The 72089-nt window shown below is 36.8% G+C and overlaps 1 non-coding gene across 1 annotated transcript; it reads right to left on the minus strand.

The window, feature by feature from the left end:
- Nucleotides 1-22852: 22852 nt before the first annotated feature.
- LOC141682140 (small nucleolar RNA R71) lies at nt 22853-22959 on the minus strand. Its single transcript, XR_012559541.1, has one exon. It is a non-coding gene; the product is annotated as a small nucleolar RNA R71 (small nucleolar RNA).
- Between the last annotated feature and the right edge of the window lie 49130 nt (nt 22960-72089).

Consider the following 72089-nt stretch of genomic DNA (forward strand, 5'->3'; position numbering starts at 1 on the left):
GCTGCAGTGAGGATTGCTGAGGCTACACATGAGAACATCACCCCTGATTTCCTAGTGGAGTGGGCTAAGTGGGTTCTAGAGGAGCTTGAGAAGATTGGAGGTCCAGACTTGCCATGAGTTAGAAATCCAGAGATGCTGAGCAGTATTGTGATGGTTGTATAGTATGTACAGTAGTGTGTAGTGTGTATCAGTAGACTTTTGAGTTGTATTTATAGACTAGCTATGCTGACTAGTGAGTAGGTTGTTGTACCCTTTTGCTTTTACTTCCGAAGCGTCTTTACGCTTGTACTACCTAAAACTTTTGGATCTATATATATCAACACCTTTCCTTTTCAGTATTGTCATTCATTTTATTGCACCTGTTTTACTTTACCTTATTTATTGCACCGGTTATACCCCTGTGATACCATGTACCCTGTTTTTCATAACTGTTTATATTCTGTAAAGAAGCATGCAATTTACTTAGTTATAACTGTTTTCAAAAAGGAGATATTTCTGTTTTATAAAACTTTTCTTTTCTACAAAGAATTTGATTTAAAAGCTAAATAAGTTGTTTGATTCTTTACAGAAAAATGCCTCCTAGAAGAAATACCCACACCAACACCCAGAATGAAGAAACCAACAACAATAACAACCAAGATGATACAAATCCAAATGTGAACCCAAGACCCATGGACCCAGCAATAGCCCAGATTCTCCAAATTTTGGCCCAACAAACAGTTCACCTGGCACAACAACAACAAAGACAGACCAATCCCCAGGTAACTTTAAAAACTTTTCAAGCAATAAACCCACCAGAATTCAAGGGATGCCTAGAGCCGATTGAAGCAAATGTTTGATTAAAGGAAATAGAGAAGGCATTTGCCTTAGTGAAAGTAAAGGAAGAACGGAAGGTTGAGTTTGCAAGTTACTATCTAAAGAATGAGGCCACCTATTGGTGGGAGATGGTGAAGACATTGGAAGGTACAGATGTTATTACTTGGGAGAGGTTTAAGGAATTATTTTTAGAAAAGTATTTTCCTCAGTTTGTCCAAGATCAGATGGAGCTGAAGTTTTTAGAATTAAAGCAAGGGAATATGTCGGTGGCAGATTATAAGAGTAAGTTTGAGGAATTATGAAGGTATGTGCCGTCGTATGTGGATACTGACAGGAAGAAAGCTAAAAGATTCCAGCAGGGTTTGAAACCATGGATCAGAGGGAAGGTAGCCATTTTTGAATTGGATACCTATGCAGGAGTGGTACAGAAGGCTATGATCGCAGAGACAGAGAGTGAGATGTCCCAGAAGGAAAAGGAAAGCAAGAAAAGGAAATTTGAAGGGAATGAAGGTCAGTCACAACGAGGGAAGTTTCCAAATTTTAAGAAGGGCAAGTTTCTGCCAGGGAGGAATTTTAATTTCAGGAGACAAAATGCAAGCGAAGGAAGCCAGGGCAACCGTCCAGTTAATGCGAATCAGCCAAATCAGTTGAGATTAAATTTTCCAGATTGTCAAGTATGTGGAAAGAAGCATGGCGGAGTTTGTAAAAAGTTGAATGTAGTTTGTTTCAAGTGCAATCAGAGAGGGCACTGTTCAAGGGAGTGCCGAAATCAGCTAGCAAGAGAGCCAACAAATAAGGATCAGCCTATCCGGAATCCAGCAGTGAAGGTTCCAGCCATTGGATTTACGTGCTTTAAATATGGGAAACCAGGACACATAGCCAAGGATTGCAAGACACCAGCCCCAGTCAGTAATGTATTGAGGATTATGGGATCTACCCCAATAGTGAATGAGACTCCAAGGGATAGAGTATTTGACATGTCTGTGAAGGATGCTATCAAGGATACGGATGTCGTGGAAGGTACGCTTAACGTGAATTCTTTATGTGCCAAAGTGTTAATAGACTCGGGAGCAACTCGATCGTTTATTTCCCAAGATTTTGTTAGTAAGTTAAATTGTCTAGTTGAGTATTTAAATGAAAAATGTCTGTGGAATTGGTAAATCAAGAACGAATATCTGTTAATCAAGTTTGTGGGAATTGTGAGATTGAGATTTCAGGTAGTAAGTTTTGTGTAGATTTGATACCATTTAAGTTAGGGGAATTTGACATTATATTAGGGATGGATTGGTTATCTAAGCATGATGCTCAGATAGATTATCGAAATAAGAAGGTAATGGTGAAAACACCAGACGAAAGAATAGTAACGTTCAAGGGTCAAAAACAAGTAAAGAAGTTCTTAACGATGATTCAAGCCAAGAAGTTATTACGACAAGGATGCGAGCATTTTGTAGCATATGTGATTGACAGAAGCCAGGAGCCAGCAAAACTTGAAGATATTCCAGTAGTGAATGAATTTCCAGACGTGTTTCCCGACGAGTTACCAGGACTTCCTCCAGATAGAGAAATTGAGTTTGCAATCGACTTAGCACCTGGAACAGAACCAGTATCCAAGGCCCCATATAGGATGGCGCCTGTTGAGATGAAAGAGCTAGCGAAGCAATTGCAAGAGATGTTAGAGAAAGGAGTAATCAGACCCAGTGTATCCCCGTGGGGAGCCCCGGTATTATTTATTAAGAAGAAAGATGGAAGCATGAGACTGTGTATCGACTATAGGGAGCTCAACAAGCTTACAATCAAGAACAAGTATCCGTTACCCAGAATTGACGATTTGTTTGATCAATTGAAGGGAGTCAAGTTTTTCTCCAAAATTGATTTAAGATCGCGATATCATCAACTGAAGATCAAGCCAGAAGATATACCAAAGACAGCTTTCAGAACAAGGTATGGACATTATGAATTTTTAGTAATGTCTTTTGGATTGACCAATGCCCCGACAGCATTTATAGACCTGATGAACAGAATTTTTAAGGAGTATTTGGACAAGTTCGTTATTGTGTTTATAGACGATATTTTAATTTATTCAAAAACGGAAGAGGATCATGCGGAACATTTGAGAACAACTTTGGAAATTTTTAGGAAAAAAAAGTTATATGCTAAATTCTCGAAGTGTGAGTTTTAACCACAGGAAGTTCAGTTCTTAGGACACATAGTCAGTAATGAAGGGATCAAAGTGGACCCAGCAAAGATCGAGGCAATTACAAATTGGGAAAGACCGAGAACACCCACTGAGGTAAGAAGTTTCTTGGGATTAGTCGGATATTATTGTCGATTCGTTCAAAATTTTTCAAGGATTGCAACATCATTGACAAAGCTTACACGGAAGAATCAAAAGTTTACATGGAACGACAAGTGCGAAGAAAGTTTTCAGAAATTGAAGCAACGATTAATCACAGCACCTGTTTTGTCACTTCTAGACGATCAAGGGAATTTCGTAATTTATAGCGATGCTTCACACAAAGGACTAGGATGTGTTTTAATACAGCACGATAAGGTGATTGCGTATGCGTCAAGGCAATTGAAACCACACGAACAGAAATATCCTACTCATCATTTAAAGCTAGCTGCCATAGTTTTTGCTTTGAAAATTTGGGGACATTATCTGTATGGAGAAAAGTGCGAGATTTTCACGGATCAGAAAAGCTTAAAGTACATATTCACACAGAAGGAACTAAATATGAGGCAAAGGAGATGGTTAGAATTGATCAAGGATTACGACTGCTCGATTAATTATCATCCCGGTAAAGCGAACGTTGTAGCAGACGCGTTAAGTCGGAAGGAAAAGTTAAATGTGTTATCAGTACCTGAAGAGATATATAAGGAATTTCAGAAACTGGAATTGGAGATTAACGTTTGCAGGTCTAATGAAGCAAAACTGTACAGTGTGACTTTTCATCCGGAGTTGCTAGAGAAAATAAAGAAGTGTCAGGAAGATTTAATGGATCAAGAAATGAATCATTTGGTAGGTGAGGAATTGTGCACGGAGAAGGATGATCAAGGTATTCTTAGGTTTTCTTCAAGAATTTAGATTCCACCCGACGGAGCTGAAGAATGAAATTTTACAGGAAGCTCATAATTCAAGGTATTCAATCCATCCAGGGAGTACCAAAATGTACAGAGATTTAAAGGAAAATTATTGGTGGCCAGATATGAAGAGAGAAATTGCGGAATGGGTTAGCAGATGTTATACATGTCAGAGAGTTAAAGCCGAACATCAAAGACCAAGTGGATTGCTACAACCATTGGAGATTCCAGAGTGGAAGTGGGAACATATTACCATGGATTTCATAGTTGGATTACCAAGGACAAGGCCTAATCATGATGCCATTTGGGTTATAGTGGATAGACTTACCAAGTCAGCTCATTTTCTACCTATAAATGAAAGATTTTCGCTCGACAAGTTGGTCCATATGTACCTAAAGAAAATTGTAGTTCGTCATGGAGTTCCTGTGTCTATCGTATCTGATCGAGACCCAAGGTTTAATTCAAGATTTTGGAAAAGTTTTCAAGAATGTTTGGGAACGAAATTGAATATGAGTACGGCTTATCACCCCCAGATGGACGGCCAAAGTGTAAGAACGATCCAGACAATCGAGGACATGTTGCGTGTTTGTGCTATTGATTTTAAAGGAAGTTGGGACGAGCATTTACCTCTGGTAGAGTTTGCTTATAACAACAGTTATCATGCCAGTATTGGGATTCCACCCTATGAAGCCCTTTATGGACGCAAATGCAGATCTCCAGTGCATTGGGACGAAGTAGGAGAATGCAAAATACTTGGACCTGAATTGGTACAGCAGACAAAGGAAGTTGTTGAAGTAATCCAGAAAAGATTGATAGCAGCACAAGACCGTCAAAGGAAATATGCAGGCCAGTCAAGGAAAGACATGGAATTTGAAGAAGGAAACTTGGTATTACAGAAAGTATCACCGTGGAAAGGACTAACGAGGTTTGGAAAGAAAGGAAAGCTGAGTCCAAGATATGTCGGACCTTTTGAGATTCTTTGTTCGCGTTGGTAAAGTAGCTTACGAGTTGGCGTTACCTCCGCACATGGAGCACATTCACAATGTTTTTCACGTATCAATGCTTAAGAAATATAATCCAGACTCCAGGCATGTAATAGAATATGAGCCAATAGAGCTTCAGGCATATTTGTCATATGTAGAGAGTCCGATAGAGATCTTAGAGAAAAGAGAGAAGGTATTGAGAAATAAAGTGGTAAAGCTAGTAAGAGTATTATAGAGAAACCCAAAGGTTGAAGAGTCAACCTGGGAGTTAGAAAGTGATATGAGAGAAAAGTACCCTCATTTATTTTCTTAAGAGATTCTGAGGACATAATCCTTTTAAGGGGGGAAGGTTGTAATATCCGGGATATATCGTGTAATTATTTTTGTTAATAAATAATTAATATATGTGTTTAGTATCCATTCTGTGAATTAATTGTTAAGTGTTAAATGTGTTTGGATGTTTAAAAATATTATTAATTGAGTATTTTAATTTTTATATGTCCAAAATAAAATATAGATAATTTTCCTATCTTCCTAATTATTTTTATGTTGATTTATGGATTTATAAGGATCATATGAAATTTATAAAATCTTTTTCCGAGTATTTAAAATCTATTTTATAAAAACGGGAAATAACCGACGTCATCCGTTGTTACGTTTTTGGAACCCGAAACTCTTCCGAGAACTCCTTCCTAACCTAATTGTAATATTCCAGGCATATTCCATGTTTCGACTTTTTCGATCCGGCGTACGGTTTGTCCTGCGTGGGTCCCGGCACAAGATTTTCGATACAATATTCGTTTCGGTAAATCAATAAAACTCGTATTTTCGATAAACGGGAGCTTTTTATTAAACTATCCCAATTATCACCTCGTAGTACGTGTAACCAGGCGCTGAGACCAAGACCATAGTATAAATTGTACTGATTTGGATAACTGTCCCGAAAACCGATACCGGTTGGATCAGTTTTTATAAATAAATGTACCGTTTTATATCCGAAATGATCCAACGGGATACTAATTTTCCGTAATTATAAATAGTCTTTTTCCCGTATTTTATTTCGTATCAAAATCATTTGCAGACAGATAATTATATAATTTTCAGAGAAAATCCTTATATTCATAAACCCTTCTGAAAATCAAACCCCAAATTGAAGGTGTTATTGATCTCCGTTTGGAACGCTCGAGTAACCAAAACAGAGGTTTTAAGGTGTTCTTTCAGTTTCTTCAAGTTTTAGAACTGCAGAAATCAAAGTTATTTTTCTATATTTTTATTTATTTTCGAATTATTTTTATTAAAAATATGAATTTTTGTTCGGATGATTGTTTGTATGATTTGATGATTGCATGTTGTAGAGCTTGTTTTCCTGATGATTTTCATATGTTATACGTCTGATTTGGAGTTCAATAACATGCTCAAAAGTGGGTTTAATTTTCGAAATTTAAAACTAGGGTTTATAACCCGTATAAATGTTTTCAATTGAAATTTGGGGCTTTTTGATTTAGGGGTTATTAGATGTTGATTTATAGTGGATTATGTTCCTTATGAAATTTGCAATCGATTGGTATATAGCTCGTTAACAGAGGATGCTTGAATCGTAGGGAGTTGTCTTTTTAAATTTTCGATGTTTCGCCGGAAACCGGCGATGTTCTTGGCCAATTTCCGGCCAAGTTTGGGGTTATTGATGTGTTTTGATTGCACGAATAGATTCCTGATGTTGTTTAGTGTAAATCTGGAGCAGATGGTGAGGTGAGGGTGCCGGAATCGAATTCTCCGGCCACCACTGTATTTTCCGGCGACCGGGGGGGTGTAAATTGCAGTTTGGTACCTGGACTTTTGGGGACGATGAAGTTTGGTCCCTGAAGTTTCCAGAGTTTGCAAATTTAGGATTCCTGTTTTAAAAATATTCAAAAATCATATTTCCTATTTATTTTTATTATAAAAAATCGATTTTAATTTTTGAAAATTCTAAAATTATTATTTTAATTCCAAAAATTATTTTTAATTCAAAAATAAATCTGAATTAATTAGTTAATTAATTTAAGTTAATTTTTAATAGATTAATTAGTCAATTAATTAATATTAATTGATTCAATTAATTATTAATTGACTTTAATTAATTATTTAATTAGATTTAATTACTTAAAAATGATTTAAAAATTCTGAAAAATAGTTTCGAGCTTTAAAATACTATTTTGAATTATTTTCAAAGCTCGATAATTATTATAAAATTATTTCGAAGCCAGAATTGGCTAGCCGAACCCTGTTTATTATTCCAATATTGATCCAACGATCCATTTTAATTCCGAAAAATATTTTAAAAATCATTTTAAGTACCCGAAAGCCTGTTTATGACCTGAGACTTCTTTATAAATAATATACTACTGATTATGTGGCGTGCTATGTGTTATATGTGACTTGTTGGTTAACTGTCGGTCTGTGTATTCGATATTTACTTGTTTATTGCATAACTTTCAATCCGTTAATCGGATTTGGATGAAACGAAGGGTAGATAGAAGCATGTATCGAATAGAATCGTATAAGTTAAATATTGATAGATGCTTATGATATGTGAGCAGAAGAGGCAAGGCGTTGGAAAGGGAACCAGATAGTCAAGGAGTAAAACAGTGGTGATTGAGAGCAAGTGCAGTGTAGTAAGCTAGTACCAGGCAAGTGTTCTGAACTTTCTCGAGATATTGTCGTGATTGATATTCCTGTTTTATATTGAAAGTGCTTTGAAGCACTGAACCCTAAACCTTGATTCCAAGTTATTGATCTTGAGCCATAAACCTGATTCTTTTTAGACCATCAATTGTTGTATACCCAAATATGAACCTCAAATATACGATACTACTCCACAAATATATACAAACTACATATCAAACACTGAACCAGATTGCTTACACATTCAAACCATTGTATTTTATGCTTTGAAAGACCAAATCCTTAAAACCCTGAAACATTGATTCATTGTTATCCAATTCTTTCATTACCTAGCATCCAAACTTTGAAAATTCTCTTTTGATCCTTATGCAGATTAAAACCATTTCATTATAGAACGTCAAATGTTGTTAATGATTCTGGTTATTGTTTATTATTGCTTATTCTGTTATTATGTTAGAATTGGATTATTTTTATAAAATTATGGACCAGATTCGTGGTCAGGCCATATAATGGTCAAGTTAGGCCAATGTGTGCCTTGGATCCCGTAGTTAGAGCAGTGCTGTGTGCTTTGCTCGGGGTTAGTGCGTGACTGATCAGTAGCCTAACCTTGGTTTTTAACATGAAAATATAATATCCAATTCTAAATCATAATCCATTGTTCACTTGATATCATAATCATATTTACCTGATGATCATTATTCTCAGTTTTGTCATTGTGACTTGCTGAGCTAGTTAGCTCATTTGTGCGATATTGTTTATGTTCTTTTCCAGTTAAGAAGGAGCCGGTTGGTACCGAGGATCCCCAGTCCAGCGCGAGAGCTAGGGGTTCAGGTTGATCGAGCTAAGCTAGTAGGCTTCTTTTGGGATAATTTGAGTTTGTAAAAGTTTGTAATAATGTTTAATACTCAGTTATGAGTTTGGAATAGTTGGGATTTGAACGTTTGTAATATAAGTAGGTGTGTTTGGCTTGTGTGCATACTTTAACCTGTTGCGGTCCGTGGTAGTTGGTAAGTAGGGTCACTGTATATTATTATTATCTTTATTATTGTTATAAGCAGGTTGCAAATAAGGTGTGTGTGTGGACCCCTAACTTCTGACCCGGGTTTGGAGGGCGTCATAAAAAGTAATACTTGGGCCAACTCTTTCCTTGAACTTTGTGAGCAGGGTAGAATCTCCAGTCATGTGTCTTGAACAACCACTATCCAAGTACCACAGATTCTTTCTGTTTCCCTGCACAGATTAAAATCAAATCAAGTTGATTTTGGTACCCAAGTTTCCTTGAGTCCTTCCTTGTTAGCTTTCTTCTTTTGTTTCTTAGGTTTGATCTCATTTGACTTGGGGATATCAAATTCATCCTTAGTCATCTGAGTTGGACCTTTGAAACCATTCATTAAATCATAATTATCATGCACATTTTGATTAACAGGAAATGGCATGCTATTTGCAAGCATGTTATTCCAGTAGGGCATGCTAAATGGCATTTGAGGCATATTAAATGCAGGATAATAAGGATTAGGTGCAAATGGCATATTAGAAAATTGTGCATTCATATTCTGTGTAGACATAGCATTCATAGGCATAGAAGGCATAGTACTCATGTTGGGACAAGGAGGTGGTACAGTCATTGAGGTAGGAATGGCAATTTTGCAATTAACAGACAGATGATTAACATTACCACACTTAACACAGATTTTTCTTGGAGCATACTTATCAGGTGTGTAGTTGTTATGTTTGTTAATCCTTACTTTTCCATTTCTATTGTTTTTCTTTTTAGCCTCTGTTTTAACCTTAATCTTTTCTAGTCTATCATTTAATTGCTTTATGGACAGATGACCGACATTCACTTTCTTCTCCTTCTTTACTTGACTAGATTCTCCTGAAATAAAGTTTTTGGAAACTGATCCATATTTTTCATTTAACTTGGCAAGTAAAGCCAAACTTGCCAAGTTAAATGAAAAATATGGATCAGTTTCCAAAAACTTTATTTCAGGAGAAACAAGTCAAGTGAAGAAGGAAAAGAAAGTGAATGTTGGTCATCTATCCATCAAGCAATTGAATGATAGACTAGAAAAGTTTGAGGTCAAAATAGAGGCTAAAAAGAAAAACAATAGAAATGGGAAAGTAGGGATTAACAAACATAATAACTACACACCTGATAAGTATGCTCCAAGAAAAATATGTGTTAAGTGTGGTAGTGCTAATCATCTGTCTGTTAATTACAAACTTGCCATGCCTATTCCCATATCTGTACCACCTTCTTTTCCCAATATGAGTGCTATGCCTTCTATGCCTATGAATGCTATGTTTGCACATAATATGAATGTGCTAATATGCCATTTGCACCTAATCCTTATTATACTACATTTAGTATGCCTCAAATGCCATTTAGCATGTCTTACTGAAATAACATGGTTGCAAATAGCATGCCATTTCCTGTTAATCAAAATGTTCATGATAATTCTATTTTAATGACTGGTTTCAAAGGTCCAACTCAGATGACTAAGGATGAATCTGATATCCCCAAGTCAAATGAGATAAAACCTAAGAAATAAAAAAAGAAAGCTAACAAGGAAGGACCCAAGGAAACTTGGGTACCAAAATTAACTTGATTTGGTTTTGATGTGTGCAGGGAAATAGAAAGAATCTGTGGTACTTGGATAGTGGTTGTTCAAGACACATGACTGGAGATTCTCCCCTGCTCATAGAGTTCAAGGAGAGAGCTGACCCAAGTATTACTTTTGGAGATGACAGCAAGGGTTATACTATAGGATATGGCTTGATTTCTAAAGACAATGTCATCATTGAGGAGGTTGCCCTAGTGGACGGTCTCAAGCATAATTTGCTGAGTATCAGCCAGCTTTATGACAAGGGCAATTCAGTAACCTTTGAAAGGAATATGTCCTAAGTCCAATCATGTATTATGATTTAGGAATAACTTCCTGTGTAATCTGTTTTGATTTTATTGATATTAATAAAAGACTAGTTTTGTTTTTATTACGGGCTTTATCTATTTAAGTGTTTAAATAAGATATACCATAGTTTAGAGTAAAGCTTTTTATGGATTATGATGAGATCATAATAGTGAGACCTAAAAGATGATAACTCTAAACTTAAATAGTTCCTGATCATAGGATTACTAACTGGTAATTAATAATCCGCAAAGATCGGTACATACTATGCTTGCTTCATTATGAAAGATGTCTGTTCTCATAGACATTTGTGTGGTGACACTATAGCTAGTATGTAGGTGCTTATTATAGAATAAGTTCACTGAACATGACTCGCACAGCTGAACAACTGATGAAGTTCACTCACGTGTCAGCAGTTTTTCACATAGTGATAGTTGTACAAGTATCCTTAGACTTGAGGTCATCATAGTCATCTTGTGTACACTGAACTATGCTTTGGTTTAGTTCTTAGTCTCCAGGGACAATTATTAGGGCTCTACCTGGGTATAGGAATTTGTACACGAAGATAGTGTATGATCAATAAAGGATCTACCCCTTCCGGTGAAGGAAGCGAATGTTCAAGGCTGATCCACTTATGCTAGTTCAGGAATCTCTGGGCAGAGTGAATGAAATTAGAAAGGAGTTTCTAATTTGCATAGAACTAAGCATAGTAAATGGTAAGCAAGTGATTGAATTAGATAGGCTTGACACGAGATCCATGCCTTGTATTTAATCGGGACATTGTAGGGTAGAAGGAGTTTATTGTACGGTAACTATTCACTGAATAGGTTCTAGGTATTCTAAGCAGTGAATTCATATTATCCGGATAGTCACGATATGCTGAGAAGTATCCCTCACGATGTAGAATAAATTTCATTAATTAATTAATCATATTTAATAAATTAGAGAATTTATATAAATAATGATAAAATAGTTTTATTATTATTTATTTCTACTACCGGCTTAATATTGAACCTACAGGGTCACACCATAAAAGGAGAATGATTTAATGGTGGAGGAATTAATTAATAATAGCTAATAATTATTTATTTGTGAAATAAATAATTAATTGGAAAATTTAATAATTGATTAAATGAGATTTAATTGATTATAAATAATTAAGAAAAGTTCTTAATATTATTAATTAAAAATTTAATTTTTGGAAATTAAATTAAGAGAGAGAATTATTTCTAAAGTGTTTAGAAAAAGGATTAATAATTAAAAGGTGTTTTAATTATTAATGTGAATAATAAAGGGTTAATAATAATAATATTTTATGGGAAAATTTTAGCTGAAAATTTTGCCTATAAATATACTATTATAAACCTTATTTTTATTTTGAACCCCAATTTTTAGAAAAACCTAATTCTCTCCACCTCCTCCTCCTCCTTAACGTCGTTTTCTTGGTGGATACTGGTGGAGTGCTTCACGTTTGAGGAGCAGCTGCTAAGGATCTCCGATCGTTGCTTTTGGTTCGCATATTAAAGGTTAGTAATCAATCCATATATTTTTACCACGATTTATATGCTTTTATTTGGATTTTGTATGTGTAAAAGTGTTTTACCATGTCTCCGCTGCGATTAAATTCCAACAACCTTCAATTCAAAAGCCTGTGTTGTGACAAACAAGACGAGCAACAAAGTGGTTCTCACTGGAGTGAGAAAAGGAAATGTGTACCTAGCTGACTTCAACTCATCAAATGCAGAATCTTTTACTTGTCTTCTCAGTAAAACAAGTCAAGATGAAAGTTGGCTATGGCACAAGAAGCTGTTCCATCTAAACTTCAAGACCATGAATGAGCTTGTCAAGAAAGAACTGGTTAGAGGTATTCCTTAAGTGGAGTTTTCTAAGGATGGACTGTGTGATGCTTGTCAGAAAGGAAAGCAGATCAAAGCATCATTCAGAATGAAGCTTGATTCAACAATTGAAGAACCTCTGCAATTGCTACACATGGATTTGTTTGGACCAGTCAATGTGTTGTCCATCTCAAGGAAAAGATTTTGCCTAATAATTGTAGATGATTTCTCAAAGTTCTCTTGGACATATTTCCTAAAGTCTAAAGATGAGGCTAGTGAAATCATCATCAATCACATAAGGCAAGTCAACAATCATCCTGATTTCAAAGTTAGAAGAATTAGGAGTGACAATGGAACTGAGTTTAAGAATTCTGTTATGAGAGCATTTTGTGAAGAGAATGGGATTATGCATGAGTTTTCAGCAGCAAGAACTCTACAACAAAATGGAGTAGTGGAAATAAAGAATAGATCATTTATTGAAGCTGCAAAGACAATGCTTGAAGAATCAAAGTTACCAACATACTTCTGGGCTGAAGCTGTAAATACTGCATGCTACACTCGGAATATTTCTTTGGTTACTCAAGCAAAGTATATGACACCCTACCAATTGTTCAAGAACAAGAAGCCAACCCTAAATTTTCTTAATGTCTTTGGCTGCAAATATTATATCTCGAGAAATCAAACTGATCAAAATAGAAAGTTTGATGCTAAAGCAGGTGAAGGGATTTTTGTTGGATATGCTGTTGGTAAAGCATATAGAGTCTACAATCTAAGAACCAACATTGTTATGGAATCAATACATGTTGTGTTTGATGATAAGAATATTGAAGGACTACAAGATGGAGATTACCATGAGAGCCTCAATTGATAATTTGGAGATGGTTAGTGATGATAGTGATGATGAAAGTGATCAGGAAACAATGACAAAGGATATTGCAGAAAAATCTACTACTAATGAAGCATAAAATTCATCTGTCGAGTTGCAAAATGCTTCATCCATCAGGAGACAATCTGCTTTATCCGTCGAGAGATAATCAGCTTCATCCGCCGGAACTCAAAATACACCATCCGTTGGGTCATCAAAAGAAGCTGAAAGTCAGAATAGATCACTCACAGAAAGTTCCCCTTTCTCAAATCAAAGATCCATGAACTCAGGGGGAGTTTCTAATAATAAAAACTCAATCACACATCAAGATAATAATGACCCTCTTCATCTAGAGCTAATCTACCTCAACAAAGAAAATGGACAAAGGATCACCCCTTTGAGCTCATCATTGGTGATGTATCTTCTAGAGTTCAAACAAGGAGAGCAACTCAAGAAGAATGTTTATATAGCAGCTTCCTATCTAAGGAAGAACCAAAGAAGGTAGAAGAAGCTCTGTTGGATCCTGATTGGATTTTAGCTATGCAGGAGGAGCTAAATCAATTTGAAAGGAATAAAGTATGGAAGCTGGTACCCAAGCCTAGAGGATAGAATCCAATAGACACCAAATGGGTATTCAGAAACAAGATGGATGAAAATGGCATAGTAGTCAGGAACAAAGCTAGATTGGTTGCTAAGGGCTATTGTCAATAAGAAAGAATAGATTTTGATGAAACCTTTGCTCCTGTTGCAAGACTTGAAGCCGTCAGAATTTTCTTAGCCTATGCAGCCCATGCCAATTTCGAGGTCTATCAAATGGATGTCAAGAGTGCTTTTCTAAATGGAGATTTGGAGGAGGAAGTCTATGTGAGTCAGCCTCCTGGTTTTGAAGACCCAAATTTACCAAATCATGTCTACTATCTTTTGAAAGCACTCTATGGACTAAAGCAAGCACCTAGAGCCTGGTATGACACTTTATCAAAGTTCCTTTTGGAAAATCACTTCACAAGAGGTATTGTGGATAAAACTTTATTCTTTAGAAATGTTAATGGCTCTAGTATACTTGTTCAAATCTATGTAGATGATATTATATTTGGCTCTACAGATGAAAAACTTTGCAAAATGTTTGCCAAATTGATGCAAAGTAAGTATGAAATGAGCATGATGGGAGAACTAACTTACTTTCTTGGTTTACAAGTTAAGCAAGTTAGTGATGGAATATTCATTAGTCAAACTAAATACATTCATGATCTTTTAAAGAAGTTTGATCTAATGGATTGCACATCTACAAAAACTCCCATGGCCACTGCAACTAAGCTTGAATTAAACAGTACTGAAAAGTCTGTGGATATTTCAAGTTATAGGGGCATGGTTGGTTCACTTCTGTACTTAATAGCTAGTAGGCCAGATATAATGTTAGCTACTTGTCTTTGTGCTAGATTTCAGGCTGATCCTAGAGAATCTCATTTAGTAGCTAGTAAGAGAATTTTCAGATATCTCAAGGGAACACCAAAACTTGGTATTTGGTACCCTAGACATTCTGGTTTTGATCTAACTGGTTATTCAGATACAGATTATGCAGGTTGTAAAATAAACAGAAAAAGTATAACATGAACCTGTCAGTTTCTAGGAAACAAGCTTGTGTCCTGGTTCAGTAAAAAGCAAAATTCAGTTTCTCCTTCTACAACTGAAGCTGAATATATTGCTGCTGGTAGTTGCTGTGCACAGATTCTATGGATGAAAAAGCAATTGTTGGACTAGGGTCTACAAGTGGATAGGATTTCTATTTTCTGTGATAACACAAGTGCAATTGCCATCACTGAAAATCCAGTACAGCATTCAAGAACAAAGCACAGACATCAAGTACCACTTCATAAGGGAATATGTGATGAACGATACTGTGGAACTGCATTTTGTTCCAAGTGAAAAATAGCTTGTAGACATATTTACCAAGCCACTGGAAGAATCCACCTTTTCAAGGTTGGTAAGTGAGTTAGGTATGCTTAATTATTCTTAAATCATTTCAGATATTTTGCAAGTTATAATGCAGCCATAAATTTAATTGATTTTTCAGTTTTGGATGAAATTTTGGCTAAGTCAAAATTTACATCCCGATGGATGATCATTATCCTTCGAGTTCAATCATCCGTCGGAATATAATTTGTTAATAAAATTAATTATTTTTCTGGAATATTTTATAACTCGACGGATAACTGATTTATCCTCATCCGTCGAATTATCTCAATCCTAGCCGTTAATTCTCTGAACATTATCCATCGAGTATACTTACAGTTTATAAGCATAATACGACGGATAAGTGATGGAATTTTCACCGTTTATTTTTAAATGAATATTTTGGGCAATTTTTATTGGTCACTTTATTTTACTTTATTATTTTTGACAATTATTTTCTGAGATAGTATAAAAGCAATTTCACTTTTATTCATTTCTTTTATCATTCGCAAGATTCAATTGCTCTAATTTCTTTCTTCTCAAAAGCAAATTCTCACTCTCTCTGCAAATTCCAAATCTCTAACAATGGCACCTGTAGCGAAAATCATGTCTCAAACTGGTTATATCTATGAGAAAAACAACTTCTCAACTTTGGTGAACAAGGAGATTCAACAGTCTGGTGACTATCACAAAATGATGGATTTTGTGAAGAACTGCAAACTCAACTATGCCATGCTGGAATCACCCACCATTTACTGTGAGGTTGTTGAAGAGATATGGACAACTGCAGTGTACAACTCAATAGACAAAACCATCACATTCACTTTAAAAGGTAAGCAGTTTTGCATAAATAGTGATGTTATTAAAGCATGCTTCAAGATTCCTGATAACACTGTAACTGCCTCACACACAGACTCTGATATTAATGATATGCTTAATTCCATGGGCTATGCACTCACTACTTCTAAATTAAGTAAAATTAGAAGTTTGGGTCTTAGGAAAGAATGGAGTTATTTGTGTGATGTAGTAACTAAGGTGTTTTCTGGTAAAGTTAGTAACTTTGATTCTATAAACACTTCTATGTTTAACATGCTTTACATGCTAGTTAATGATTAATACTTCAATTCAGTGATTTAATTTTGTTTGAGTTAGGCTTTAAGTTAGGAGAGGTCAATAAGAGAGGTAGAAGTGTCTCTGAGTTCTCTAGTGAAGAAATGACTTGTCGATATCTATGAGTTCTCTAGTAAAGAAATGACTTGTCGATATTTCCAATCTTCATATCTTCAATTTGGCTTGTCGATATCTCTGAGTTCTCTAGTAGCTTTCCTGATTTCTCTATAAGTCATTCTGGAGTTCTCGAATGACTTCTCTATAACACTAAATCTGTGACTTGTAGAGATCTTGACTTAGAACATTTTTCTCAAAATAGATTTATTCAACTCTAAGGTTCTTCATAATTCTTCTGAGGTATGATATTCTTGATCTTCTTCCAAATAGAATTCTTAGGCTTGATACCGTATACAGAAAAAGACTCCAGTCTGCTCTTTGACATTTTTACAGACTTTAAATGTTACAATAGAAAATACAAACTAAGATTACAATACAACTTACTTAGGGTTGTCAATTTGACTTAGTCTTGTTATAGTACAGGCATGTCTTGCACAGTAATCTCCCCCAATTTGTGAGAAGGTTGCTTATCAAAAATTCATGCATATTAACAAGACTAAGCCCAAACTAAAATGGAATATAAGACTAATATATAAAAATTGACACAATTATAATCATTTATACATTTAGGTAAAGACTGTTTTGCTTCTGTATCTTCTCTAATGAGATCCTTTAAGTACACAAGAATTTCTAGTTCTTCTATGATTGGAGTCCCACTTAGAGCTTCTACAAGCTTGAGTCTATCTGGCTTTGGATAGCTATCTAGTATATCAATCCTAAATTTTGCAAATTTTCCAGCTTTTACATTCAACATTTTTCCATCCTTGGAAATTCTAATTATTCCTTTTTCCTTGAGTTCTTCTAATCTTTTTATGAACATTTAATTCTCCTCATCATACTTCCTTTCTCTTTCTTCATATTCAGCCTCATTCCTTGCTCTTCTTTCCTCCCATACAATCAACCACTCAGCCAAAACTGATCTCCATGCTCTTGTAGCAGTATCTTTATGCTTACTAACCATCTTATTGAGGAAATTGTAATTGAGAACCCAACCAACAAGCTGAATTGTTGGGTTCAAGAAAGAAGGATAATTGCAGACTTAAACAGAACAAACCATCACAAGGAGGTTCCCTTGTTTTACTTTCCAGTAATTGAGGGACCTCAGGTAAGTGAGGTAATTTTTTATGACCCAACAGTTGCCTACCCAAGCTACCAAACCAACAAAAGTCTCAAAATCTAAAACTAAGAAAGCCCCCTCTGATTTCTTTCAAAAGAAATCAGTTGTAAAAACCACCAAACCTAAATAGAGGAGTGTGAAGGTGGGTAAGAAAGGTGAGGGACATGGTGAAAATCAAAGAATCCCTAAGAATAAGGATGGAGAGGTGAGAGATTCCCAGCCTAGCCATACTGCAGTTTCTTAAAAAACTACAGTGCTTAATAAGGATTCTAGCTCATTTCTGGTTTCATCATCCCAAAATGATGTTACCATTGAAACAAGCTCTCAACCAAGAGCACATGCCAAAAGGGTAAGGGTCACAAGCTCACCCCAAACTTATAATAGAAAGAAGAAACCAAAAACCCTTAGGGATGCACAGGGTTCACACACTGTGCAAACTAGTGCTAAAGACATAGTCACTGCACCTTCTCAAAGTCAGGTTGATGTGGCTCCAATAAATGTGTAGTCACAGCCAAAATCTTTAATAATTGAATCACCTGATACACCAAACTCTCCCACACACTCATTGGATGTTGACATGATAAACACATCACTTCCAAATTCTCCATCTTAACTCTCTTGGAGAAGCCAAAAATCCAAGCAAGTGAACATCATATTTTAGATGATTTGTTGGCTCACTTGCCATTTCAATCTGAGACTGTTGAGACATCTGTGCCAAAATTTTAATCAATCTGCACAGAGTCCACAATAGTCTCCACTCCAAACTCAATTATTTCTTCTATCCCGATGGATATCTTTCATCCGTCGAGTAGTGATTGTATCCCGATGGATAAGCTTAACAGCAGTCATCCGTTGGATAGTCAAACTGCTAACCCGATGGATATTCCTCATCCGTCGGGTGTCTCTGCACAGCTTCAAATTTCATCAATTATTATAAGTGTAGAAGACTTAGTAGTAGTGCAATCACTCCTAGGACTGCGGGAAGGGAGTGATTTGAGTGAGAGTCTGGGTTGCTCCCAGGAAAAAGAGAGGAAAAGAGTGATCTACTGCAGTCCATTTTTTCAGGACTGGCAAAAGTGAGTGAGAGGAGTCCCGCCTTAGATGGTGAAGGTGAGGGTGTGAGGGTGGGGAGCCAAGGTGAGACCTTGATGCAAGAAAAAAGAGATAATGAGAGAAATGCAGGTACATGAGATATAAGGGTGGATGTCATTGCAAGTGAGTTAATGAATGTCCAGGATGCAAACAGGGAGGGACTATTTCAGCAAAGTCAAGATGTTATAGATTCCACCTCCCTGGATGCTGAGACATTTACTCACCCTGTTCCAGCATACCAACTTCTAGCTGGACAGGGCAATGACAATACAGAAAGGATGCTAAATTTGGTGCACACCACACAGTCTATGCAAAGAGCAAAGGATGCAATCACAGCTCTGCCCTCTATAACTGGTGATATTGACTATGAGACTGGTGGTTCAGAAGATTTCTTTGGTGGTGAGGATGCAGAAAGTGAAGAAGGGCCATTGGACATAGGGGGAGAAGTAGGCCCTAGTTCCAGATCAGGCATGCCATCATGGGCCTTCTCAAATAAATATGATGAACACCATTTCAAGACAACACACATTCAACTTATCAGTCAAACACACTCTGCTCTTCAATCAACAACAAATGCCAGCACCAAGAAGCTTCTGCAAGCACATCTTGCTTCTCTTCAATTGCAACAAATCCAAGGTTTTCAACATACTCGGGATGTCACCTCTATCAAAGGTGAAATTGATCAAATGAAGAGGGACATTTCTGACAGATTGGATTCTAAACTTCCAGAAGCTACAATGCTTGACATTAAGAGACAACTCAGGAAGAATTCTGATCTTGCCACAAAGATAAATTCCTTGGATACCAGAATGACAGCAATGGAAGCCTCTCTAACAGCAATTCATCTCCACCAAGCACAACAAACAAACTTGCTTCAAAGGCTAGTGGTAGTACAAACCTCCTCCTCTACTCAACTTGCTGATAACAAAAAAGGGGAGAAAGAAACCTCTTTTAAGGGAGAAAGCTCAATTATTTTATTCAGTCAAGGGGAATCAAGAAGTGAGGGGGAGCAAAAAGTGATCAATGTTCAAGTAAGTAAAGCAATTGTGCCTACAATTGTTTTCACAAAGCCACCTGCTAAAGATAGCTAGACAATGTCTTCAATCATCACTCTAAAGTAATGAAAATCTCTGTGAATGATATAAGTATGAACTATCTGGAAAGGGGTCAAACTTCCTGTGTCAAGTCTCCAAAGAAAGATCTCATCATGAAGGCCAAATGGAACTATCCTAAGGGTTCAGACAAGAATCCTATGGATACATTGTTTGAGACACCAAAGCTAGATGAAAAGAAACTGTTGTCAAGATCTATTGCATTATACAAGGATCCAGCTGAATCAGCATTAAAAAAAATGCCAAAATTTACAGAAATGGTAAGGAGATTTGCGTGGTGGTTCGACACCCACTATTTGTGGAAGCTAAGAAGGAAGAGAAAGAAAGAATCAGGCTAGAGAAGAAGCAAGCTGCTTTGGATGCTAAGAAGCAAAAGCAAAAGAAAGAACAAGCTGTTATCTTGGCCAAGCTTCAAGTTGTAAAAACCACAACAGAACCTCTTGTACAACCAGCTATAATCACTGAACCTAAGGATCTGAAAATGTAAGAAGAATCATAGCAGAAAAGAAGGTTTAGATACAAACTTCATTCCAAGAGGAAAGTGAACTTTGATGAAGAGGAATTGGAAGATCAGTTTCCCAAAAAGTCTACAACTACAACTCAGACATCAAAACCCTCAGTGGTATTTGAAGAATTCAAAGTGGTTGATCCAACAAGAAATATTTATGGTAAACCAATTGTTCCCAAGGATGAGCCAGTAGACTGGGATAGTTTACCAATTCCTGAGCTAAATTTGCCCATCTTCAAGACAAAAAAGACAAAGACTAGAGCCAGCAAGAAAGTGAAGCCTGTATCTCTCAAATCCAAAGCTCTAACCAAATCCCAACCCACAGTCAACAAGAAAGATCTCATGTACATTTGTGATATCAAGGAATTTTCAGACTTGAATCTCTACTTGAATGAATTGGAAGAAGTGAGAGGAATTGATGCTTACAGATATCTTCCTGAAAGACTGGTATTCAAATACAAGGGAAGGAAAGAGATGACATGGCCTCTTCACAGAATTCTCCAAGAAAGCCAATATGTTCTGATTAAAGTCTACTCATCCTTCAAGAAGAATTTTGGATACAATGTGACTGCAAGAAGAACAGTTTTAAAGAGGATTGAGGAACTAAGGAGTATTAGAGCCAAAGATGCACTTTCAAAAACTCTATCTATTCCCTTTACAGGAAAGAGAGTGCATCTAAGGCCCTATTGGTTGATGGAGTTCATGGATGACAAAGGTGTCAGAAGATTCTTCAGAATAGAGGACCAACTGAGTATCTCTAGCAATGAGACTCTTTTGGAAATGCAGGAAATGCTAGATCTCTCAGAATCTGATGAACTTGAGTTCCACAGATAACTCCAGAATCAAATTGAAGAAAACAACAGAAGGCTTGGAAAGAAATCCAGAAAATCAAGGAAATAAATCTATCTGCTCAGACTAGAGGAGCACCTTGATAACAATTATGAGAAATTTCTTTGTGTACATTGTATTATTCAACTTTCAGGAATATTGTAGCATTTATTAGTTTTATCTACTATTTTTCAATCTGTATTTTCTTTTTTGGGTGTTTTGTTATCATCAAGTTTCTATTAATTTATGGCTACAATTCCAATAGACATAAATTGGGGGAGATTGTTAGGAATATGTTGTTTACTTGATGATAAGCTAAACAAAACACCTTAGTAGATTTGACTCAGTGAATTTTGTAGCACCCGACGGATGATCAATTATAGCCCCGATGGATGATTCAATATAGTCCCGATGGATGACTAATTGATATCCATCGGGTGAGTAGCTTTTGTAATAATAAGTCATATAGCACATTTCTGCAAACAACTTTGTATAGTTTCTGTAGTAGCTTATGAGTCATGGAGACTGCTAGTAGATGTGCAAAATAGGTTGATTAAATGTAAATATAAGATGTCTTGTAATTCTGCACAAATGAAATGGAGTCAAGTGATAAATGGCTACCCGACGGATGATTAACCAAGCTACCCGACAGATGATCAACAAGGCAACCCGATGAATAACAAGCATGTAACCGACGGATGATCAATTCAAACATCTGTTGACAGTGACAACACAGTCACATGCGTTGGGTGTTTTCGAAGATGCTGGAATAGAGTAATGAAGTAGCATAGATTTAGACTTGATAGTTTTATTTCATTATCTTATCTTTTTGCTATGTAAACTTGGTGATATATAAATCAAGTGCAGCAAGTAGAACAACAACTAACTAGACCAAAACAATTACATTCTCAGAGAAACATTTGTAAGCTGTATCCTTTAGCATTTTTCTGCAAGTTTTAGTTGTTCATACTTGTAAGCAGTAGTGAGCTTATTTGAGCTACACAGAGTTCTCTCGATATATATATATATATATCTGGTGGATACATTCAAATCCACCAGAAAGTTTAAAAGACTTGTGTTTTTATTACTTGTGTTTTGATTTATATAATTCTTTCATTCCACACTTTGCAAATCAAACACATATATATTATTGAGTTAGAACCAGTTTTCGTAAATTTTAAAAAGAAGCCAGAATTACATTCAACCCCCCCTTCTGTAATTCTTGTTGTATTGTTAGGGAATAACATGCTTTCCATTCGTGGTCGTTAAAGTTCATTGACTTAGACATTGTTACTTATTTGTTCCTTGTCTGGTTTCAGGTACTCTAGCGAGGGTGTATGCATACGCGTTCGCGTACTCGTAAGAGAACATTAGATAAAGCCAAGGAAGAACTTGTGGTAATTCGTAGGGAAGTTTCTGAGGAAGAAAAGAAGGTAGAAGAAGAAAAAAAAGTTGAAGAGCCAATTGTAGTAGCTATGGGTGATCAAGCAGAAAATCCGAAGGCTTCGATGGACTATTCTAAGCCTAAGATTAATGACATTCAGTCTAGCATCATCAGACCAAGCATCAGGGCTAACACTTTGGAGATTAAGTTAAGCACGATTCAGATGATACAGAACTCCGTTCAGTTTGGGGGTTCTCCTACTGAAGACCCCAACATGCACATCAGGGATTTCATCGAGATATATGACACTTTCAAATTCAACGATGTGACTGAGGATGCTATTACGCTACGACTCTGCCCATTCTCTCTGAGGGACAAAGCTACGTGCTGGTTACATTCTCTACCAGCAGGGTCTATCACCACTTGGGAAGATCTTGCTCAGAAGTTTCTCACTAAATTCTTCCCTATGGCGAAGACTGCCGCAATCAGGAATGCTCTTACTCAGTTTGCTCAACAAACTGGAGAATCTTTGTGTGAGGCTTGAGATCGATATAAGGAGATGTTAAGGAAGTGCCCACACCATGGCATGCCTGATTGGATGATTATTAACTATTTCTATAATGGATTGGGTCCTACTTCTAGGCCCATGCTTGATTCAACATCAGGAGGAGCCCTGTGGGCTAAAAGCTACGATGAAGCTTATGAACTTATTGAACTGATGGCTGCTAATGAGTACCAGAATCCTTCCTCGAGACTGACTCAGGGAAACGTAGCAGGAATTCTAGAGTTGGACGCAGCAACTGCTATCGCTGCACAACTCAAGGCTTTGACAATGAAGGTGGACACTGTAATAACCCCAATTTTTGGAATTTTTGAAACACTGATGAATATTAACTTTTTGCTGATAATGCTGATTAAGGAAAATTATCAGATAACACTATATAGGATTACTGTTATGGAAATTCTGAGATCGTATTGGTATTCCATAAAGTAAATGAGTGTATGTAAAGGTCGTCAGAATTCGAATCCAGACATTTTGATTTTTTCCCGAAAATCCACCAGATACCGAAAGAATTGAGTATAAGGTAACATGATTAAAAGGATTTAAATTCAAGGATTATAAGAGAGGATCAAAAAAGGAATATAAAATATTGAGAAAGTTTTAGGGGAACCCAAGTAATAAGATCCCGGATATGATCCCTCATACGACGAACGAGAACGAAAGTTAAGCGAACTGTATAAAAGATAAGAGGTCATTAGCCAAGTAATTAAGGATTAATCAAAGAGGTTAGTGGGTGATGATGTCATCATACCACAAAGGGAAGACAAGTGTAAAAAGATGACACAAGCTTGATGACATAAGCATGACAAAGGGATTTTATTTTGTTGGTTGATTTTGGACCATGCAAAATTAACCATGGTAAAAAATTTAAATCATTTGCTAAGACAAAAAGAGAAGCAACCAAGCATTATTTCATAAAACAAAAAGAAGGAGAGTTGACTTTTGCTTCCAAGAACAAAGCTCTCGGCCAAAACAAACCCAGCAACTTCAAACTGCCATATCTCCTTTAATACTCACTCAAATATTGTTTTCTATAGCTCGTTGGAAAGGTATTGAGATGGTCTACAACTCTTGTTCACAAGTCTCGTCCAAATAAGCATGGTAAGACCCTCATTTTTACAGTTCTTTCAATCGGACTTTTAGAAACTTTAAAGCCTAACTTTGTGTTCTTGATTTCTTTGGAAAGATCAAGCTTGTAGGAGGCTCCCTAAGGCTTCCTAGCAACTTAACACCTCCCAAGGAAGGTATAAACTTCAAACCATAGCCTTTACTTTGGTTATTAGTGAGTTTGATGGTTGGTTTTCTAAATGAGAAGCATGATCTTTGATTATTAGTAGTTTGAGTTGAATTTGGAGTGATTTGGTGAATGAATCTTGTTATAGTTAATAGAACTTGATTGTGGTTGGTTAAGATGAAGAATCTGGAGAATAAGGACTGTTATAGTATTATTTAGTTGAGGTTTTGATGTGTTAATAATTGTGGTTTGTTTGGTGAGGTTTTGGTGTAGTGAGAAACTTGGTAATCGCGTAAAAATAGCCGTCGTAATGCCCATTTTATTCAACTACTCGTACTTAGTGTTCGGGACAGAAAGCTCACTTACGAATCTGTAACTTTGCCATGTTTAGCTAGATCGTGTTGCAAGCTACGTTTTGGTATGTGGTTCGCTTGAATCCGATGTACGGTTTAGGAGAAACGACCGTTTTAAGTTACGGGATTTCGCGAACGAACCTTTACCCCCTCGCTTTACTTTGAAACCTTGTTTAAGGCCCCTAAAAGACTAATTGGATTACGAAACAATTATGTAAGGTGGGTTAGGTAGTTGGTAGAGTATTCATGAAAGAGTCGCCTTAAAATTCATAACGGTTAATTTTATAAAAATGGTGGAGCCGAGGTTACTCGAGCGACTTATGTGAATCGTTAAGCGTATAAGCGAACGTTAGGGTCTAAGTGGATAAAGTCTAGTTTCATAAGCGACCGTGGTTTAATTCCGGCTTATGTTGTTGTTCATAGGTTACCGAACCCACTCTAAGCTTAAGTCTACCCCAGAGCACTCAGGCAAGTTTTCTACCCGTTATACTGTTGTTGTGATATATATATGTATATGCATTATCCTTAGATAAGTGCCTGGTTATTATTAGCAAAGTCTTGCGATATATTGGAGCATGTGATATGATATTTATATGCATGCATGTTTCGTAATCTTGATATCTAATTGTTGATTCAAATGCTTATAAGTTGCATAATACCTATGCTAGAGATAAGCAGTAGTTGCGTATACCCTTAGTATTGGGGACCCAAAGGTGAACATTTTCTAAACCGGGAGTCGATGTTCCCGAGTATAATATATATAGATATAGTTTTCAAAACTATTAATCGAATAAGGTTTATTCGATAACTTTATTTTATTTAATGAATATTATTTTGAATATTTATTCGAGGACTTATGACTCCGCTTCATTTTATTTAATGAATATTATTTTGAATATTCATTCGAGGACTTATGATTCCGTTTATTTTATTAAATAATATTCTTTATTTTATTAAAGAATAATGTTTCAATAATTGCCAAGTATTCGGAAAATAATTGATACTATCAAATCATTCTTACTTTAAATATTTTCCAGAGATTATTTTCAAACTTTATCAAAACTATTTTTGGAAGGTTAGAGCGGATCCCAAAACTCGTTTTCAAATTTAAGATCTTCCTTTCGAAGGTGATTTAAATACTCGCTCAAAAATCTGAGGGATCCGGCTCCGTGATGTATTTTTATATTCGCAACAAGGTTGATGTTTTGATAAAAGAGTTTTTGATTACTTACCCAACACTCGGAAAGTAAAATTCTTGGAATAAGTTAATCCATTAACAGGCATCGCCTGGGAAATATCGGTGAGTTTTCCTTTCCAACTAGATACGACTTCTTGGTGGAGCCGTATCAATAAGTTTCTACTTGGGGAAAGGGGGGACGAGCTTTACGTTTCAGAGTCATGGATTTCATCTGAACTAGGAGTGGCGTAAGTGGTCGAGTGGCGCCGGCCCAGCCTTATTATATTGGCCCAAATGGCCCGGAAGTTCCGCTAAGACGGTCCATTCCTTAGGAGTCCAGTGTTCAGTTGACAAGTAAATCCGACTTTTCTCCTCTACATGTAGAAAATGGTGGGGTTGCACTACTACGACTGATCATCGTGAGTGGTCTTCCTGGCGCGGCAAACTCCCGTAATGAGTTCATCATCCAGTTTGGATATTTCTGCAACACTACCCAGAGCATTTCGATAGAAAGGCTACGGCTGGGCGATTGTTGAGTATTGGCAGGGTCGAGTTTTCAAAATGATGTTTCCATCAAATGAAGTATCTCGTAACTTCATTTCTTTTAAACAATATTTCAAAGATTGAATCTATTCAAGTCTTATCTTGTAGTCGCATCTATGTGATGAACTTTTGAAACTAATTATAACTTGAACGGTGGTAGTTCAAGTAGTATTCGGAAAAGATATAAGTACAATGGAGTATCTTGTAACTTCATCTTTTCAACTTATATCTAGTAAACGATTATCTTATGCATGGTAAAGATTTTCAGAAAAATGTTGAGACAAGGTTAGATATATGAGATCACCTTGCAACGATATTTTATACAGTTATAAACTGGAACTCTGTGTATATTATACATGTTAGAGGATTTCAAAGATTTGAGAAGTATATATGTATATATATACTGAATATTTTATGACTTCGTCGCATTAAGATATCAAACTTGGTTCATTTCTTCTTAACCAAGACTTTCATGAGTACTATAAGAATGCTCATATATTGTTAATTATTATACATATTATTTCGGTGGGCTGGATGCTCACCCTTGCTTTCTTCTTTCATCACACAACAACAGATAGACAAGATGAACATGATCAAGCTCCCAATTCGTGAGCGGTTAGGAAATGTTCCGCAGTTTCCTGTAGGCATTGATGCCGTTGTAGCTGAGGTAGGAACTACCAATAGGCTAGGCTTTCAACTTTTTTTGTGCCAGACTTATGTATATTTATGAATTGTAATAATGGCAAGGAATATGTAAATTTATTCAAATACCCTTTTGAGGGGTAATGGCTTATAATTGTGGAATAAAATGACTTGTGTTATTTTTGGATATTCATCTCTGAGACTATAACTTGTGGTGTGTGTGTATATTGTGCGGTCACAGTACGCAGTAGTTGGTTGATTATTAAGATTAAGTATTATTAAGGGAAATGGAACTCATGACAACCCGGATCCCCGACCCTGGATTTGGGGGTGTTACAGACACTTTGGCTAATTATGGAGTTAATCAAATCACTAGTGTCTGTGAGCTTTGTGCTGGTGCCCATGAGACTGATCAGTATGTCATTTCTAATAAATCAGCTCAGTTCGTGAGCAACTTCCAGCGATCACAGCAACCTGTGCCAGCCACCTATCATCCTAATAACCACAATCATCCTAATTTTAGTTGGAGCAACGCTCAGAATGTGGTTCAACAGCCTTATCAGCAGTATCCAGCTAAGCAGTATAACCCCCTGGTTTTCAGCAACCGCAGTATGCACCAAGATAACAACTCAAGCTGCAACAAGCTAATGAAATATCTGAATTAGAGGAGTTGAAGCTTATGTGCAAGAGTCAAGCTGTTTCTATCAAGACCTTGGAAAATTAGATTGGGCAAATTGCCAATGCCTTGCTAAATCGACAACCTGGTACATTAATACCTAGTGACACTGAAGTGCCAGGAAAGAGGGAAGCCAAGAAGCAGGTAAAGGCAATCACTTCGAGGTCTGGAAAGGTTGCAAATCCCGAACAAATTCAAGAGTTGACTGGAGAAGCTGGGGCTGAGAAAGAAGCGAAGGAGCAGGATAAAGAAGTGGAACCAAGGAAGACTACTGTTGAGCACACTCCATCTGAGGGTAATACAGGGGAGAAACAGATCTATCCTCCATCGCCTTTTCCTAAGCGGCTGCAGAAGAAAAAGTTGGACAAGCAATTTGAGAAGTTTCTGGAGGTGTTCAAGAAACTTCATATCAACATACCTTTTGCTGAGGCTCTCCAGCATATGCCTAGTTATCCAAAGTTTATGAAAGGTATTCTCTCTCGGAAAGTAAAGCTAGATGATTTAGAGACTGTCGCTCTCACGGAGGAATGCAGTGCTGTGCTGCAATAGAAGTTACCTCCAAAGCTTAAAGATCTAGGAAGCTTCACTATTCCATGTACTATTGGAAAAGTGTGTTTTGATAGATGCTTATGTGACTTGGGAGCTAGCATCAATCTAATTCCCTTGTCAATCTTCAAGAAGTTGGACTTACCTGATCCCAAACCGACGTATATGACCTTGCAGTTGACCGACCATTCTATTACATATCCGCGAGGTATTGTGGAGGATGTCTTGGTCAAGGTGAATACACTCATCTTCCCTGCTGATTTTGTAATTCTTCATTTCGAGGAGGATAAGAAGATTCCTATAATCTTAGAAAGACCCTTCTTGGCAACTGGCCGGACCTTGATAGATGTGTAGAAGGGTGAGCTTACAATGCGAGTACTGGATCAAGATGTCACTTTTAATATGTTTAATGCTATGAAATTTCCTACTGATAATGAGGAGTGCTTAAAAGTAGAGTTGGTCAATTCAGTGGTCACATCAGAACTTGATCAATTGCTAAAGTCTGATGCCTTAGAAAAAGCCTTATTGGGAAATTCAGACAGTGAAGATGATGAAGGTGAAGAATAATTGCAATATTTGAATGCTTCTCCCTGGAAAAGGAAGATTGATATGCCTTTTGAATCTCTTGGAATGGAAGAATTGAACAAGGCTCATAAACGCCTCAAGCCCTCTATTGAGGAAGCTCCAGCTCTTGAGCTTAAGCCTCTACCTGAGCATTTGAGGAATGCGTTTTTAGGTGATGCATCTACTCTGCCTGCTATTATTACATCTGACCTTTCAGGTAGTGATGAGGAAAAGCTATTGAGGATTCTGAGAGAGTTCAAATCGGCAATTGGATGGACTATAGCGGATATCAAGGGGATCTGCTCTTCTTACTGTATGTATAAAATTCTTTTAGAGGAAGGTAGCAAGCCTATAGTCGAGCAGCAAAGAAGATTTAATCACATCATGAAGGAAGTAGTGAAGAAGGAAATTCAAAAGTGGCTAGATATGGGGATCATCTATCCTATCTCTGACAGTTCATGGGTAAGCCCGGTTCAATGTGTGCCAAAAAAGGTGGAATTACTGTGGTAGCAAATGAGAAGAATGAGCTTATTCCTACTCGGACAGTCACGAGGTGGAGAGTCTGCATAGACTATCAGAAGCTGAACAAAACCACTAGGAAGGACCACTTTCCATTTCTCTTCATTGATCAGATGCTTGACAGGTTGGCCGGTCATGAGTATTATTGTCTTCTGGATGGCTATTCGGGTTACAATCAGATTTGTATCGCTCCAGAAGATCAGGAGAAGACTACCTTCACTTGTCCATTTGGTACTTTCGCCTTCAGATGAGTTTCTTTTGGTCTATGTGGTGCACCAGCCACATTTCAGAGATGTATGATGGCCATCTTTTCTGACATGATTGGCCAGAATGTGGAGGTGTTCATGGACGACTTCTCAGTCTTTGGCGACTCTTTTGATGAATGCTTGCAAAATTTTGGACATGTTCTCAAGAGGTGTGTTGAGACCAATCTGGTTCTCAATTGGGAGAAATGTCATTTTATGGTGCATCAAGGCATTATTCTCGGGCATAAGGTTTCTAATAAAGGTCTAGAGGTGGACAAGGCCAAGGTGGGGGTAATTGAGAATCTTCCTCCACCTATTTCTGTTAAGGGAATTCACAGTTTTCTTGGTCATGCGAGTTTCTACAGGGGTTTCATCAAGGACTTCTCGAAAATTTCAAAGCCTTTGTGCAGTCTGTTAGAGAAAGATGTTCCTTTTAAATTTGATGACGAGTGCCTTGCAACTTTTGAGATATTGAAGAAGAGTTTAATCACGGCAACTGTCATAACTGCACCTGATTGGAATGAGCCTTTTGAGATGATCTGCGATGCAAGCGACTATGCAGTTGGAGCAGTTCTTGGGCAGAGGAAGAACAATATATTTCATGTGGTCTACTACGCTATTAAGACTCTAAATGGTGCTTAACTGAATTACACTACTACGGAGAAAGAACTTTTGGCTATTATCTACGGTTTTGAGAAATTTCGAGCTAACCTACTTGGGACTAAGGTGACAGTTTTCACTGATCACGTCGCCATTTGATATCTCATCTCAAAGAAGGACTCGAAGCCTAGATTGATTCGATGGGTTCTTTTGCTCCAAGAATTTAAACTAGAGATTAAGGACAGAAAAGGAACTGAAAATCAAGTTGCTGATCATCTCTCGCGTTAGAGAATCCTAATGCTACTTCATTGGATAAGACATTGATAAATGAGTCTTTTCCCGATGAGCAGCTGTTTGGAGTGCAGGAAGAAGAGCCGTGGTTTGCAGACATTGTGAACTACCTTGTGAGTAATATCATGCCTCCCGACTTATCTTATGCTCAAAGGAAGAAGTTTCTTCATGAAGTGAAGTGGTATATGTGGGATGAGCCATTTCTTTTTTGCCAAGGAGCTGACCAAATCATCAGGAGATGTATTCCTTATAGCGTAACAGGGGGATCTTGCGAGATTGCCACTCAACGGCTTATGGAGGAGATTATGGTGAAGAAAAGACAGCAGCTCGTGTTCTTCAAGCAGGTTTCTTTTGGCCAACATTGTTTAAAGATGCTCATCAGTTTGTTTTGAAATGTGATCGATGTCAACATGTGGGTAATATGTCTAAAAGGGATGAGATGCCTCTTAATGTGCTTCTCGAGGTTGAGGTCTTTGATGTTTGGGGAATTGAATTCATGGGGCCATTTGTCTCGTCTTGTAACAATTAGTATATCTTGTTGGCAGTTGATTAAGTATCGAAATGGGTTGAAGTTAAGGCGTTGCCAACAAACGATGCAAAAGTGGTGCTTAATTTTCTGCGCAAGCAGATATTCACAAGGTTTAGAACTCCAAGAGTCATAATCAGTGATGAGGGGTCGCATTTTTACAATCGCAAGTTCACTGCTATGATGAAAAGGTATAATGTGAATCATCATACTACTACGGCTTATCATCCTCAGACAAATGGTCAAGTTGAGGTATCTAACAGAGAGATCAAGCGTATTTTAGATAAAGTGGTATGTCCATCAAGGAAGGATTGGTCTTTGAAGCTTGATGAAGCTGTTTGGGCGTATTAACAACATATAAGACTCTATTGGGAATGTCGTCGGTTCAGTGGGTTTATGATACGGGGTGTCATTTGCCTGTGGAGCTTGAGCATAAAGCATATTGGGCTTTGAAGAAATTGAATCTGGACTTGGATGCGGCTGGAAAGAAGAGGATGCTTCAGTTGAATGAACTTGACGAGTTTCGACTTCAAGCTTATGAAAACAACAAGATGTATAAGGAGAAAGTCAAGATGTGGCACGATCGGGGTCTAGTGCTCAAGAAATTTGTGCCAGGGCAACAAGTTCTTTTATTCAACTCTCGTCTCCATCTTTTTCCTGGAAAGTTGAAGTCAAGATGGTCAGGGCCCTTCATAATCAAAACTGTGTTTCCACATGGAGCGGTGGAATTTTTTTAGAATGATCCGGGCCAAGCATTCAAGGTAAATGGTCAACGATTGAAGCATTATTATGGTGACATGGTATGCCGTGAGGTGGTTAGTGTCATTTTATTGTCCACTTGATCTCGAGATTCTAAGTCGAGCTAGCGACGTAAAATAAGCGCTTCTTGAGAGGCAACTTAAGTTTGTTGTACACTAGTAAGTAGAGGAAGCAAGAAGAAAAGAGAAAATCACAAAAAAATTAAAAAATGGAAAAATTCAGGTCTGACTATAAAATCCTGGCGCGCCCGCACTGTCCTAGCGCGTGGCCGCGCCATTTACAAAGAAACACCGCGCGCCCGCGCTGTTACAGCGTGCGACCGCGCCGTTTTGGCAGAAGTAGCGCGCACCCGCGCCATCCCAGCGCGCGGCCGTGCCGTGTCCCGACTCTGAAAAAAATAAAAGGCAGTTAAGGGGGGGAAACGGGAATTTTGTCCCAAAATCAATTCCCAACCGAATTTTACTCCCCCACATCCCATATTTCCCTCTCCAAATCAAACCCATTACTCCCATTATTCTCATAATCATATCCCACTTCTATTCCATATCTAATTCTCTTTTCACCACCTATATATACATATACCCCATACACAACTTCTTCACAAATTCACAAACTCTCAAACACAAATTCTCTCTCAAACATAACTCTTATTCTCTCTATTTAATTTCTATAGCACCCAAGAGATAAAGAACTCAAGTCGATAACAGCGCCACCGATTTTTCAACTTTGAGTGGTGTGAGGCCCATGTTTTCTACTCCCGAGGCTGAGGAGGAGTACACGAGGCTTCTCGCGAAGCCTATTGTTAAGGAAAGAGGTTTGCTTCCATCAGAGAAGGATGGTCAGCTGTTGGAGATGATTCAGGAGATGGGGTGGGTTTTTTTTGTGAGGAACCCGTTGCTGTGCCTATGAGTGTTGTGCGAGAGTTTTATGCTAATGCGAGGGCGGAGAAGAATGATTTCACGGTGGTTAGAGGGAGGAAGGTGGAGTATAGTGTTGGAGCGATAATGAGGGTAATTAATTAGCCTGCAAAAAAAACCGGTCAAGCTATTTGGAATAATAAGAATCCGGAGGATTTTGACTTAGATTTGATTGTTGCTACTCTATGTGTGCCTAAAACTCAGTACAAATTCAAGAGGGGCACAACTGATTATGCCACATTCCCTGCTTCTTGTATGAACATATTTGCCCGTGCTTGGAATACCTTTATTTGTGCTAATATTCTGCCATCGTCTCATATGCATGAGGTGACGGTAGAGCGAGCACGTTTATTATGGGGTATTCTGAAGGGTGATTATTTGGACATTAGTAGGATTATTCACCATGGTATTCTGTGATTTTTGAGAGGGAGCACTACAGGTTCTATACCCTACGCGTCCATAGTGAGTAGGTTGTGTGTGGCAGCTCGTGTTCGTTGAGCCACATATGAACAACTTCAACTTTCTAGTGCTGCCATTGATAGTACGATTATATTGCAAATGGTGGAGTGGTATGGGGGTAAGTCCGATCCTAAGGGGTTGGGTTATTCATTTGATATGCTTCCAGGAAAGAGGCCCTATGATTAGTACTATGCTGGTGGTTCCAAGTTTGCCCGTGAAGCAGGTTGGAGAGCTCAATTGGGTGAGGATATAGAGTCGTCACAGTTGAAGGAATCAGCGAAGAGGAGTTCGACGCAGTATAGGCGTCTTGCGAAGAGGATGGATGTGATGCATGACATTCATAGTTGTTTGGCACAGGATCTTACCCAGGCACTTGGGACTGCATTTAGAGCCACCGGAGTTGACATTCAGTGGCCAGTTTTTGGTGAGGATTCTGTGTATCCGCCTCCTGACACTCCACCCCTTGAGGGTGATGATTCTGATTCAGAGTAAGTATGCCTGATTCCTTACTATTACCTTCACTGAGGACAACGAATATTTTAAGTTTGGGGGTAATAGTTGAAGGAATATATTTGTGCGAGTCTCATATAGTTGCATGTTCATGATAGTTTAGTTCATATAGTTTGCATATTTTACCATGTAGTTTTTTTATTTTGGTAGTTTTATGATAATTTGTTAATGTAGTTTCATGCATTTGCATTATAACATGATCCCTTAGATAATTTTTTCGATTGACTTGCGATATTGATGCTAGTGTAGTGATGTCGTATTTACTGATGTTGAGTTTTATTGGATTGATTTGCATGCTAGAGACACTTGTATTTCACTAAGTCTTATAGGTTGCTAGAGTGCTAGATCATGATCATGGTTTATTTGATTTGTCGAGGTTTAATCAGTTGTTTATATTTAGAATTTAGGGTATTCTCTTAATAATAAAAAATATGGATATTTAAAAATTGGAGAAATTGGATTTCATTGCTAGTTGTGTGGCTAGGTGTCAAATGGCTAGTAGCCGGCTCATATTTTATGAGTAGTCTAGGGTTGAATGAGATGGAGCGAAACGCACTCATTCAGGAATTGTGAAAAAAAAGAAAAAATGAAAAATACTGAAAAAAAGAGAAAAAAAGTAAGTGTTATGTATAACTGATCACGAGTGGGCTCTGTTACAACCGGCATTTTCGTGTAATATTATATGTGAATTTGGTGCAATTTTAAAGCCGAATGCCAATATATTCAATTATTGTATGCTTGTGTAAATGAAAATTTCTGCGTCCTAAATTTGCTTTATGTGGTATATGATTTTTCAAAGCAAAAGTTTATTTATTTCTTTTATTTTTGATATATAAGGAATATTCTAAACCTTGAATAAATTTCTTTTTAAAAGTTATTTTGTTCACAAATTTCAAAAGTGGTTTTATAAAATTTCTAAAAATCCAAGTTATTTTATGGTATAAATTTTATAATTTTGAACTTGTATTTTATTTTATAAAAATAAATCTTTATAAATTTTAGTTGTGATAATTAGAAAATTACAAGGAAGCCCTTGCATGCAAACCACCCTTCCCTCTCCTCTTCTTCCTCACCACTTCACTTCACCCCACCACTTCACTCTCCTCTTCTTCCTCCCCCTTCCCTCTCGGCTTTCTCCCCCTCCCCTCACGGCAATTCCAAAAACCGAGCCTCATCCCCTTCTTTCTTCATTTCTTCACTCAAACAATCATCCTATAATCAAGTAATCTTACTCCTTACATGTTGTTCTTGTATATCTTAAGAGTTTAGAGTAGAAAACTTATGTGTTGACCTTGCATGGTAGTGGTTTTGTTAAACTCCAAGTGAATATCCTTGATTCTTGTGAATTCAAGGCTTTCACCATGAGTTATAGTATCAAAGGGTTGAGAATGGATATACATGAGTATGCTACACTCATGCAAATGTTGTTTTCACCCTAATCCATTCAGCCATGACTTGATAGGAGCCGAATGGATGGTGTTTTGGTTGCCTTGTTTCATTTTGTGTGTTTTTGTGATGATAACATGAAAATCTTAGTGAAATCTTGGTAAAAACCTTTGCATGCTAGGTGGTCATTTAGATATAATCCATGATAGGCTTGCATGTTCAATTAAAATGAAAATTTATTTGGAAAGCATGTTGTTTTGGTTTGTAAGACTCGAAGTCATGCATGCATGTAGATTACTCTTGAAAATTTTGGAAGTTCTTGATCATTCAGATTGATATTTTGTTAGTAAACCTTAATTGTAGTTAAGTTAAGAAATTAATTAAGAATTGTACTTCTTAAAATGTGATGTTATTTCGTTTATATTTATCATGAAGGTTAAAGTTCTTGTCCTTGAAAACTTGATGACTTGTAATTTGTGTAATATGATTTCCTTTGTTTTGCTATGTTGCACTTTAGGTAAGGATGATCTCCACTAAGTTAATTTTGAGTGTAAGGGAGTTAGTTCAGTAGATCACCATAGTCAAGTTATGGTTTGGGTATTTTGGTTGTTGGTGGTTGGGTTGTTGAGTGAGAACCTTGGAGAAAGGAGAGTCTTAGTTTCTGCAGAAAATCAGTTTGGTACCCTGAGGTTTAGAGTGAGTTTTGACCATGTCATTGTTATGAACTTTGAGGACCAAGCCACCAGAAGCTAGCATTAGGAGTATATAAAAGGTTTTAGGTGTTTATTGGAGGTTTTTAAGTCGTTTGGTTAGGTGCACGAGTGGAATCACAAAATCTGTCCAGCAGGGGACAGTTTTGTTGCAACTTAGAAATAGGAAGTTTTGACCATGTCATGGGTAGGCCTTCCTTAGACCATGTGGGGCCTTAGTTAGAGGGAGTGTCAGAGGAGTTTTTCCAACCATAGTTCATAGGATATGAGTTAGAACCATGTGTCACAAGTTAGTTCAAGTCAGGGCGTTTTCTGCCCAGAAAAACAGGGGAACCATGGACTCTGAGCTTAGGCCCAAGGAGGCCCAAGCTAGGCCCTTGAGCCACATCAAGTTTGGGAGATGCCTTATGATCAGAAGAGTCTGGTGTAGAAGTTTTGGAGGTAAACTTGTAGTTTAAGAGTGTCTAATGCACTCAAGAAACCATAGATGTCATTCTGAAATTTACTCCAGTGAGCACTTTCACTTACCACATAGTTTTAGAGCACTTATGAGTGAGACCTAGGTTGACCATTATGGTTATAAGATAGTATAAATCCATTAGAGTAAAAGGCCCAAGTGAAGGTCAATAGGTTTTGGATAGTTTAGTAAAGGCACATCGAGTTAGGAGGCCAAATTTGGAGACTTTGTCTAGTTTAGCGATCAAGTGACTTAAGTTCTGGGTCGAGATCATCCAAGCCAAGTGTGCATTATGGTATGTGTGATATTATTTGATATTAAAATATGATATGTGAGTATATGTGGCTATGTGTACTATTATATTTATAAGGTGAATATAAATTGAGTGCATATAGGCCTAAGTGCCATTTGTGTTTAATTTCGGGATGTAAATATGTTAAGTTGGTGAGAATATATTATAATGAGGATTATTATTATTTATGTAGGATCTCGAGACGAGGGTAAACTTGCCATAAAGGTCGAGTAAAGCTTCCAGTTTCTCCTACCAGCCAGACCAGACCAGCCTTTTTCAAGGAAAGTGATTCAACCTGTTTTTCGTTTACACTGCAAATGTGTGTTAATTAGTTCATATATTGATGCGAGTATCCTGAGTAATCTTGATATACTAGAACCAAGTGATTCTTAAATCTATCTTCGTATTATATAGAAATGCCATGAACCCTCAATTTCATATTGCAAGTTGATCGAAGGTCGTATCATGCTAGTACATCAAAGTAATTGGAATGCCATTATAAAAATAAAGATTTGTTATAATACTTGTTTGATCCTCTTGATCAACATACTATTGATTCCTAAAATCTTGACATCTCACCCTAATGCTTGAACCCCAATAGAAACCTTACCCTGATACTTAAAAACCAGATATTCTTTGGAGTTGTTCATGATTGTTTGATAACCCTGTCCTTACCCTAAAGTTTGACATCCTGATATACCTTAAGCTAATGATCACTTTCTTTATACCTTAACACCTCCGGTATGCTTGTAACCCTTGATGCTTATCTTCTTGTTGTTATAATACCTATACCTTGTCTACAATCCTTGCTTTAAGCCTAGTTCGGCATTATTCTTTCATATTATCCCATATCCTTGCTAGAACACCTTGTCAAAGTTCTTGTATATGGAAACTTTTCAATTACCCTAAATAAAATAAAGTCTAATGGATCATGGCGCGGATATTTTTGTGACATATTTCCAGTGATTCAAATTTGATCTATAATCCCTTGATAAAAATGTTTACTACTTAAGAGATTTTATTAATCGGCATCAGTTTTTGAAATAATAAAAGTATGGATTTTCAATCCCAAAGGGGGATAAATGTTTTCTTGAATAGTGGATCTGGACTGAGACGCGAGTCCTTTTCACATTTATATTGTAGGCTTAAAAGTTGCCTAGGGATCCCATTAATGTTTTAGAACCCAGCGAGGTTCGGGATTACTTCATGGCTGATCACCGGCTGTAATCCGTAGCGTCATAAAATGATTTTGTTTAATTTATGATTTTGAAAATGTTTTGATTCAAGCAAGTGATGCCATCATCCAAAGTTTTATCTCTTGTTAGTATTGGTTATGTCTTCGCATTATCATTCTTTTATAAATATCTCGATTTATGCTTTGTACCGTATTGTTTAGCACTTGTTGAGCATTTGGCTCACTCATTGCTTTACCCTGATATTACAGCTAGCAGTTATGGTTAGATTCAAGCAAACAACACGTAAGACCTGTGACGCCGATGCGTATGTCCGAGCTCAGGTAGAATAATAGATAGTTTTGTGTGAGGACTCGATATTAAAATCAGTTATAATAGATGGTAGTGTTGGGTTGTTCCAAACCCTAAACTGTAAGATATTGGATTCCGTTATGATTACTTTCTTTTAAATATTGTAATAGTTATATTTATTTTGTTTGTTAAGTTGGGGGTGTGACAGGTTTTGGCATCAGAGCTACGGTTTAGAGTCCCTGAACAGCCCAAATAGGTTATAGGATATATGTATAGGTTATAGATAATATGCGAGAGAGTAGGTTAAGTAAATTTATTATTAATACTCCTCTTCTTGGGTTGTCAGCAGAGGGCGCATTCCTCGTCATCCTCTGGGTCGGACGACACTATTGCTTTCTCCGTGTATGCTGAGTTGAGGCGTGAGTTTGACATGCTTCAGGGCAAGTACGACCGACTGATAGACCGACTGAAGAATGTGTACCCTGACAGCTGAAACTATGAAGGGAAGCCTAAGGAGCAGATGACTGCGAGACTTAAGAGTTTGGTTCAGTACGTCAACACTAAGCTTGAGGAGATGCCATCACACCGAGACCGCAGCATCCAGTATATCATCCAGATGGTAGCAGATGAGCTCCAGAGCATTGTGAAGACGCTTCGAGAGGAGAAGACTACCAAGCCCCGTTCTGATGGAGTGGAGCCTTAGTTCTTTCCATTATTTACCTTTCATGTTGTTGTATTATCAGACTTCATATAATTCCCAGTTGTTTCCTTTAAATAAGCATGTTGTTCCTAGAATCAGACTTTATCCTGATCTTGATGTATTGTGACCTTTAAATTTCCAATATTATGCACTATCGTTCCATTTGCTCTCAACTATTATTTTACGCCTTTATATGCATCACCATATCTGTTTAATTTGAAACTTGACCTCATATGTAAATAAGAATGCCATGCGATACCCTCGAATTATTTCATTATTCATACCTGTTTTGACATAACCTTTATTTTAGGATCATGCCACCCAAAAAGAAGAACCCAACAACCACATCTACCACAGATCCAAATATTCTTCGATTACTGGAAACTTTGCAATAGCAAACCAATGCTAAATCTCAACAACAACTAACTCTTCAACAACGAATTGAAAACCAAGATAACCGTGAACCACACCAACCACCCGAACTACCAGTACCACCTCGACAGGTTGTCACTTTCAAGGCTTTTCAGAATGTGAATCCACCTGTATTTCATGATACCACTGATTCAATAATAGCTAACACATGGATTAAGGAAATGGAAAGGGCTTTTGAGTTGGTACAGTTAGGGGACGAGCAGAAGATGCCATATGCTACTTACTTCTTGAAGGGCGAAGTCATCTATTGGTGGAAATCAGTAAAAGCTATGGAAGTGACTCAACAAGTTTCTTGGGAAAGATTTAAGAAGTTATTTCTGGAAAAGTATTACCCTAAGTACCTGCAGAATCAGATGGAGCTTAAATTTCTTGAGTTGAAGCAAGGGAATATGTCTGTACTGGAGTATGAGAAGATGTTCACTGAGTTGTCAAGGTTTGTGATAAAGTATACCGGCACTGAGGAGGAAAAAGCGAAGAGATTTCAGCAAGGATTGGAGCCTTGGATCAGAGATAGAGTGGCTATGTTTGAGCTTGATACTTATGCGGGAGTAGACAGAAAGCTGCTCTGATTGAGAACAATGGGATGCAGTCCAGAAAGGAAAGGGATAACAAGAAGAGAAAGGTTCCATTTCATGGAGAAAAATCAGAAGCCGGAAATACACAAGATCGGCATGTAAAGAGGATTGGATTTCATAAGGGCGGAAATTTTCAAAAGAAATGGATCTAGGCAAAAGATAAGAATCGAAGGGGAACAACCAGGCAAGCCAAGGACAAGTTAGAGAAAACAGGTTCAAGAGACCGGAATGCAAGCACTGTGGAAGAAGGCACCCCGGAGTGTGTAATAAGCTGAGCATGACATGTTATAGGTGCAACCAGAAGGGACATTTGGCAAACGAGTGTAAGATGCTGAAGCCAGGAGTTATATGTTACAAGTGTGGGAAGACTGGACACATAGTTAGGGAGTGCAAGACAACCGGACCAGTCAAAGCTCTAATAAATATGGAAAGTACCAGTGCAAGCGTGCCAACCGAGGTATTGGCATTACCTCCACCACCTACAACAACTCCGAAAGCAACATCAAGGACATTCGATCTGAAAATGAAGGACGTTGTTCAGAATTCTGAGGTGATAGCAGGTACAGTTTTACTCAATAATGTCAAAGCTAAAGTATTGATTGACTCGGGAGCAACAAGATCTTTCATATCAGAAACTTTTGTTGATAAACTTCAATGTGATAAAATGATTATGAGTGAGGTAGTAAATGTGGTAATTGCGAACCAAGAGAAGATTCCTGTAAATCAATTCTGTCCGAAGTGTGAGATCGATATTTCGGGGCATAAGTTTTCAGCCGACTTGATACTCTTCAAGTTGGGAGAGTTCGATATAATTTTAGGTATGGATTGGTTAGGGAAGAATAATGCCCAGATTAATTGTAAGACCAAGAAAGTGTATTTAAAGACGAAGAGTGGAGAGAAGGTAGTATTTAAGGGACAGAGGCAAGAGCAATTATTTCTTACAATCGTTCAGGCTAAGAAGCTACTTAGAAAAGGTTGTAAGTCGTTCCTAGCTTATGTAGTGGATTCAGAAAAGGGTAACCCCATCATAGAAGATATCCCCGTAGTTAACGAGTTCCCAGATTTGTTTCCAGACGAACTACTGGGCTTACCGCCAGATCGACAAATTGAGTTCGAGATCAACCTTGCTACGGGCACAGAACCAGTTTTAAAGGCCCCAAATAGGATGGCACCAGCAGAAATGAAGGAGTTGGCGAGCCAGCTACAAGAATTGTTGGACAAAGGAGTGATACGGCCAAGTACGTCACCATGGGGAGCACCTGTTCTGTTTGTAAAGAAGAAAGATGGAAGTATGCGGCTATGTATAGATTATCGGGAATTGAATAAGGTAACGATCAAGAACCGCTACCCACTACCAAAAATAGATGACCTATTTGATCAGCTGAAGGGAGCAAAGTGCTTTTCAAAGATTGACTTGAGATCAGGATACCATCAATTAAAGATCAAAGAAGAAGATATTCCCAAGACAGCATTCAGGACCAGATACGGACATTATAAATTCTTAGTAATGCCGTTTGGATTGACTAATGCTCCGGCCGCATTTATGGATCTGATGAATCGGGTATTTAAAAAGTATTTGGACAAGTTCCTAGTAGTATTCATTGATGACATTCTTATTTATTCTAAGTCGGAAGAAGAACATAAGCAGCACCTATGGATAGCATTGGAAATACTTTGGCAAGAGAAGTTGTATGCCAAGTTTTCTAAATATGAGTTTTGGTTAAAGGAAGTTCAATTTTTGGGGCATGTCATTGGAAATGAAGTTTTTAAAGTAGATCCGGCAAAGATTGAGGCGGTTATGAGTTGGGAGAAGCCAAAGACACCTACAGAAGTGCGATGTTTTCTAGGATTGGCAGGTTACTATAGAAGGTTTGTCAAGGATTTTTTGAAAATCACCACGCCATTGACTAAGTTAACCAGGAAGAATTAGAAGTTCGAATGGAGTGCAGAATGTGAGGATAGCTTTCAAGAGTTGAAATAGAGATTGGTAACGGCTCTGGTGTTAGTACTACCAGATGACCAAGGAAACTTTGTGATATTCAGCGACGCTTCACATAAGGGATTGGGCTGTGTGCTAATGCAACACAGTAAGGTGATCGTGTATGCGTCAAGACAGTTAAAACTGCATGAGTTGAAGTACCCGACGCATGATTTGGAACTAGCCGCCATAGTGTTCGCACTTAAGATTTGGAGACATTACCTCTACGGAGAAAAGTGCGAAATCTACACAGATCACAAGAGTTTAAAGTACATTTTCACTCAGAAGGAGCTCAATATGAAGCAAAGGAGATGGTTGGAATTGATCAAGGACTACGATTGCTCAATAAATTATCATCCTGGAAAGGCGAATGTTGTAGCCGATGCTTTAAGTAGGAAGGAGAGATTGAATATGATGGCAACACCAAAGAATTGTCTGAAGAGATTAAGAAATTTGAATTAGAACTTTGTGATTGTGGAATAGTTGAAGAAGTTTGTCGTGCAATGACTTTTCAGCCAACACTAGTGGAAAGGATAAGGAAATGTCAGGAAAAAGTAATGGAGAAAGAGAAGAATCAGATGACTGGAGAAGAGATTGGCACTCAAAGGGATGAGCAAGGTATACTAAGGTTTTCCTCAAGAATTTGGATTCCTCATATACCTGAATTGAAGAATGAGATCCTACAAGAAGCCCACAATTCAAGATTTTCAATCCACCCGGGAAGCACCAAGATGTATCGGGACTTAAAGTAGAACTTTTGGTGGCCAAATATGAAGCGAGACGTGGCAGAATGGGTTGTAAAGTATTATACTTGTCAGAAGGTGAAGGCAGAACATCAACAACCAAGCGGATTAATTCAGCTCCTAAAGATTCCAAAATGGAAATGGGAAAATATTGCTATGGACTTTATAGTGGGACTACCGCGAACGAAATTCGGGCATGATGCTATATGGGTTATAGTTGATCGCCTTACGAAGTCGGTGCATTTCCTTCTAATTAACGAGAAGTCGACATTGGATAAATTGGTTCATCTGTACGTGTGTGAAATCGTACTAAGGCGTGTAGTACCCGTATCAATAGTTTCAGACAGAGATCCTCGATTTAACTCGAGATTCTGGAAGCAATTTCAAGAAAGTCTTGGCACGAAGTTGAACATGAATACGGCATACCACCCGTAGACTGATGGTCAGAGCGAAAGGACAATTCAAACAATCGAAGACATGTTGCGCAGTTTTTACAATCGATTTTGCAGGAAGTTGGGACGACCACTTGCCATTGATTGAATTCTCTTACAACAACAACTATCACTCCAGTATTGGCATGCCACCATACGAAGCCTTGTACGGACGAAAGTGTAGATCACCGACAAGTTGGGATGAAGTAGGAGAAAGAAGGATTCTAGGCTCGGAATTGGTACAACAGCTGCATGAGACAGTCAAGTTAATTCAGAGAAGGTTGCTTGCTGCTCAAGATAGACAGAGGAAGTATGGGGATCCAGCGCGTAAGGACGTCCGATTCCAAGTAGGCGAAGCCGTTTTGTTGAAGGTGTCACCAAGAAAAGGGTTGTCTAGATTTGGCAAGAAAGGGAAGTTAGCACCTAGAAATATAGGTCCTTTTGAAATTTTAAGTCAAGTGGGGAAGGTGGCCTACGAGTTAGCCTTACCACCTCAATATCAGCATGTGCATAATGTGTTCCATATGTCGTTGCTTAAAAAGTACCATCCTGACGCCAGCAATGTGATAGAATATGAACCTGTAGAAATTCAGGCAGACCTGTCATTTGTGGAGCAACCTGTTAAAATACTCGACTGGCAAGTAAAGAGTCTTAGGAATAAGTCGGTAAAGTTAGTGAAAGTACTTTGGAGGAACCCCAAGGTCGAAGAATCAACTTGGGAGTTAGAGTTTGATATGCGTTCCCGGTATCCTCATCTGTTCTCTTAGATTCTGGGGACAGAATCCCTTAAGGGGGAGAGGATGTTACAACCGACATTTTCGTGTAATATTATTTGTGAATTTGGTGCAATTTTAAAGCCGAATGCCAATATATTCAATTATTGTATGCTTGTGTGAATGAAAATTTCTGCGTCCTAAATTTGCTTTATGTGGTATATGATTTTTCAAAGCAAAAGTTTATTTATTTCTTTTATTTTTGATTTATAAGGAATATTCTAAACCTTGAATAAATTTCTTTTTAAAAGTTATCTTGTTCACAAATTTCAAAAGTGGTTTTATAAAATTTCTAAAAATCCAAGTTATTTTATGGTATAAATTTTATAATTTTTGAGCTTGTATTTTATTTTATAAAAATAAATCTTTATAAATTTTAGTTGTGATAATTAGCAAATTACAAGGAAGCCCTTGCATGCAAACCACCCTTCCATTCTTTTCAAGGACAAAGAGGACATTTCCAAACCCACTAACTAATGAATTATTAGCCAAATTACCACCTTGACCTTGCATGCAAGATAGCCTAACTCTAGCTAGAAGGATACCCTTGTCATTTCTCAAACCCACTCACATTATAGTCAAATCAAGACATAAAAACAAATCAAGAAAGTGATCACCACTTCACTTCACCCCACCACTTCACTCTCCTCTTCTTCCTCCCCCTTCCCTCTCGGCTTTCTCCCCCTCCCCTCGCGGCAATTCCAAAAACCGAGCCCCATCCCCTTCTTTCTTCATTTCTTCACTCAAACAATCATCCTATAATCAAGTAATCTTACTCCTTATATGTTGTTATTGTATATCTTAAGAGTTTAGAGTAGAAAACTTATGTGTTGACCTTGCATGGTAGTGTTTTTGTTAAACTCCAAGTGAATATCCTTGATTCTTGTGAATTTAAGGCTTTCACCATGAGTTTTAGTATCAAAGGGTTGAGAATGGCTAGACATGAGTATGCTACACTCATGCAAATGTTGTTTTCACCCTAATCCATTCGGCCATGACTTGATAGGAGCCGAATGGATGGTGTTTTGGTTGCCTTGTTTCATTTTGTGTGTTTTTGTGATGATAACATGAAAATCTTAGTGAAATCTTGGTAAAAACCTTTGCATGCTAGGTGGTCATTTAGATATAATCCATGATAGGCTTGCATGTTGAATTAAAATGAAAATTTATTTGGAAAGCATGTTATTTTGGTTTGTAAGACTCGAAGTCATGCATGCATGTAGATTACTCTTGAAAATTTTGGAAGTTCTTGATCATTCAGATTGATATTTTGTTAGTAAACCTTAATTGTAGTTAAGTTAAGAAATTAATTAAGAATTGTACTTCTTAAAATGTGATGTTATTTCGTTTATATTTATCATGAAGGTTAAAGTTGTTGTCCTTGAAAACTTGATGACTTGTAATTTGTGTAATGTGATTTCCTTTGTTTTGCTATGTTGCACTTTAGGTAAGGATGATCTCCACTAAATCAATTTTGAGTGTAAGGGAGTTAGTTCAGTAGATCACCATAGTCAAGTTATGGTTTGGGTATTTTGGTTGTTGGTGGTTGGGTTGTTGAGTGAGAACCTTGGAGAAAGGAGAGTCTTAGTTTCTACAGAAAATCAGTTTGGTACCCTGAGGTTTAGAGTGAGCTTTGACCATGTCATTGTTGTGCACTTTGAGGCCCAAGCCACCAGAAGCTAGCATTAGGAGTATATAAAAGGTTTTAGGTGTTTTTTGGAGGTTTATAAGTCGTTTGGTTAGGTGCACGAGTGGAATCACAAAATCTGTCCAGCAGGGGATAGTTTTGTTGCAACTTAGAAATAGGAAGTTTTAACCATGTCATGGGTAGGCCCTCCTTAGGCCCTATTGGGCCTTAGTTAGAGGGAGTGTCAGAGGAGTTTTTACAACCATATTTCATAGGATATGAGTTAGAATCATGTGTCACAAGTTAGTTCAAGTCAGGACGTTTTCTGCCCAGAAAAACAGGGGAACCATGGACTTTGAGCTTAGGCCCAAGGAGGCCTAAGCTAGGCCCTTGAGCCACATCAAGTTTGGGAGATGCCTTATGGTCAGAAGATTCTAGTGTAGAAGTTTTGGAGGTAAACTTGTAGTTTAAGAGTGTCTAATGCGCTCAAGAAACCATAGATGTCATTCTGAAATTTACTCCAGTGAGCACTTTCACTTACCACATAGTTTTAGAGCACTTATGAGTAAGACCTAGGTTGACCATTGGTTGCAAGATAGTATAAATCCATTAGAGTAAAAGGCCCAAGTGAGGGTCAATAGGTTTTGGATATTTTAGTAAAGGCATATCGAGTTAGGAGGCCAAATTTGGACACTTTGTCCAGTTTAGCGATCAAGTGACTTAAGTTGTGGGTCGAGATCATCCAAGCCAAGTGTGCATTATGGTATGTGTGATATTATTTGATATTAAAATATGATATGTGAGTATATGTGGCTATGTGTACTATTATATTTATAAGGTGAATATAAATTGAGTGCATATAGGCCTAAGTGCCATTTGTGTTTAATTTCGGGATGTAAATAGATTAAGTTGGTGAGAATATATTATAATGAGGATTATTATTATTTATGTAGGATCTCGAGACGAGGGTAAACTTGCCATAAAGGTCGAGTAAAGCTTCTAGTTGCTCCTACCAGCCAGACCAGACCAGCCTTTCTCAAGGCAAGTGATTCAACCTATTTTTCGTTTACACTGCAAATGTGTGTTAATTAGTTCATATATTGATGCGAGTATCCTGAGTAATCTTGATATACTAGAACCAAGCGATTCTTAAATCTATCTTCGTATTATATAGAAATGCCATGAACCCTCAATTTCATATTGCAAGTAGATCGAAGGTCGTATCATGCTAGTACATCAAAGTAATTGGAATGCTATGATAAAAATAAAGATTTGTTATAATACTTGTTTGATCCTCTTGATCAACATACTATTGATTCCTAAAATCTTGACATCTCACCCTAATGCTTGAACCCCAATAGAAATCTTACCCGGATACTTAAAAACCAGATATTCTTTGGAGTTGTTCATGATTGTTTGATAACCCTGTCCTTACCCTAAAGTTTGACATCCTGATATACCTTAAGCTAATGATCACTTTCTTTATACCTTAACACCTCTGGTATGCTTGTAACCCTTGATGCTTATCTTCTTGATGTTATAATACCTATACCTTGTCTACAATCCTTGCTTTAAGCCTAGTTCGGCATTATTCTTTCATATTATCCAATATCCTTGCTAGAACACCCTGTCAAAGTTCTTGTATATGGAAACTTTTCAATTACCCTAAATAAAGTAAAGTCTAATGGATCATGGCCCTGATATTTTTGTGATATATTTCCAGTGATTCAAATTTGATCTATAATCCCTTGATAAAAATGTTTACTACTTAAGAGATTTTATTAATCGGTATCAGGTTTTGAAATAATAAAAATATGGATTTTCCATCCCAAAGGGGGATAAATGTTTTCTTGAATAATGGATCTGGACTGAGACGCGAGTCCTTTCCACATTTATATTGTAGGCTTAAAAGTTGCCTAGGGATCCCATTAATGTTTTAGAACCCAACGAGGTTCGGGATTACTTCACGGCTGATCACCGGCTGTAATCCGTAGCGTCATAAAATGATTTTGTTTAAAATATAATTTTAAAAATGTTTTGATTCAAGCAAATGATGCCATCACCCAAAGTTTTATCTCTTGTTAGTATTGGTTATGTCTTCGCATTGTCATTCTTTTATATATATATATCTCGATTTATGCTTTGTACCGTATTGTTTAGCGCTTGTTGAGCATTTGGCTCACTCCTTGCTTTACCCTGATATTGCAGCTAGCAGCTATGGTTAGATTCAAGAAGACAGCACATAAGACATGTGACGCCGATGCGTATGTCCGAGCTGAGGTAGAATAATAGATAGTTTTATGTGAGGACTCGATATTAAAATCAGTTGTAATAGATGGTAGTGTTGGGCTGTTCCAAACCCTAAACTGTAAGATCTTGGATTCTGTTATGATTACTTTCTTTTAAATATTATAATAGTTATATTTATTTTGTTTGTTAAGTTGGGGGTGTAAGCATCTTCACAGACGCACGTCTCTAGTTTGTAAGTTAATTTATATGATTTGATTGATCTTCATGCGAATAAGTATATTTGTTGATATGTTTCATATTGGTTGGTTGAGTTATTCTATTGGGGATCGTTGCATTCATAATAGTTGCATTCATGCATTTTTGTTTCTCATTCTTTGAGTCTGTTTAAGCTTGAGGACAAGCATCGATTCAAGTTTGGGGGTATGTTGAGTGTCATTTATGACACTTTTTTATGCTTTAATAAGCTTTGAATTGGTGTATTTGTACTCAAGTTGTAATGTGTTTTAATGTGTTTTCTAGTGTTTTTACATTTCAGGCACTATTCAGGCAATCAGGTGAATTAACATTGTTTTGGTGCTAATTTGGTGTCCAGGTGGTGTTGGAATAAAAGCTCATGGAAAGTCGGCTTGAAGCAACAAGATTTAAGAAGAAATCTGAGTTTTTCCCAGAAGGATGTCGCGCCCGCGCTGTGATAGCGCGCGGCCACGTCGGGGTTCCAGAAATGCAGCGTGCCCGCGATGTGATAGCACACAGCCGCGCCGAGGCCTAATTTCAGAATCCTGTTTCTACTAAAATTCTAAATGGGAAGGCTTCCAGATTGTTGAGGGCTGCTATTTAGATAACTTTAGGTCGTTTTTAATAGATAAGAAGTCAGAGACGGACCAGAGCGCAAGGAGAAGACGACAAGAGACCTTTAGCAAAATTCAACAAAGGCGAAGACGATCTAGTTTATTCTTGTGAATCTTTATTTTGAGTTGTAAATTGGATGCTTGTTTCTTGTTTTGCTGAACCTATACTCTTGTTTGTACTTGGTTTTTTTATTCATATAAAGACTACATTTGTTATATCATATTTTCATCGGAACCCACATTGATGATGAGTCCGATTATGGACTAATCATTATCGTGGGGTTCTAACGAATTTATTTATGGATTTATTTAGTTAATTTGTTTGATGCCTTAGTATGTGGTGATTGTATGATATCCTAGTATTGGTTGTGCGTATTCGTCTTACGAGCGTCGCGAAGTTATAAGATAGTGTGTTAATTCTTAATGAAGTGAAAATGAATTTAAGGATTTAGAACTTGCCATGCTAGCATAGGTTCATGAATTTTTTATGCATGATTCATAGGTAATTTTAACCATCTTACTTGCCCTATGTAATCAAGATAGATAACTTGTGCTTAAACCGTTATATTGTCAAATTCTATATACATATAGTGTCTCAATATAATTGGTGTATATTCAGCTTCTATCTCTTTTGTGGATGTCTGGTAGAATGGTACTCGTGCAACGAAAGTTGGCGTTTATCAGTTTCGTGTTGTCTGATTAGTGTCATCACCATTGCATGCTAAGGTTAAGAATAATAAAGTTATTGAATGAAGTACTTAATGAAGTTAGAATCCCATGTTTGTCATACATATCAATTCAGTCAATCTTATTCTCGTAGTTATAATTGTTAGCGTAATTCTTATTTATAAACAATCTCAATTTGTTATAGTCTTAGCATTGGATAATAACCATACATTATTGCTTAGGTGCATAAATTAGATAGTTAACCAATACAGTCTCTGTGGGAATAAACTAGAATTGATTCTATACTACTTGCGAACTCGTATACTTGCGTGTATTATTAGCGCGTGTTTAGCGACTAATAAAAATCTCACAAGCTATTCAAGATGCTCCTTTAGACTGAGCAGATATATCTTATTTCCTTGAATGTCTAAACTTCTTTCCCAGTTTCTCATTGTTATCTTCAATCTGGTGTTGAAGTTGCCTGTAGAATTCAGATTCATCTTCATTAGTCTGATCCAACATCTCTTTGAGAGTTTCATTGCTTGGAATCTTTAGCCGATCTTGTAATCTGAAGAATCTCCTGGTGTTCTTCTCATCCTTGAACTCCATTATCCAGTATGGCCTCAAATGCACTTTATCTCTATTGTAGGGAATATTTAAGACTCTTGGGAGTGCATTTGGGTCTCCTGTTATTTATTATCTTCTCAATTTTGTTCAGTACCATCTTTTTGGCAACAATATTAAACCCAAAGTTCTTCTTTATTGAGGAGAAAATCTTCACTAAGACAGAATAGCCTTCATTGAGAATTCTGTGAAGAGGCCAAGTCATCTCTTTTCCACCCTTCTACCTGAACACCAATCTCTCTGGAAGCTTCTAGTACGCATCAATAGCTCTCACTTCATCTAGCTCATCCAGATAGAGATTGAGATCCAAAAACTCCTTGATGTCACAAATGTAGAGTTGATCTCCCTTGTTGACAGTTGGTTTGAGTTTGGGTAGATTTTTGATTTGAATGGAACTGAATTGAGTGGCTTGCTTGGTTTGGATTCTCTTCTTTTAGATGAGGTAATTGGAATTGGGAGGTTTAGATTAGGGATGGGTAGGTTTTCCCAGTCTATTGGTTCATTCTTTGGAATTATTGGCTCACCATAAAAATTCACATATAGACAGACCTTGGTTTCAGCTTGCTCCATAGTGGGAAAAGTTGATTGATTTGAAGTGATAGACTGGGTAGACTCAGTTTCATCTTCTTCTTCTTTTTCTTCTCCAAAATCCAGCTTCCCTTAAGCTTTTTCCTTTCTCACCCTTTTTACAATTTTCTGCTTTGGCTCAACTTGCTTTTCTTCACTCACAAACTCAGCTATCACAGTAGGCATCTCAGTTTCTGTGGTTGCAGGCTTCTTAGCTTGGTTTTTGGCATCTAAGGCATCTTGCCTTTTCTGTTGTTTGAGCCTCACCTTTATCTCTTTCATAGCTTCTGCAAATTATGGATGTCCAGCCATCACACAGATCAATTTGCCATTCCTGTAGACCTTAGCAATTCTTTTCTTTAAGACTGAGTCTCTTGGATCTTTGTGATAAGCAATAGATCTACCAAGCAGCTTTTTTTCATCAGGCTTGAGAGTTGCATAGACTTGGTCCAATGGATTTTTGCTTGAATTCTTTGGGTAGATTTTCTTTGGTTATAAAATTACATTGGCCTTTAGAAGTTTTCTTGCTGAGGGTTGACCTTTCTCCAAATTTCTCAAGCTCATTTAATTGATTGAAATTGGTCTCAATTGAGTGAAGTGTTTCACTAGTTTTTCAGGTTTTGCAATCGGACTAAAAACTTTTTCAATCTTCTCATCAATTTGCTCCAATTGTTTATTCATCCTGAGCTCAGCTGCTGCAATGTTGATCAAGTCAGTGTTATCCAGAACTGGTGGCTTAGAGAAGGTAATTGCTGGAACAATTACTTTACTGACTTGAATGTGCACTTTCTCCCCCTTACTAACTGACTCCCCCTTACTAACTGGAATGATAGCATTATTTTCCCCCTTTTTTAACATCAAGTTAAGCAGGAGTTGAGATTTTTGCAGCTACTAATTGATGTAGCAGGCTTGTTTGAGTTTTCTGATTTGCAAGTATCTTGGCCATTGATTGCTCCACATTTGTAATTCTTGAATCCATGGCCTCAACTTTTCTATTCAAATCAGCTTCTTTCCTTAGCTTCTGGACTATTTCTAGCATAGTTGCTTCAGAAAGCTTAACATACAATTTCTTCAAGATATCCTCCTTTAGTTGAGATAGATAATGTATTAGAATGTCCATGTTTTGATGATGTTGAAGAGCCTGAATCTTGTCCAACTGTAGAAAATCCAGATGGGTTTGAAGAAGTGTCTTGATGCTGGTATTGTTGGTGGTTTGAATGACAGCTTGAGTTTCATGAACTAACTTGAACAAGATGGACTTGAACTCAAAAAGATTGCATTCTTTGGAAAACATCCATTCTGGAGTTTCAGTCTCTCACCCTATATTCCTTCCTATATCTTCATGACCCTCTCCAAGAGAATCATCACCAAAAGAATCACTAGAGGCTGCAGAATTATATTCAAAATCATCACCAGCTGTGGAGGGCATGCCAATGATTCCATCCTTGGCCCTTAGCATAGATGTTATTGTGTGCATCAAGTTCAGTATCTTATCAGCCTCCTCATTGCCCTGTCCAGCTAGAATTTGATATCCTAGAACAGGATGAGTAAATGTCTCAGCATCCAAAGAGATAAAATCTATAATAACTTGATATTCTTGCTAATATAGTCTCTCTTTTTCTGCATCACTGACATTCATTGACTCACTAGCAATGGTTTCCACCCTTATATCACCTGTACCTCATTTTTTCTCTGTTTTTGTATCAAGGGCTCCCCTTGGCTTCCCACCCTCACACCCTCACCTTCACCATTTAAGGTGGGACTCATCTCACTCACTCTTGCCAAGATGGAAGATATAGCTTGCATTTGTTCACTCTTTTCCTCTCTTTTTTACAGATAGCAACTCAGCCTCTCACTCTGTTCACTCCCTTCCCTCAATCCTAATAGTGATTGTACAACTACTAGATCATATGCACTTGTAACGATTGTTGAAATTGCAAGTGGTGCAATGATATTCAACGGATGAGAGACATCCGTCGAGAAAGTAGTTGAGAAATTCAACGGATGATTACTGTTAAGCACATCCATCGAGATACAATCACTAGTCGACGGATGAAGAATATCGGTCGAGAGAGTAGAATTGGTAGATTTTTGAGTTGAAACTACTATAGAATCCGTAGAATTAGGTTTCTCAGTAGAATCATAAAGAAATGGCAAGTGAGCCAACAAATCATCCAAAAGAGCTAACAAATCATCCAAAAGATGATGATCACTTGCTTGAGATTTTGGCTTCTCCAAGAGAGTTAAAGATGGATAATTAGGAAATGATGTATTTATCATGTCTACATCCAGTGAGTTTGTGGGAGAATTTTATGTTTGAGGTGTTTCAATTGTAAGAAATTTTGGCTGTGACTCCACATTTATTGGAACCACATCAATCTAACTTTGAGATGGTGAATTAACTAAGTCTTTGACTACAGTTGGCACTGTGTGTGCACCCTGTGTATCCCCAGTTTGTTTAGATTTCTTCTTTCTGGTGTAAGTTTGAGGTAGGTCTGTGTCCCTAACCCTTTTGGCATGTGCTCTTGGCTGAGAGCTTTGTTCAATAGTTACATCCTTTTGGGAGGATGCAACTAGTAATGAGCTTGATTCCTTATTAATCACTACAGTTTGTTAGGAAACTGCAATGTGGCTAGGATGGGTTACACACACCTCACTCTCATTATTCTTAGGGCTTCTTTGATGTTCACTCTGTCCCTCACCAGCCTCACTTCCCTTCACACTCCCCTCTGAAGTTTTGGTAGTTTTTGAAACTAGTCCCTTTTGAGAGGAACTAGATTGGGATCTCTGAGGCTTGGATTTAGAAACTTTTGTTTTAGTGGCTTGGGTAGGCATCTATTGGGGCAAACTCACAAATGCCATAGCCACAGTTGTCTACACAGAAACTTGTGGTAGAGAAGTTTTACCTCACAAAGATTTCTTCAATAAATGCATCTGTGGAAAGATAAATCCACCAGGAAGTTTTTAAACTTGTGTTTATTTACTTTGTGTTAGTTGAATACTTTTAAAGTCTATTGCATTCTTACATATTCACAAACACAGTTGTATATTGAAGTAAGAGTTTTTTATAAAACCAAAAAGTAAACAGAATTCCATTCAACCCCCCTCTATAATTCTGTTGTTTTATTGTTATGGAACAACAACTTGTATATTTAGGTCATCTATTTAGGACAATGATAAGTAATGCAAAGTTTGAATTTCATTGTTCAATTTCAATTATAGTCTCATTGTTTAATACACTAAAACTATGTGTTCCATTTCAAGTAAATATTTTAATAAAAAATCATACATTCATTTGAAGAACAATTTACTACAAAGGTAATACAACTACAAAAAGACATTATTTTAAGAAGTTCAACTCAAATTGCATTTTTTTCAATTTGTTTTTACTTCATCTTTAACTCAAATTCCACAGCTCCAACCTCTAATTTTTAAATAGCTTCTAACTTTCCAATATTTGCTTCTAATAAAGGTACCATATGTTATTCTCTAACAACCAACTAAAGTGATTTGTAAAGGGGGTTGAATACAAATTTAAACTTTTTATGATTTTGAACAGAAAAGCTAACCTACCGAATTGAAAAGAACACAATACTTAAAATTTTAGGTGGTTTGTTTTGAACTCACCACCTGAGTTATATATTGAAGAATAATCTATGTAAACTATAATAGAGATTTTATAGTTGCTTTCTACAGCATTTCTCTCAATACAATTCTCTCTACAATGCACACTATAAAACCCAATTTCTTAAGAGATAACATTGTTGTAACTTGATTTATATATCATCAAGTTATAATTTTACTAGGAAAAAAATAAAACAGTCTTCTAGGTCCAATAAAATTGGTTCTTCATTCTTTTCCGTGAGTCTTGACAAATGAGACTTGATTCGACCTTGATATGTTGCTTTGAATATCCCTCCATTTTATCATGCATGAATATAGAATGATTCCTCTTCTTCTTCCAATTCCAAGACAATAAATTTTTTTTGTCTTGACTTTCATTTTCTTTTGCTGAGATTCCAATCTACCCATGTGATGCGTCAGAATAGAAATTTGACCACTATTAAGTTACTATCAATTGTTGTTCAGGTTCCTATAGCCATTGATAGATAGTGATTCATTTAGCCATTAATGGAACCGTTAGTCGTTGATGTTGTTCTTCACTTAAACATAATTATATGACATCATATATATATAATTGATCATTATATTCTAAATTATCCTTGAAGTCAACATGACTTCTAAATGAATAACAATATTACGAAACTATCATAGAATTTTCATAGATAATGTTACAAATCTTATTAGTTGATAATCTACTCTTTCAACGGTTATCCCTTAGAATGGTTTATCGTTAACAGCTATAGAATGACTTATACAAAATTATGCTATGTGTTTTGTTTATCATTAAAATATGAGCATGATTTCTAACACCTTCATCAACCAAACTTTCACTTTGAGTATAATTCAAATTGCAAGCCATATCTTCATCATACTATATATTCAAAGTGTCTATAATATTTATATATGTCCTTGTATAACGAGCATCTAAATAATCTCATTTCTTTACTTTTTGACTTATTAGAGATTCTAATTGGACATTCAAAACCACAAAAAATTGTTGACACACACTTGAGTTCGTTGTACTACAACTCCCACATGACTTCATCTTAATTTATCAGCCAAATTTTTTTCCAATTTTTGTTATAAATCTTAACATATAATAACTAAATTATAGATATGTACGTATATTATATACCGGTGTTATAAAATTATCTATATGACTATCATGTGTTTTTCATATTTTATACACATAGTCTGTGTTCTATCAAAACATGTGTCATATATGCAGGATTTTAATGAACTTTAGTTGGAATGACTCAACTAAAAAGTTTAAAATTTAAGTATTTCAAGTACAAATTTTTTAATTACAAATTATAATAAAAAATACAAATATTTTTGAGACGTACAAATTTATTTTCTATCTATATTAAGGATGAACATTGGGTCACTTAAGAGTCAGAAAATGCTATTCCCTTCCCCGATCTTCGACCTAGCACCGATTCTCAAACGATTTGCTCCCATAAAGATAGCTAGCGATATACCTGTACACCGGGATGTCATGGTAATAAACTTGTAATCAATCAATATACTTATATAAAGAAGAAGACGGGAATGTTTAGGTGGCGCCTCTCAAATTGTCTCATTCTATTTTTTCAATTTTCTCAATTTTTGAGTAAATAAATATGAAAAACTACAACTACCATATATTCTCCTTAATATATTGTAATGCCCCCAAATCCGGGGTCAGGAATCTGGATAGTCACGTAATCCTTCAATCATTATTAACTCAATAATCCAATAATTTCATATCATAGACCCCCTAATCTCTCTCTCTCTTACACACACACAAAGTTATAGTCTTAGAAATGATGTACAACAAGTATCATCTGTTATTACAACTCAAATGTACTCTAATGGATCTTAAACAATTATTCGTAACCTCTACATGAAGTTACAATAATTACTACTAATATCTTATACCTAACTGAATGTTATGGCTTTCCTGAAGCAATGCTGCAAGGACTTCTCCTTGCGGTTGCAGGCAACTAAGTCTCTCACCGGCATGCTGGTTATCTGTAGTGTTGTGACATTAAAAAAAGAAGAAGGAGTGAGTAATAATGCTCAACCATAATGTATAAAACAATTTCAAAATAACTGTTAAAATAATACTTCATCGTATAATAGGAAGATTTTGAAAACTTGGTCGTATACATCTTTTCTCTTTAAATCAAATCAAATATTTTATAATATCAAAATATCTTGACAATATTCTCAATTTATATACTCAGGAGAATCACTTTCTTGGTGATATACACCACTTTTTGAAATAATGTTTTTGATTGGCTTATTTTGTGACGACTGAGAATTTTGCGACGTAATTAAGTCAATAAAGTACGTTTTATGTGATGTGATTATAATTATGTGATTAAGTGTTGATTAATTGTCTTTACTGTATATTAGAATATAGGAGCGTAAGTAAAAGCGTTCCAATTTAAAGAGTCAGCTTAGGAGTTAAACTGTGATGTCGGGCCGTCAGCTAGAACGGAACCCGTCCTAATAAGGATTTAAAGAATATAAAATGTGAAATATGTGTGATTGACTAAAATGAATGTTTAAATAAAGTATTTCGTCCTAGTGACGTGTCGGTCGATAATGATAATGAGAAGCGTAATCGAAACGCTAAGCGTCGGGCCGTCAGGCTAAACGTGACCCGGTATGCGTAGAAAAGGATAAAGATTAAAGAAGGACAAACTCTCTGATCAGACCTGAGTTGTTATGTGTTCGTATATGTGTGATTGCTTGACTGTGTGCATGACTATGTGCTCTGTGACATTTTTATAAATTTAAAGGAATTATTTGATTTAAATAAAGGTTTATTTAACCTTCATGCATTTTTATAAAATTATCTGAGTAAGATAAAAACATGGGATTTGTTTTGTTTTGTTATTTTCATAATAGTCCTAGAGACTTTTTAAAAATGATGAATGGATTTATTTGGTGGTCATTGCATTTAAATTGATTTTTATATGGAAAAATGTTATTATCAAGGCGAGCTTGCGAAAATCATATAAAATCAACCGTATGCTCAAACTCTTATTATGAGTAATGGTTGGAAAGCTAATTTCGAGATCTACCTATTAAAATTGTCATTTACAATAATTTTCGACTTTCTGAGAGAGATATATTTTATATTTGATTTCTATCGTATTTGAGTAAAAAGAAAAGGATTAATCAACATAAGAGGGGATTAGTTAATTACTAAAATACCCCTGCCCTCTAAGCTTATATAAACTCATTTTTCTCCTCCTTCCTTTCTTTTCCACCCCGGCTATTCTCTCTCATTCTCTCTTTTTCTCTCATCTCTCTAACTCTCGAAGCTCTCTTCTCTCTCTATTCCACTCGGTATATCACTCTTCTTCACTTGATTTTTATGGATTATTCCATGGAAATTCATTCTTGTTCTATATATGAGCCTTAATCCTATTGCATGCATAGTTTGATACTTGCATGTGGGTTATGTGCGTGTGTGCAGGTTCGGCTATGCCGAATTGTTGCTTTATAAAAATAAGATGAAGTGAACTTTTGGTGATCATGTCTTGTATGTGTTTGTTTTTGGGATTTTTAGAAATAATCGGAGGTTTTATGGTAGGATACCCTCGAATAAGGGCACCACCATGAGGCCACCGCCACCGTTGATGAACTCCGGTGAACCGGTGGTGAGTAATGATGTAACCACTGAACTCTACTACACCAAAACTTGTTCTTTTGATTATTGCATGTGTTAATCTTGGAAAGCCCGAATGATTTTGGTTTTTGGAAGTTATTGATTTGATTTTTGTTAACTAAAGTGATTATGGGTTGATATTAGGATGATTTATGATTTAAGGATTAAGAAAAACATTTGCATGTGTTGCTTCTTGAAAAACCCGAAAGGGAACTTGATTTTTAAAAGATCAAAAATGATTTTAGTAATGGACATGACTTGTTGATGTTCATCCTTGGAAATTAGTGGTTAATTAGACAGTTTGGATGATAAATTACTTAATGTTTGTATGCATGTATCAATGAGGGTTATGTTCTTTTATGATTTAAGTATGTTAATTGATAACAATGATTTTTATGATATTTGGACTTGTATGTTTGATTGGATGCTTGAGAAATCAAATTTAGGATTGCATGAGGAAGGTTTTGGTTCGACCTTGTACTAATAAAAAGGAAAATTGATTTTTGTGACTTGATTTCGGTATAATCTAAGTTTAACTAGGAAGAAATGAGATTGCATATTGATTTAAAAGAGGAATTGATGATACATGTCTTGGTTTGATTGTGATTGTGGTTAAGGCCGAATGGTTTATAGTACTTAAAAGGGTCAATTCTAATTTAAATGCTTGAATTGATCATTAAGATTAATTAAGGATTGTATGTGAGATTTTTGCTTAATTTTCTATATTTGGTTCGAATTAAAGTATAAAGAATTGGGATGATAGATTTGTATTATCTATGGTTGTCGTGTTGGCTTAGAGATGACATTAGGGTCGATACTGCAAGTTTTGCCGTTCGATTATTCGTATAAGAATTTCGAGTAAAAAGAGTTATGTGTACTAATATAAAGTATGATTTCACTTCAAATTGAGATAAGGATGTTTATAAGACGATGGTCGAGTATATAAAGATGTAAAGGTTAAGAGTAAAATATATGACGTGTGATGTGCTATGTGCTTATGTGTATAAGCTATATTCGTATACTCGAGTCAAGGGTATAATCGAGCTATCGTATTGAGCGATCATTCTGGGAACGAGAGTTGAAAACTGATTAAGATTTTGGTTTTATTGTAGATTCGGAGCGTGAGGGCATTCAGGCTATGAAAGGAAAGGGTATACTAGGTGGCAATAGTTCAACCTTCAGGATAGCAAATTCAGGCAAGTAACTCTATTTACTTGTGAAAATAGTTATAGAGAGGTTATGGTTCATACCATGTAGAGTATGGAACTGTGAATGATTTGAGATATCTCATTTTGATCTTGATAAAATGTTATTTATAAGCTTACTGATTCAACCCTTTGATAACCTGTCTTTTCTATTCAAGTTATTTGTTAAGCCATGAACTGTTATAAACCCTATGATTACCTTTGCGAACCCCTTGTAATGATACCTTATTTCTTGATCACCATATTTCCTAATGATCCTTGAAACAGATATTGATCCTTCTGATTTAAGTACCCTGTTATCCTTGATTCAAAATCCTTAAGAGTTGTTCCTTGCTTATCTTTGAAACACTTCCTTAACTTTGATTTCTTGAAATTTGACCTAAGAATGAGTTTTGACTCGAAAGAGTCTGAATGATTTCATATTCTTGGTAATGATAAAATGAATTTAGAAAACCTACTTTTCCAACTCAAGGTTTTCCAAACGAATTCCTGATGGATTAGATTGGGACGTAAGAGGCTAGTGGGACTGGTCCAGTCATGGTAAGAGGCTAGCGGGGCTAGTCCAACTTAAGGCTGAAATTATGCCGATTGGTACCTTAAAGACCGGATGGAGGTCGGTACGGGCTAATCACCCATATTTTAATGAAATGGAAAGATAAAGTGATCCAATCAAGGGTTCTAATTGATTATTTAAAAGGAAACTGAAACTTTCTGTTCAATAATTGATTCTTGAAACTGAAAATGGTTTATATATTGTTTGGAAGAGAGTTGATTGCGTTAATATGAAGCTTAAAGCTCGAGAACCCTGATTTCTAATCTGTTGATCATATGATTGATTCCTTATAGTGAAATACTGTTGCTTTCCTCTTTCTAAAAGATCTATTCTGATCATTTAATGATTTGTGATGAATGTCGGCTTTCATCCTGCGTTGAGCCTTGTTCCTTGAAAACCCCACATTTTTCTTCATAACCTTTCCTTAACCCCAAAAGCTAGAAATCTGCCACCTACAACAAATAAAGTAGAATGCCCAGAGTTTGGTAAAGTATATTGTGGATTTGTTATCATAGAACTGCTTTATAGTTACTTGGTGAGTTTTATACTCATATGTTTTATCTTAATCTAACCATGGCAGTTAAGCAAGAAGATGGCCAGGTTTAGGCGCACTGCTCGTAAGAGCGTACCTGGTGGTCCCTAACGTGTTGAGGGCTTCCGGTACCCAGAGCAGGTAGTGGTATTTCTGAGTGAGCAAGCGCTTAGAAGGAAAATTGTAAAGATACAATGGGTTATCTTTCGGTTGCTAGCCGGAATCGATTATGTTTATTTAATAATATTTTGGGGTTGTAAGTTTTATTTTATGATTGGTAGTTGTAACCTTGTCTCATACTTTATCCTGTTTGATCCTGTTAGTAGTTAATCGGGGTTTATGCTTATTTAATTATTAGATTAAAGGTATGTGGGTCCTCATTTCCTAACCCCGAGATTGAGAGCGTCACAAGTTGGTATCAGAGCTACAGGATCTAGTCCCTGAGACAAGTTAGGAATAGAAAGGGGTATTTTGGGTATATTTATATCGCGAGAGAGTTCGACTCATATAGAATTGAGTTAGACTATTAGGTATAGTCTAAGGAAAGTGTATATTAGTTAAAGTGGAAACTAGAGTTAGGGTGTGAGTTAGATGGAAGCTTTATTTAACCCTAACATTGTTTCTTGGTTGCTGTTTTGTGTCTTCTCTCAGGATCCCAGTAGTGGTAGTGACTCAGATTCAGAGATTAGTTTGACTGGTACCCCAGTGGTGTAATAACCCTAACTTTTGGAAATTTTTGAAACCCTTATGAATAATGATTTTGCAGATTATGCTGAATGAGAAAACTTTTCATGCCACACTATGTAGGGGTTCTGTTATTGATCTTCTGGGATATTATTAGTACTCTATGTGGTATATAAGTGTATGTAAAGATCGTCAGAATCCAATTCCGAACACTTTGATTTTTCCCGGAAATCCACTAGATACGGAAAGAATTGAGTATAAGGTAACAGGATAAAAAGGATTTAAATTAAAGGATTATAAGAGAGGATCATAAAAGGAATATAATGTATTGCGAAAGGTTAAGGAAACCCAAGTAATAAGATCCCGGGTATGATCCCTCAAACGATAAACAAAAACGAAAGTTAAGGGAACCATATAACAGATCAACGGTCATTAGGCAAACAATTAGGAAGTTAATCAAGGAGGTTAGGGATGATGAGGTCATCCAACCAATAAGGAGAGGACAAATAAGGGATGATGATACAATAAGGTGATGTAAGCATGACATAGGAGGGAAGTAGGTGTGGATGAATGATAACCACACAAAGTTCAAGGTTATTAAGGTAATTAACCAAAATATAAACAAAAACAACCAACCAAAAAACAAATCAAAGCAAAAAAAACACAAAAATCTCTCTTTCTTCCAAGCTTGCTCTCAGCTTTTCTTCTTTTTCAACGAAGAAATTTCCAAAATTCAAGATCCAAGGCTTGTTAATTAGTGAGGTAATTATCTAAGGTTCCTTGTACATAGATATGGATATCCTATAAGTTTAAGCTTCTAATTCCTTCACAATCTCTTCCAATAAATCAAGGAAGAAGATGGTGAATAGTAACCTTCAAGAAATAACTTTGGTTTTCTTGATTTTTTATGAAAGTTCAAGGTAGCTTAAGCATAGATCAAGGCTTCCATGGGCATTCCAAGGATCTTTCATTGATTAAAAGCTTCAAGGAAGGTATATCATCTCCAAACCCTAGCTTTAGTTTTTAGTATTTAGGAATGGTTATGATTGATATAGAATATGTGAAGCATGATGCTTGTTTGTTTAAAGTTTGGTTGAATTGTAGAGGATAGTTGGTTTTGTAATGTTTTGGAGTTGTAATTCTTGGAGTATTGATTAATGAACTTAAGTATAGCTTAAATTCAAGTTTAAGAATAAGTATAAATTGTTAATGTTGAGTTGATTGGGGCTGTTATGATGTAGTATGGATGGAGTTTTGATTGGGTTGTGAATTGGGATTGATTGGTGGTTGTTTTGGAATTGTTTAAATTTTGGAAATCGCGTAAACATAGCCGTCGTAATGTCCGATTTACTTTAGACTGCTTTTGTTCATAACATCAGAACCCTTGAACTCGCTGTTAGGTTTTTACCATTTCCATGTTTAGATAGTTCATGTTACGAGCTTCGTTTTGATATGTGGTTCGTTTGATTCCGATGTACGGTTTAGGAGAAACGGCCGTTTTAAGTAACGATGTTTCGCGAACGAATCATTACCCCTCACCTTAGTTTGAAACATAGGTTAAAGATCTTAAAGGACTAATTGAAGTATGAAACATTTATGTAAGGTGTAATAGGCAGTTGGTAAGACACTTGCGAAAGAATCGCCTTAAAACTCGTAATGGTTAATTTATTAAAAATGGTGGAGCCGAGGGTACTGGAGCGACTTAAGTAAGTCGTTAAGCGCGAAAGCGAACGTTAGGACTCTAAATGGTTAAAGTCTAGTTTCTTAAGCGACCGGGGTTTAATTCCGACTTATGTTGTTGTTCATAGGTTATCGGACCCACTCTAAGCTTAAGCCTATCCGGGAGCACTCAGGCAAGTTTTCTACCCGTATAACTGTTGTTGTGATGTATATGTGTATATGCATGATCTTGCGATAAATGCATATTGGTTATTAGCAAATTCTTGCGATATATTGTAGCATGTGATATGGTATATATGCATGCCTGTTTCATATTCTTGAATTATATATCTGTTGGTTAAAATGCTTATTAGTTGCATAAAACCTATGCTTGAGATAAGCGGTATTTGAGTTACCCTTAGTATAGGGGATCAAAAGGTGAACTTTTTCTAAAACCGGGAGTCGAGGCTCCCGAGTATAATATATATATTTATATATATATATATGAATAGTTTTTTTTAAACTATGAATCAAATAAGGTTTATTTGATAACTTTATTTTATTAATGAATATTATTTTGAATATTCATTCGAGGACATATGACTCCGATTATTTACTAATTAATATTCTTTATTTTATTAAAGAATAATGTGTCAATAATCAAACTTACTTTTGATTATTCAAATAAAGATATTACTTTCGTATAAGTACATCTTTGATTATTTAATATTCATTTCAAGTATAAGTTTTACAACTTCTACTTCAATTATTTTTATAAAGATTATTCTTTATGGGAATATTATTTAAATAATAATATTCAGATATTTTCTAATATATTGGGACTGATTTATTTTACCAAATCAGCATCACTCCGAACATTCTTAAAAATGTTTTGCGAGTCTTCAAAATGATTTTTAAAAGTTAGAGCGGATCCTAAAACTCATTTTTATATTTAAGATCCTCCTTTCGAAGGGGATTTAAATACTCGCTCAAAACCTGAGGGATCCGACTCTGTGGTGTGTTTTATATTCGCAACAAGGTTGCTGTCTTGATAAAATAATTTTGATTACTTACCCAACACTCGGGAAGTAAAATTCTTGGAACAAGTTAATCAATTAACAGGCATCGCCTGGGAAATATCAGTGAGTTTTCCTTTCCAACTAGATACGACTTCTTGGTGGAGCCGTATCAACAAGTTTCTACTTGGGGAAAGGGGGGACGAGCTTTACGTTTCAGAGTCATGGATTTCATCTGAACTAGGAGTGGCGTAAGTGGTCGAGTGGCGCCGGCCCAGCCTTATTATATTGGCCCATAATGACCTGGAAGTTCCGCTAAGACGGTCCATTCCTTAGGAGTCCAGTGTTCGGTTGACAAGTAAATCCGACAGGTTCTCCTCTACATGTAGGAAATGGTGGGGTTGTACTACTACGACTGATCATCGTAAGTGGTCTTCCTGGCGCGGCAAACTCCCGTAATGAGTTCATCATCCAATTATATATTTCTGCAACACTACCCAGAGTACTTCGATAGAAAGGCTACGGTTGGGCGATTGTTGAGTGTTGGCAGGGTCAAGTTTTCAAAATGATGTTTGCATCAAATGAAGTATCTCATAACTTCATTTTATTTTGAAGATATTTTAAAGATTGAATCTATTCAAGTATTATCGTGTAGTCTCATCTATGTGATGAACTTTTAACTAATTATAACTTGAACGGTGGTAGTTCAAGTAGTATTTAGAAAAGATATAAGTATATTGGAGTATCTTGTAACTTCATCTTTTAAACTTATATCTAGTAAATGATTATCTTATGCATGTCAAAGATTTTCAGAAAAAAACGTTGAGACAAGGTTAGATATATGAGATCACCTTGCAATGATAGTTTTATACAGTTATAAACTGGAACTCTGTGTATATTATGCATGGAAGAGGACTTCCAAGATTTTGAAAAGTATATATGTATATATACTGAATATTTTGCGACTTCATCGCATTAAAATATCAAACTTGGTTCATTTCTTTTGACCAAGACTTTCATGAGTACTATGAGAAGGCTCATATATTGTAAATCATTATACATATTATTTTGGTGGGCTTGCTGCTCACCCTTGCTTTTTTTTTCATCACACAATAACAGATAGAAAAGATGAACAGGACCAAGCTCCCAATTCGCGAGCGGATAGGAAACGTTCCGCAGTTTCCTATAGGCATTGATGTCACTGTAGCTGAGGTAGGAACTACCAATAGGCTAGGCTTCAACTTTTGATGTACCAGATTTATGTATATTTATGAATTGTAATAATGGCAAAGAAATGTAAATTTATTCAGAAACCCTTTTAAGGTGTATTGGCATATAATTGTGGAATAAAATGACTTGTGATTATTTTTGGATATTCATCTCTGAGACTATAACTTGTGGTGTGTGTGTTTATTGTGGGGTCACAGTACAGAGCAGTTGATTATTTATTAAGATTGGGTGTTATTAAGGGAAATGGAACTCGTGACGGCCCGGATCCCCGACCCCGGATTTGGGGGTGTTACAAGTGGATCCCATTCCACCCTCTCCAGAGGAATATGTGTATGTTAGTTTAGACCCAGAGGAGGACCCTTCTGAGAGTAGTGAGATCCCTATGCAGATTTCACCCTTGAGGCCAGATTCAGAGACCCCTGCCCCTGAGCCAGAGTCTGAGATGCCTAAGACCGTACCTGTCAGTGTTGGTGGCAAGTTTGCCCAGGACCGAGATTTTGTTTACTCCCGCATTCCTGAGTTGGGAGCTTCGGTGGATAGGTTAGCCCGAGAGTCTAGGCAGAGTGCTTCAGTTATGGATGATGAGTGGCGAGTTCGGGTGAAGATGGTGGAGCATGTTGCCAGAAGGAGATTGGATGAGGGACCATCCACTAGTGATGCTGGTGCTGAGGCCCGGAGGCTGCATAAGATCATTCGCTGGATGTTGGTTGTGTTGAGAGAGATTCTGGATGATTAGACGGGACTGTTGGTTGAGCCCGTAGATTGTTGTTTTTCAGCGCCGGTAGGCTTTGGGGTACTTGGTCAGATGCCGGGATCCCTTTTTCATTTATCTTGTTGTATTTCAGGACTATGTTGTAGCAGTAGTTGTTAGAAGTTAGGGGTAGATAGGGGGATATTTTCCATTTTTTCCTCTGTTTAACCCTGCAATATTATTGTACCTTATTTCAGAACTTGTGATAGCCAGACTTTTCTTTATGTACCCTTTGTTTAAATAAATCCATTGCCTTGTTTTCCATTGTGCACCCTAAATATCTCATAAACTGTTCTAAATATCATGTTTCTATACAACCATATTTTTGTATAACCATGTTTAAAATTCGTAATACCCTATTCTGTGCCATGATAAAACAACACTGATATGAGAATTATGCAGTAATAGGATTGCATGTGAAAAATTGGGTAAAGCTTAAAACCCGCAAAAGAGATTTTATAGAAAATGTTGTAATATATGCCAAGTTATCATATTTCTAAATAATTGCTCAATCAGGTTTGTAAGAAATGGCCAACTCACCAGATCACCAAAAAGAAGAAATTCCAACCCAAGACCCAGAAATAAACCCAGAAACCACCATGATGAGCAGACTTGCTCAAATGGGATCTTGATTTTTAAAAGATCAAAAATAATTTTAGTAATGGACATGACTTGTTGATGTTCATCCTTGGAAATTAGTGGTTAATTAGAGAGTTTGGATGATAAATTACTTAATGTTTACATGCATGTATCAATGAGGGTTATGTTCTTTTATGATTTAAGTATGTTAATTGATAACAATGATTTTTATGATATTTGGACTTGTATGTTTGATTGGATGCTTGAGAAATCAAATTTAGGATTACATGAGGAAGGTTTTGGTTCGACCTTGTACTAATAAAAAGGAAAATTGATTTTTGTGACTTGATTTTGGTATAATCTAAGTTTAACTAGGAAGAAAATAGATTGCATGTTGATTTAAAAGAGGAATTGATGATGCATGTCTTGGTTTGATTGTGATTATGGTTAAGGCTGAATGGTTTATAATACTTAAAAGGGTCAATTCTAATTTAAATGCTTGAATTGATCATTAAGATTAATTAAGGATTGTATGTGAGATTTTTGCTTAATTTGCTATATTTGGTTCGAATTAAAGTATAAAGAATTGGGATGATTGATTTGTATTATCTATGGTTGTCGTGTTGGCTTAGAGATGACTTTAGGGTCGATACTGCAAGTTTTGCCGTTTGATTATTCGTATAAGAATTTTGAGTAAAAAGAGCTATGTGTACTAATATAAAGTATGATCTGACTTCGAATTGAGATAAGGATGTTTATAAGATGATGGTCGAGTATATAAAGATGTAAAGGTTAAGAGGAAAATATATGACGTGTGATGTGCTATGTGCTTATGTGTATAAGCTATATTCGTATACTCGAGTCAAGGGTATAATCGAGTTATCATATTGAGCGATCATTCTGGGAACGAGAGTTGAGAACTGAATAAGATTTTGGTTTTATTGTAGATTCGGAGCGTGAGGGCATTTAGGCTACGAAAGGAAATGGTATACTAGGTGGCAGTAGTTCAACCTTCAAGATAGCAAATTCAGGCTAGTAACTCTATTTACTTGTGAAAATAGTTATAGAGAGGTTATGGTGCATACCATGTAGAGTATGGAACTGTGAATGATTTGAGATATCCCGTTTTGATCTTGATAAACTATTATTTATAATCTTACTGATTCAACCCTTTGATAACCTGTCTTTTCTGTTCAAGTTATTTGTTAAGCCATGAACTGTTATAAACCCTATGATTACCTTTGCGAACCCCTTGTAATGATACCTTATTTCCTGATCACCATATTTCCTACTGATCCATGAAACAGATATTGATCCTTCTGATTTAAGTACCCTGTTATCCTTGATTCAAAATCCTTAAGAGTTGTTCCTTGCTTATCTTTGAAACACTTCCTTAACTTTGATTTCTTGAAATTTGACCTAAGAATGAGTTTCGACTCGAAAGAGTCTGAATGATTTCATATTCTTGGTAATGATAAAATGAATTTAGAAAACCTACTTTTCCAACTCAAGGTTTTCCAAACGAATTCCTGATGGATTGGATTGGGACGTAAGAGGCTAGTAGGACTAGTCCAGTCATGGTAAAAGGCTAGCGGGGCTAGTCCAACTTAAGGCTGAAATTATGTCGATTGGTACCTTAAAGACCGGATGGAGGTCGATACGGGCTAATCACCCGTATTTTAATGAAATAGAAAGATAAAGTGATCCAATCAAGGGTTCTAATTGATTATTTAAAAGGAAACTGAAACTTTCTGTTCAATAATTGATTCTTGAAATTGAAAATGGTCTATATATTGTTTTGAAAAGAGTTGATTACGTTAAAATGAAGCTTAAAGCTCGAGAACCCTAATTTTTAATCTGTTGATCATATGATTGATTCCTTATATTGAAATACTGTTGCTTTCCTCTTTCTAAAAGATCTATTATGATCCTTTAATGATTTGTGATGAATGTCGGCTTTCATCCTGCGTTGTGCCTTGTTTCTTGAAAGCCCCACATTTTTCTTCATAACCTTTCCTTAACCCCAAAAGCTGGAAATCTGCCACCTAGAACAAATAAAGTAGAATGCCCAGAGTTTGGTAAAGTATATTATGGATTTGTTATCATAGAACTGCTTTATAGTTACTTGCTGAGTTTTATACTCATATGTTTTGTCTTAATCTAATCATGGCAGTTAAGCAAGAAGATGGCCAGGCTTAGGCGCACTGCTCGTAAGAGCGTACCTGGTGGTCCCTATCGTGTTGAGGACTTCCGGTACCCAGAGCAGGTAGTGATATTTCTGAATGAGCAAGCGCTTAGAAGAAAAATTGTAAAGATATAATGGGTTATATGTCGGTTCCCAGCCGGAATCGATTATGTTTATTTAATAATATTTTGGGGTTGTAAGTTATATTTTATGATTGGTAGTTGTTATCTTGTCTCATACTTTATCCTGTTTGATCCTGTTAGTAGTTAATCGGGGTTTATGCTTCTTTAATTATTAGATTAAAGGTGTGTGGGTCCTCATTTCCTAACCCCGAGATTGAGGGCGTCACAAGTTGGTATCAGAGCTACAAGATCTAGTCTCTGAGACAAGTTAGGAATAGAAAGGGGTATTTTGGGTATATTTATATCGCGAGAGAGTTCGACTCATATAGAGTTGAGTTAGGCTATTAGGTATAGTCTAAGGAAAGTGTATATTAGTTAAAGTGGAAACTAGAGTTAGGGTGTGAGTTAGCTGGAAGCTTTATTTAACCCTAACATTGTTTCTTGGTTGCTGTTTTGTGTCTTCTCTCAGGATCCCAGTAGTGGTAGTGACTCAGATTCAGAGATTAGTTTGACTGGTACCCCAGTGGACCCCATTCCACCCTCTCCAGAGGAACCTGTGTATGTTAGTTCAGACCTAGAGGAGGGCCCTTTTGAGAGTAGTGAGATCCCTATGCAGATTTCACCCTTGAGGCCAGATTCAGAGACCCCTGCCCCTGAGCCAGAGTTTGAGATGCCTAAGACCGTACCTGTCAGTGTTGGTGGCAAGTTAGACCAGGACCAAGATTTTGTTTACTCCCGCATTCCTGAGTTGGGAGCTTTGGTGGATAGGTTAGCCCGAGAGTCTAGGCAGAGTGCTTCAGTTATGGATGATGAGTGGCGAGTTCGGGTGAAGATGGTGGAGCAGGTTGCCAGAAGGAGATTGGATGAGGGACCATCCACTAGTGATACTGATGCTGAGGCCCGGAGGCTGCATAAGATCAGTCGCTGGATGTTGGTTGTGTTGAGAGAGATTCTGGATGATTAGACGGGACTGTTGGTTGAGCCCGTAGATTGTTATTTTTCAGCGCCGGTAGGCTTTGGGATACTTGGTCAGATGTCGGGATCCCTTTTTCATTTATCTTGTTGTATTTCAGAACTATGTTGTAGCAGTAGTTGTTAGAAGTAAGGGGTAGATAGGGGATATTTTCTAGTTTTTCCTCTGTTTAACCCTGCTATATTATTGTACCTTATTTCAGAACTTGTGATAGCCAGACTTTTCTTTATGTACCCTTTGTTTAAATAAATCCATTGCCTTGTTTTCCATTGTGCACCCTAAATATCTCATAAACTATTTTAAATATCATGTTTCTATACAGCCATATTTTTGTATAACCATGTTTAAAATTCGTAATACCCTATTCTGTGCCATGATAAAACAACACTGATATGAGAATTATGCAGTAATAGGATTGTATGTGAAAAATTGGGTAAAGCTTAAAACCCGCAAAAGAGATTTTATAGAAAGTGTTGTTATATATGCCATGCTATCATATTGCTAAATAATTGCTCAATCAGGTTTGTAAGAAATGGCCAACTCACCAGATCACCAAGAAGAAGAAATTCCAACCCAAGACCCAGAAATAAACCCAGAAACCACCATGATGAGCAGACTTGCTCAGTTTATACAACAACCTGTGGCCCCTAAAGTTAGAAACTTCAAACACTTTCAATTTGTTCATCCCCCAGAGTTCTTAGGTTTGCGAGACCCGATTAAAGCACAGTCGTGGTTGAGAGAAATGGAAAAAGCTTTTGAGTTAGCGGAAGTTAAGGACGACAAGAAAGCTCAGTATACGAGTTATTACCTTAAAGATGAAGCAATTTTCTGGTGGGAGTCTTCGAAGACGTTGTTGGAAGGTAAAGACTTAACATGGGAGAGGTTCACTGAGATGTTTCTGGAGAAGTATTTGCCGAGCTATATGCAAGATCAATTGGAAATGAAATTCTTGGACCTTAGACAAGAGGAGATGTCAGTAGCGGAGTATGAAGTGAAGTTCTCGGAGTTGTCTAGATTCGTACCTGAGTATGTGAATACGAGGGCAAAGAAGGCTAAGAGGTTCCAACAGGGACTTAAGTCGTGGATTAGGAGTCAAGAATCGTTGTTAGAGATCAAGAATTATGCTGCCTTGGTTCAAAAGGCAATGATAGTGGAAGGTGAGCGTGAAGCTGCGAGGAGAGAAAATGAAGGAAGAAAGAGGAAATTTGAAAGCTCAGAGCAAGATCAAGGAATTTCAAAGTTTAGAGGAAAGTTTGGAAAGAATGGTGGAGGTCAGAACCAAAATTTCAGAAGTTTAAACCTGGTAACGGAGCTCAGATGAACCATTTCCAGAAAGCTGGACAACCGGGGAAGGATAACAGACCCCAGATTCAAGAATGTAAGAATTGTGAAAGGAGACACCCGGGAAGGTGTAATAAGTTGGATGTGACATGTTTTAAGTGTAACCAGAAAGGGAATTATTGTTTAGAGTGTCCAAATGGAGTAAGGAAGCCTGACTTGGCTTGTTTTAAGTGTGGTAAGGTGGGTCATATGGCCAGGAATTGCAAGGAGCCTGTACAGAAGGCCAATGTTCTTAGGATTGCTGGACCGCCGTCTCTCCCAGCACCATCAGCTCAACCTAGAGCTAAAACCTTTAACATGACAATGAAAGATGCGGTGTAAGATGTGGACGTGGTAGCAGGTATGCTTGTTATTAACTCAGTAGAAGTAAAAGTATTGATGGATTCTGGAGCAACTACATCTTTTATTTCTGAAAGTATGCTTGATAAGTTAAATTGTTTTGCGTACCCTCTAGAACCTAGATTGATTATAGAGGTAGCAAATTAAGAGAAAGTTATTGTTAATAAGATTTGTCCCGATTGTGATGTGGCTATAGAAGGTCGGCACTTTTCTAGCTGACTCAACTCCCTTCAAGTTAGGAGAATTTGAAGTTATACTAGGAATGGATTGGTTGTCAAACCATGAGGCGCAAATAGAATGTAAAAGTCAGAAGGTGAAGTTAAGAACCAAGGATGGTGAGGAAGTAATATTTAAAGGAAAGAGGCAAGAGAGATAAATTCCTAACAGCTATCGAGACAAGGAGATTGATACATCAAGGATGTGAAGTTTATTTGGATCATGTCATGGATGTGGAGAAAAAATCTGTAAGGATCGAGGATATTCCAATAGTAAGAGATTTTTCGGATGTATTTCCTAATGAATTGCCTGGACTACCTCCAGACAGAGAGATCAAGTTTACAATTGATTTGGCTCCTGGAACGGAACCAGTATCGAAAGCTCCCTATCATATGGCGCCAGTCGAGATGAAGGAATTGGCAGCTCAGTTGCAAGAATTATTGGACAAAGAAGTAATCCGACCGAGTGTATCCCCGTGGGGCGCACCGGTGTTGTTTGTAAAGAAAAAGGATGGAAGTATGAGGTTATGCATTGATTATCGCGAATTGAATAAATTGACGATTAAGGATAAGTACCCTCTACCGCGGATCGATGAACTGTTCGATCAGTTAAAAGGAGCTTCGTGTTTCTCCAAGATTGATTTAAGATCTGGGTATCATCAATTAAAGATTAAAGCGGAAGATATACCCAAGACAGCGTTCCGAACGAGATATGGACACTACGAGTTTTTGGTAATGGCGTTTGGCTTGACAAATGCGCCAGCCGCATTTATGGATCTTATGAACAGAGTGTTCAAGCAATATTTGGATAAGTTCATTATTGTGTTTATTGATGATATACTGATTTACTCCAAGACGGAAGAAGATCATAAGGAGCATTTGAGAATTTCTCTAGAAATTCTGAGAAAAGAGAAGCTGTACGCTAAGTTTTCGAAGTGTGAATTTTGTCTAAAGGAAGTGCAATTTCTTGGTCATGTAGTTAATAAAGAAGGAATCAAAGTGGACCCAGCCAAGATAGAAGCTATAATGAATTGGGAAAGACCCAAGACTCCTACGGAAGTCAGAAGTTTTCTAGGATTAGCCGAATATTACAGGAGGTTTGTGAAAGATTTCTCTAAGATTTCCGCTCCATTAACAAAGTTGACCAGAAAGAACGAGAAGTTTGTATGGACAGAAAAGTGCGAGGAAAGTTTTCAAGAGTTAAAGAAGAGGTTGGTAACCGCCCCAGTGTTAGTGTTACTAGATGAAAAAGGGGAATTTGTGATATTCAGTGATGCTTCATATAAAGGACTCGGATATGTGTTAATGCAACACGGAAAGGTAATAGCATACGCGTCAAGGCAACTCAAGCCGCACGAGCAAAAGTATCCAACGCATGAT

The sequence above is a fragment of the Apium graveolens genome, chromosome 8 (assembly GCF_009905375.1).
Source record: "Apium graveolens cultivar Ventura chromosome 8, ASM990537v1, whole genome shotgun sequence".
Taxonomy (NCBI): domain Eukaryota; kingdom Viridiplantae; phylum Streptophyta; class Magnoliopsida; order Apiales; family Apiaceae; genus Apium; species Apium graveolens.